General features: G+C 38.8%; 12 protein-coding genes across 17 annotated transcripts in view; 8 read left to right on the forward strand and 4 right to left on the reverse strand.

The window, feature by feature from the left end:
• Window positions 1–240: 240 nt before the first annotated feature.
• LOC144471434 (uncharacterized) lies at window positions 241–1537 on the reverse strand. Its single transcript, XM_078183468.1, has 3 exons — window positions 1480–1537; window positions 824–955; window positions 241–467 (listed from the first exon to the last, which is right to left on the reverse strand). The coding sequence occupies exons 1-3, from the start codon at window positions 1535–1537 to the stop codon at window positions 241–243; spliced, it is 417 nt and encodes a 138-aa protein (XP_078039594.1).
• Window positions 1538–4986: 3449 nt separating this feature from the next.
• Window positions 4987–11916, forward strand: LOC144471433 (UPAR/Ly6 domain-containing protein crok). The gene is made up of 3 exons (XM_078183467.1): window positions 4987–5518; window positions 8821–8988; window positions 10486–11916. Exons 1-3 carry the CDS (start codon window positions 5464–5466, stop codon window positions 10698–10700), a joined length of 438 nt encoding a protein of 145 aa, XP_078039593.1. The 5' UTR covers window positions 4987–5463; the 3' UTR covers window positions 10701–11916.
• Window positions 11917–13337: 1421 nt separating this feature from the next.
• LOC144471444 (uncharacterized) lies at window positions 13338–20441 on the forward strand. The gene is made up of 5 exons (XM_078183481.1): window positions 13338–13867; window positions 14627–18010; window positions 18359–19236; window positions 19309–19452; window positions 20220–20441. Exons 1-5 carry the CDS (start codon window positions 13633–13635, stop codon window positions 20439–20441), a joined length of 4863 nt encoding a protein of 1620 aa, XP_078039607.1. The 5' UTR covers window positions 13338–13632.
• A 751-nt stretch (window positions 20442–21192) lies between these two features.
• On the forward strand, window positions 21193–27141 carry Reps (RALBP1 associated Eps domain containing). 2 transcript variants are annotated; one of them, XM_078184147.1, is made up of 5 exons: window positions 21193–21690; window positions 22391–23633; window positions 23723–23787; window positions 24010–24217; window positions 24285–27141. In XM_078184147.1, the coding sequence occupies exons 1-5, from the start codon at window positions 21517–21519 to the stop codon at window positions 24467–24469; spliced, it is 1875 nt and encodes a 624-aa protein (XP_078040273.1). In that variant the 5' UTR covers window positions 21193–21516; the 3' UTR covers window positions 24470–27141. The 2 variants fall into 2 exon arrangements, with proteins under 2 accessions (XP_078040273.1, XP_078040274.1); XM_078184148.1 differs by having other exon boundaries at window positions 24115–24217.
• Window positions 26773–30186, reverse strand: LOC144471764 (glyceraldehyde-3-phosphate dehydrogenase 2). Its single transcript, XM_078184149.1, has 5 exons — window positions 30073–30186; window positions 28485–28578; window positions 28160–28399; window positions 27829–28083; window positions 26773–27743 (listed from the first exon to the last, which is right to left on the reverse strand). Exons 2-5 carry the CDS (start codon window positions 28560–28562, stop codon window positions 27315–27317), a joined length of 1002 nt encoding a protein of 333 aa, XP_078040275.1. The 5' UTR covers window positions 28563–28578; window positions 30073–30186; the 3' UTR covers window positions 26773–27314.
• Window positions 30187–38545: 8359 nt separating this feature from the next.
• LOC144470674 (uncharacterized) lies at window positions 38546–43510 on the forward strand. 2 transcript variants are annotated; one of them, XM_078182099.1, is made up of 6 exons: window positions 38546–38704; window positions 39442–39639; window positions 39972–40511; window positions 42576–42678; window positions 43109–43204; window positions 43295–43510. In XM_078182099.1, the coding sequence occupies exons 1-6, from the start codon at window positions 38620–38622 to the stop codon at window positions 43302–43304; spliced, it is 1032 nt and encodes a 343-aa protein (XP_078038225.1). In that variant the 5' UTR covers window positions 38546–38619; the 3' UTR covers window positions 43305–43510. The 2 variants fall into 2 exon arrangements, with proteins under 2 accessions (XP_078038225.1, XP_078038226.1); XM_078182100.1 differs by having other exon boundaries at window positions 42627–42678.
• Window positions 43511–54676: 11166 nt separating this feature from the next.
• On the forward strand, window positions 54677–59081 carry LOC144471087 (uncharacterized). Its single transcript, XM_078182815.1, has 4 exons — window positions 54677–54787; window positions 56480–56613; window positions 57201–57383; window positions 58608–59081. The coding sequence occupies exons 1-4, from the start codon at window positions 54709–54711 to the stop codon at window positions 58932–58934; spliced, it is 723 nt and encodes a 240-aa protein (XP_078038941.1). The 5' UTR covers window positions 54677–54708; the 3' UTR covers window positions 58935–59081.
• Window positions 59082–59228: 147 nt separating this feature from the next.
• Window positions 59229–63157, reverse strand: LOC144471086 (uncharacterized). Of its 2 annotated transcripts, none has more exons than XM_078182813.1 (2): window positions 63055–63157; window positions 59229–60476 (listed from the first exon to the last, which is right to left on the reverse strand). In XM_078182813.1, exon 2 carries the CDS (start codon window positions 60148–60150, stop codon window positions 59374–59376), a length of 777 nt encoding a protein of 258 aa, XP_078038939.1. In that variant the 5' UTR covers window positions 60151–60476; window positions 63055–63157; the 3' UTR covers window positions 59229–59373. The 2 variants fall into 2 exon arrangements, with proteins under 2 accessions (XP_078038939.1, XP_078038940.1); XM_078182814.1 differs by lacking the exon at window positions 63055–63157 and having other exon boundaries at window positions 59229–60264; window positions 60365–60806.
• On the forward strand, window positions 61834–64349 carry LOC144471085 (mediator of RNA polymerase II transcription subunit 30). 2 transcript variants are annotated; one of them, XM_078182812.1, is made up of 5 exons: window positions 61834–61972; window positions 62033–62437; window positions 62514–62770; window positions 62851–62975; window positions 64292–64349. In XM_078182812.1, exons 1-4 carry the CDS (start codon window positions 61855–61857, stop codon window positions 62947–62949), a joined length of 879 nt encoding a protein of 292 aa, XP_078038938.1. In that variant the 5' UTR covers window positions 61834–61854; the 3' UTR covers window positions 62950–62975; window positions 64292–64349. The 2 variants fall into 2 exon arrangements, with proteins under 2 accessions (XP_078038938.1, XP_078038937.1); XM_078182811.1 differs by lacking the exon at window positions 64292–64349 and adding an exon at window positions 63074–63203.
• Window positions 63088–64704, reverse strand: LOC144471088 (gem-associated protein 7). The gene is made up of 3 exons (XM_078182816.1): window positions 64491–64704; window positions 63930–64132; window positions 63088–63225 (listed from the first exon to the last, which is right to left on the reverse strand). Exons 1-2 carry the CDS (start codon window positions 64621–64623, stop codon window positions 63945–63947), a joined length of 321 nt encoding a protein of 106 aa, XP_078038942.1. The 5' UTR covers window positions 64624–64704; the 3' UTR covers window positions 63088–63225; window positions 63930–63944.
• On the forward strand, window positions 64639–66739 carry LOC144471084 (uncharacterized). 2 transcript variants are annotated; one of them, XM_078182808.1, is made up of 3 exons: window positions 64639–65127; window positions 65192–65805; window positions 66091–66739. In XM_078182808.1, exons 1-3 carry the CDS (start codon window positions 65079–65081, stop codon window positions 66655–66657), a joined length of 1230 nt encoding a protein of 409 aa, XP_078038934.1. In that variant the 5' UTR covers window positions 64639–65078; the 3' UTR covers window positions 66658–66739. The 2 variants fall into 2 exon arrangements, with proteins under 2 accessions (XP_078038934.1, XP_078038935.1); XM_078182809.1 differs by having other exon boundaries at window positions 64639–65009.
• A 355-nt stretch (window positions 66740–67094) lies between these two features.
• Window positions 67095–68141, forward strand: part of LOC144471405 (uncharacterized) — a 1215-nt gene continuing 168 nt past the window's right edge. Inside the window, exons 1-2 of the mRNA XM_078183398.1 lie at window positions 67095–67219; window positions 67540–68141. The exon at window positions 67540–68141 is cut by the window's right edge and continues 168 nt beyond it. Of these exons, the coding sequence (XP_078039524.1) occupies window positions 67141–67219; window positions 67540–68141 (681 nt within the window). The 5' untranslated portion in view covers window positions 67095–67140. The remainder of the gene's footprint in view (window positions 67220–67539) is intronic.

Here is a 68141-nt window from a genome sequence, read left to right on the forward strand (position 1 = left end):
GTATATAACCCATTTCTGTGTTACTTTTTGGTTGACCTGCACGACTAGTTTTATTTTAAACATCGAAGCTTAATAATATACAAATATTGTTTTTATTTACATGTCAATAGGAATGTGCTTGTACGGGTTGTGTTCCCACTTTGTATATTTCATGCATATTGGGACCGGATGACTGCCAGTCCGACGATCCGATTGAACAATTCTCTTACAACATTATTAACTTAAAAAAAATTCAGCAGATCACGTGGGATTGTAGACCAGAAGTATTACCAGTTGGCACAGGACGCAGATGAATATACTCATGTTCGAGAAATGACTCGCAGATCGATTGCACCCTGCCCCGTAACATTCGCAAACAAGTTGATAGCTGTCGCGCGAATAACGACCCCTGTAACACGGTTTCTCGTCGTTCCGCCATCTTGCGCACTCCCGTATCGTTATGTATTCCCGGGACTCCATAAAATAATCTGGAATTTCGTAAAGTTAGTGTCAGTAACGCCGAATTACTGGTCAACGCGTCGTAAAATAGTTTAACCATGGAATTACGGGAGTTGGATTCGCTTCGACTCGTTCTGATAATTATTTGTAATCGATCCAATACGAAGATCAAAGAGTGATCACAAAAGTCAAGATCGAGGATTATTATGAAAGAAAATAAGGAAAAATAATTAATTGAAGGTGTTCCTCATTTTATAGATTTAATTGTTCTATTACTCTGAAGATCATTCGATAGGTAACAATATTAGGAAACATTATGGAAATTGCAGTACGTGGATTTTTTTTATTCTATGATGATGTTTAAGTGGAGTAAACTTATTCTCACATATGGAAACGACTTTGCGACAGTATCGTTGCGATGGTGGACACGTTTTCAAATATTTAATATCTACTTTGTTCTGCGTGCAGTCATCGTCCTTCCTACTATTGCATTGGTAACATTTGATTGCCTTCGAGTCTGTTAATAATAAACATTCCATTAGAAACATTTATTATTATATCATATATTTGTTCGATCGAATTTTTACAGCGGGCATAGTTAACACTAATTTATCTAAACAATTGTGACGAAACTTTTCTTTGAAAACTCAATTAATATATAATTCATAAATAGTGTATGTAAAATTCATAAAAAATACTATTGCTTCAAAGTTAACAATTTCACTCACAACATATAATTATTTGCAATAGATTAGTTCAGAAAAACTTGTGTGAAATGATTCTAAATAATTCTGGTTCTTTTTAAGTATAAAGATTCATAAATTAACAATAAGTTTGCGACAAAAAAAACAAATAAAATGATGAACAGCCCACCGATTTAATGATCCAAAATCAGTAGATAACAGAAATACTTCGGATAAGAAGCGCATTCGTTTACCCTGCCTGTGATAATACTTGTTCGCTACTTTAGCCTTGCTCGTACAGAACGTGGTCTATATTCTCTACGATCGACAAGTACGGTATCTACATCGCAAGCCTTACCTGCTTGAAAAACGAAGAGGAACAACAATACTTGCAGGGTATTCAATTTTATCCGCATTATTCCGTTTGCATTTATATTTAGGAACTATCTATCATTTTCTAATCACTGTCGACGCGTGTAACATTAATAAACGATGCGTCTAAATGCTACGGACAACGCAAGATTTCGTACGCTTCTACGCCATTGCCTCCTCTGTATCCACTTAATCAAATAATCTGGAAAAGAAATACGATTGTGCATCGCGACTATAAGAACGACTTGATATATTAATTAGAAAAATTTGCGAAAGGTTACCTTTTTTTCCTTGAATTTGCTTCTTCCTTAAATTTGAGCTCTATGTTAATCGTTTGCTCGATTGAACGAATAAGAGAAATTGGCAGACTCGTCAATAATATCACTGAGATGTTTATTCGATCCAAATTTAATACCGTGTTACTCTTGGCGTGAATGCTCCTGCAGCATGAAGATGGCAAATAATATCGAATGGTATCGTTATTACAACCATTGTTCATACGTCGTTTAGATTGTACTCCGTAGAAGATATAATTTCGCGTAACATTTTCATTGATTATTTATTGATCTATTTATTTATTTAATTATTAGCCGATTTCCTGAGAAAAACATTTTATTCGACCGAAATCGAATTAAGAAAGCGATTGTATATTTCAGCATAATGTTTAACATTTTACAGTAGGTTTTTCTTAGTTATCATAAGATCGGAGGTGTTTATATGCAAAATAGTGTAATGAAGCGAAGAATAATGTAATGTCGAAGGTAATTGTTTTATTTAAATAGAATTTTAAGTAACATCGTGTTAATTCAAACGGCGGCATGGAAAAAATTTGTTATCTCCGCTGATAGGGGACATCCGAGTGCAAAGGGATAAGCTAGGAAATAGGTACAAGATATTTACCGAGTAGAATATAATCGCCGGAAGATGTGTCAGGGACTTACGATGTCGCTAAATACGTTAAATGCGACCTGCAATAAGCAATGCGCAGCGAAAATGAAATTGTGATTGTGTGATTCGAGATGAAGGAAGTATCATCGTTTATACATACACGTATCTGATAACTGTACAAAATAACATGTTTACTTTCATTAAAAAATAAGTTAACGATGAACACGATTTAAGAATCGTGTCGATTTTGATACAGTTAATACGACATCTGTTACCGATTATTTGTGCCGGAACAGTGTTAACATTAGTTGTGATACAAGAAATAAATGAAAAGGAAACTAGCAGTGATGCATTCAGGGCATAACTTGTCATTGGAATTTTTCTTAATTCTTTATTTGTTGGCGCGGAAATGAAGCCTTGCAAGGACATACATTCATTGCTCAAAGCTTCGTATTACAAATGTTCTATTGCATAACAGCGTGTATCCGTGTCTTGGTCGTCGGGCACATGATTTTTTCGGAAGATTAAACAATCATGTCACTGATTATTTAATCAGAAAACAGAAATACATAGTGCAGATGATTCACTGTTTCAATGAATTAATTAGTTTAACGAACTCCAGGCTTCTTAAGCCATCTTCATAGTTTCAAGATGTTAAATAATTAACGTGGTTTAAATATTTTTAACGATGGGGCATGATTACGGTTTATTTAAATTTAAATAACGTTTAAATAGCGTCCACATTTTATGTTTTGAAGCTTGGTGCTTTACGGAATTGTTACATAATTTTACAGGCATAAATCTGTGATTTTTACAATTATATTAGCGCATTTCGTATTTTCGTTATTTTTAATTTGCTCTTCTTGTAAAACATTGTTATTATTATTTATTATTTCGAGTTGATACAATCCATTAACCATGGTAGAAGTACAAACAGATTATTATAAAGATAGTAAAAGAGAAAATAATTATTCTTGAAATTGTCGTAATTCTTTCTGGCCAAATCTGTGTAAAGAATTAAATCGAACGATCAACAATCGATCAATGAAACATTCAGTACGACGCTTCTCCGATGAAAGGTAGCTTTAGCGCGACAATTTAACGACGAGGAGCGGCGGCAAAGGCCATTTTCTCGTGTAACATAATTCAGAAAATTGTACGACTCCATGTCGAAGACGAAACGAATTTATTATCCTTCGTCGCGGGATGGTACCCTCCAGCAATCCTTTCCGCGTACCGTTCGCGTGCGACTTATTATACGAGCTTCCATGACATTTCATGACGTTCAGTGTGTCACAGGAAAAGGGATATTATCCACTTAGCGTGTTCCAAACCACCACTTTACGCTCCATTTGAACATAAAGCTCTTCGTAACGCCCACGGCCTTCCCTATTTAACATGTAGCCCTGCTTTATCCGTCAAAACAATCGTACTTTTTGTTATCGTTCAATAAAGGCTCCCTTGCTTACATTGTATTGTCACCAACAAGTTAAGATCCGTGTTATTCTTTCGCCGCACAACAGAGTGCCAGACCATTCGGTGCGGACAATTCGCGGTGATGTGCTGTACCATAACCGATCCCGTAAACTGTAGCAAACTGTACTAATCTTCACGGTGGAATCGCGGAAAATTTTGTGAGAACTGTGTTCGACGTGGTCACCATTCGTGAACAAACACCACCACGAATCTGTCTATAAAAAACTGTCTCTACAAAAATTATTTGTCTATAAAGCTTAAAAGTTTAATGGACAATGTAATACTCGTTGTTGGATAAGTTATAACCTTTTTGTGACGAACTTCGTGCTTTTTTATTTTACTTTATACTTTTGACAAAATATTTTTCTGTGTACTTGTTTTATATTTTATTAGAGAATATATTGCAAAGATCTTATTATTAGTTTTCTCATTATATATATATATAACTGACCACAAACGATGGCTCTTTATGACAAATAAAAATTGTTTCCAAGAATTATAAACAACAAAAATCAAACAGAAATTTCATTTCTTGTGTATCAATTTCAATTTTTAAATTGAAATTAAATCTTTTCAATTTCCGTACTACTTGAATTTCGCTTTCTTATTTTTATCATAATGCGTAAAGTGCGTAGTATAATTTTACCGTACAAATAATTAAAAATCGTGAAACTCGCAATCGATAAATGTCAAAAATCTACAAATTTTTGCATCCTCCAAATCAATAGGCCCCATAAAACGCTATAAAATTCTATAAATTTGCCTTTTAAGCTCAGTTGAAAGGATTCTAAAAATTTTAAAAATTCTCGCAGAAATTTGTTTAAACTCGATACCGTTTAAAGAACTGTCCGAATATTTTCGTGGCCGACTGTACCCGAACCGCATTAAGAAGACAGGAGAAGTAGTCCTGGCCAGCGCATCGTACCATTATCCACCCCGTAGGGGGCGATTGCGTTGGCCGAACATACTAATCCCGTAAACGCAACAAAAAACGATCTACCGCGGAAATGCCGCGATAACCAATCCGGGGCAGCAGCATCCCTCCTACTGCTTATCAAAAATATTGATTCAGGCGTGCGGTGGGTACCCAGGTGTTACCTGTCGGCGGTTGGGAACGCGTCGGCCAGAATCGGGATTCGCGTAGGATCCGGGACACCTGTAAGATCAGTGGATTACCGTCGATTAGTATCGGTCGAAGGCCCGTGGAGTGATTTGTTGACAAATCTGTTATTCCGTGGTCGGTCCGGTCTCGTCGCGTCGCTCGATTTGCTCGCGGGCTGTTCCTCTCGGCGCGCAATCACGTATCCGCGGTTCTCTTGGGCCGGCGAGCATCGTTGCCTTAGTAGCGGGCTTGCGCTGCAATCGCATCGAGCGGCCAACAGCTTGAACAGTGCATCAGCAGCTCTCGGGGCCGAATGGTTGACTACGGCGATCCTTGATCCGGCCGCTTTCTCTCTCTTTCTCTCCCTCCGGGTTCTCACGAGCACCCTGAGCGCCGCCCGGTCGCGTGCAATCTACCACCGGTGACCGCGAGGAGGACCCCGTCGTCTCTCTGCTCGTTGAAGGATACCGAGATTGCCCTGCAAGGATATTACCGATAGCCAACATGAGCCGCGCACACGTCTACGCAGTTTGCCTCCTGTTCATTCTCGATTTTTATGGTAAGCGTCCCAGGCGTTGTTGTCTGGCTACCCCTTTGGTTCAACGATCGGGGCGGGTTTACGAGACCGCTCGCTATCGATCTACCCCCTGTACCCTGGTAGACCTAGATTCCCGCTTCAATCGCCACCCCGCGCGACGCTTAGATTCGTAAATTATTCCTTAGCGTCGACGTTCCCACCCAACGCTATCCCCTAGATTTTTACGCATTTTATACGCGTTACACCCTAATATCCGCCAAACAATCTCATTCGCCGACCCTTTCGGACGGCTCGATCGTGGTAGCCGGTCCCTTACGCGTCGCTGCCTAGTGTTCCATTTTATTGCAAGTGTTACCCGTTCTACTCCCTCTTCCATCGAAGTTCCCGCAGTTTCTACGCGAAACCACCCTAACAGATTTCTCTGGCTGCGCATCGGCTGTTGCCGAGGCCCATACGTCACCCGACTTTCCATCTCGTTCCTGTTTTCAATTTTACCCTACCTTATCGTCTCGTCTACTTGCCGTAATAGAATCCCTTGTCTTCTAGCTTATTTTATCACCTACTTTGCAAAATTAAATCGAGTCTCTTCCGGCTGTTTTTTCATTCGACATTCCTTCCTGCTTCTAAATTTTATTACATTTCATTGTTCTAACTGCTTCTTTATAATAAAAATTAGCGTCCTTTGTAGCACTCAAATGTTCAGTTGCAACCGAATGCCATACGTCACTTGTTATTCCATGCTTTCCCTATTTTACTATCTTATCTACTTTGCAAAGTTCGAGTTCTTTAGATTGTCTTTTATTTAAACAGTTGCTTTCTATTTCATTGCACCGTCTAATTCGTAGAATAGAATCAAATTTGTCGGCTGATCTCTCTCTCTCTCTCTCTCTCTCTCTCTCTCTCTCTCTCTCTCTCTCTCCTTCTCTCTCTTTCGCAGAATTCGAATGTCCAATTGAATATCGTGCTCTCGGCATTACTTTTTTACATGTTTCCGGGAATTTGTTGTATTTTACCGCACTCGTATTGTTTATCCGTTTACGGAAATATTGTGTAATGGTTATTGGGGTAATGAAACGAAAAAGAAGAGAAACGTATGATAAGATTTCGTCGGGCAATCAAATTAAATTTAGACAACGATGTTATGGCGACGAGCCTCGTTGCCATGCAACCCCAGCGATTAAATATTCCCACGTTCCGTCGACGTCGCGAGACCGGATCGACACGGAACGATTTCATTCGAAACATTTGCCGAAGAATCGTGACAGATTCCGTTGTTGTTTCGTGTACAGATTTTTTTCTTTTCCATCGATTATGCAAATCGCGGAGTCGCCGGACAAATGGCCGCGGTATCGATTTCCAATGTACACATTACCGATCGTGTAAACTTTACATCGTAAAGGACGCGATAGTATGTATTCCGCATAAAATGTATCACGTTACTTCCTCTGTGTCTCTAGGAGTGTCCCAGCGTTTGGCTATAGTGTTACAGCTGCGATTTATTCGATGGTACATATACCTGCAACGTTACTAGACAACGATGACGATACGCGAACCGGTCGGTGGATGTTTAAAAGAGCGTACTCATTGAAGAAAATGGGGGTATATTTAGCGTGTTGGCTGAATGCATCGGTGCAAAACGTCAGCGAGATCAATGACGACGCACTATGCGCAAAAGAGCGCGTAGATTCGTGCGAAATCCGTTTACCCCTACGCGTTACCTACCCTGCGGAACGAAAGAAAACTTCACCCTCTGAGTGTTGACTAAAATTAAAAAATATAGCAAATAACATTTATTTTCTATTTTGTAAATATCTATTTTTGTATTTATAAAATATTTGTTTGGTATTTTGAAAATATTTATTTCATACTTTTAAAATATTTATTTTGTATTTTTAAAATATTCATCTTGCATTTTGTAAATACTTATCTTGTATTTTTTAAATATTTATTTTGCTCTTTGTATATATTTATTTTATGAATCAGGTATTATCACGGTATACCTATGACAGCTCCCCAAGTGGTCGATATTTCGGACCACCATATTTGTAGTCCGTTATAGTCGAATCCCCACGGTTAACCTTACAACCGTGACGATTCCGTCCGATTATAGACAATTATCCGGTAAGATTACGACGCGTCGTCTCGGTTACTCAAGGATCCGCTGGTTTGAATCCGAAACTATGAATGATATCATAAACGATATTTAAAGTAACGCAGACGGGAGAGGGAAATTATCGTCGTTCCGTCTTTCTGGGGCAGATAGCTCCATCGATTTTTTTTTATTGCTCGCGGTTGTAAGAACGATGAACCTTTCTTCGGTCGGGCGGTAACTGAAAATCGTCCAAGAATAATGCTCGTCGACTGAGAAAAATGGCCGACGACTGATACCAAGAAAAGAAAGAAGAAAGGACACCTTGAGGAATCGCGTTATAAACGTGTCCGATGCTCGGTGTCCAACAGATTCGTCACTGTGATATATGATGACCTACATAAATCTGTTGGTGTGCGCACACATGACGACGTTTAGCCCCTTCAGTGCCGTCGCCGACTATGGTCGTCAGCGGTTGATGATAGTTGATGGCTGTCGACTACCGTGCCGTGGAGATTAAAACACGCGGAGTATATGCTGAATCCCTTCACAGAAATCGTTCGCCGGCCGTATTATCTCCGTTGACCCCTCTTATCAGCCGCTCGATAATGGTCGGAACCTTGTGCATCACGTTGTTACGAAATTGAAACTACACTTTGTGTACAATTAGATGATGATAACCGGACTGCGGAAGCGACCGTGCATCGGTGCAGTTCACGAGTCCGTCAAATTTGGCGCAACGAAATATACGAAATGTTCAGGACACTTCACATGCGACGACGCGTCCCACGCGGCGCATAAATGATGAAATTTCTCACGATTCCAGAAATTTAGACTTAGTTATCTCCATACTTCGTGTCGATAAAAAAAAATGACTGTGACCGTACTGTACGCAAACGCTTCTTTCGATCTAGCATTCGAAAACGTAAAATTATTGAACTGGGAATTTGCTACTTAGGATAAAAATGGATACACGAAACATTGGAAGCATTAAAGAAAAAAAAGAGTGTTACATTATTTTCAGCCTTTTAAATTTATTAAAATAGAAAATCGACCTTTATTTTATTTCAATTTATTGCACGTCAGGTGGAAAATTTTTATGTCATTTAAAAATTTGTAGTCTAGTAATTGTATTTATTATACGGATTGATTTATTTTATTTCTATTGTTAAAAGAAATTTTTGCAGGCAGCTCGTTTGTCGACCGACTTTTTAGAATGACTGTAATGCTACAGGTATCCACGCCATGCAGTGTTACTTGTGTAACAGTCACAATGACAGCCGATGTTCCGACGAAAAGCCACCGGATGCCCTTAAAACGGATTGCTCCGAACTGAAGAACGGCGCAAAATACACGATGTGCCGAAAGATTACGCAAGTCATCGAGTTTAGCGTTAATGGACGTAAGTAATACGCAAATTATTTCATTGTTGTTATATTAGAGAGGTGTTACGATTATCTTTTATGGAACGGTACACACGCGTATAAAGACGTCAAAAGGACGTCTTCGATTTATGTTCGTCGTGCGCGACCACTTTCGCTTGATCATAATAATCGATTAACTGGCAATGATAATTAATATTTAGTAATCATTGATTATTACCCTATAATAATCTGTAATTGCACAATGATCTATGGATGCGTAATTAAACGTAAAACGACGACGAATTCAATAGAAATCAGATACTTTTTGTTGACGCGGTAGCTGAAGTTCGTGTCACAATCTGACTCGGAGAGTGATCAACATTAACCCAGATTAATTCAGCTTCCTCATTATTCTATAGAAAGCAACCGCATACTGACAAGCACGTTACAACGGCGTGATTAACACAATGCATCTTAAGCTACAAGTTGCCTGATTTATCCGCCGCAATTTAACCGTTAGTGCAACTTATCTCTAACACGAGATTGCAGGCAATTCGTGTTTCAATAGAAAAGGAAATTAGCTCATACGTGTAGATAAATAATGAATTGATTCCTTGCGTAGAATGTTTTGTTAAAAAGAAATCGAAGTTGTTGAGAAGTTTTTAAAATAGTTGACGACCTCGCAGTGCTCAAACCAGATATATAAATAAATTAAAAAGTAATATACGCTGACCAGATTGGCAAATCTGATATAACGGCCGCGTGATTGCTCGCTGTTTAACACAAAATCTCTAAACACCGTCTCCTGCCCGATGGTTTATAAGCACTTTATATTAACACGTCGAGCACTGTGCTAAATTCGTACGACGTATCATTCGCGCCGCGTGGTTCATCGTTGGCCCGTGTCGTCGGTATCATTTCTACGTTCATTCGCAATAATTTTAGTACACGTAAAATCATAATTCACGAACGCATCAAATGTTTGGTCTAGTTGTCAGCAAGCAGAATTACGCGGCAAGATGAAATATCAAACTTGAAATTTCCTTGTTGCAAAAATGAATAGAAATAGGAAATCGTTTGTATTGTTCATAAAATTTATTTATACTGTGTCTACCTTATAAAAGCTGTTATAAAAAGATTGTAATCTCTTTTGAAATATAACAGCTATTTCTTAGCGTCGTCTCGGTCGTTAATTCCGCGTAATTCCACTTGGAAAAGAAAATGAAAGTTTAATTAAATGAATTAAATTAGACGAGGACAGTTCCGTTTTGACAGTGCCCTTATCAAAATTGTTCGGAAACGCGTGAGAGATCCAGCATTAAATGAACGATAAACTAATGCCGTGCGGCCGAACCCAATAAGAACAACAGGCGCAATTGAAGGCGGCCGCCGTTTCCTCTTTTAGCAGACTGTCGGAACAGTCAGATGCAGAAGGTCGAGCAGAAATTGCGGTTGGCTAACGCGTTAATGCCGTTTGATAAAGATAATCGTGGCAGGCGGCCGGATAAATGGCGATTACACGTGTTTCTAAACAGTTCCAGCTGACACTCGTGTAATAAGGGGCTGCGGATGGGTCGAGACCAACTACAAAGGGGTATGCTACCAGCGCAGCGGCTTCGGCGGCCGCCAGGAGGTCTGCTCGTGCTTGACAGACTTCTGCAACGCTGCCACACCGCTCGTCCCGCCGGCAAAGTCGCTGATTCTACTTTGTGTTCTGGGCAGCGTTCTGCTGGCATTCATCCGTAACTAGACCTAAGAGAAGTTTTACCATGCTCCCGAACAATCGACGAAAGAGATACGTTCGAGATCGTTAGTACATCAGCAGACAGCTTCGAACCTTGCATACTCGAGAAACAAGATGGGAACAGACTGACAGACAGGTCGACGGATACCGAAGAAGAGAAAAAACAGAGAGAGAGAGAGAGAGATGATAGCGACGATCGTTGTACCCTGGACCTCTCGCCTCACAGATAAAGAGAGAAGCGTGTGGAACGGAGACGAGGGAAGGCCACTTTCGAAGTGCAAACTAATCCGCATCTAAACTATAGAGAATCTTTTTTCCGTTTACATTCCGACAATCGAACCTCGCTAGCGATCTCGAAGCAATCGAGGGAACGGAGGATCCACGAACGGAGCCGGCGTTTTATTCGACGTAGCTCTAGAGCCGGGGTTTCTGCAGCCTCCTCCTGTCCGTTGGTTAACGATTATCGTAGCTTTAGAGAAAACCGTGCACGCTGTTCCTGGTTACCTTTGTCCGTCTTTTTTCAACGAAACGCATCAAGGACCGCGCAATAACGAGAACTAACAAAATTATTACTCTTTCCGCGAACACGAGATTCGAATCGTTAAAAGGGAACAATCGAAACACACGCGAAGCAATGGCGATGAAATATAGTTGAAACGCTGCGTGCGACGCTAAGAGAAAATCACACGTACACACACACACACGCGCGCAAACACAGAGAAAGAGACACACACATGCGCATGTTTATAAAAAGAAAATGAAATTTTGTCGTCACCGTGTAATGTTCGTTCATCCATCGTCACACGGGTCATCACCCATTCACGGGTTCGGTTCGACATCTCCGGTTTTTGGGGGGGAACGAGACGGGTCGATTGTTCATTGCCCACCGTTTCGTAATGGCGAACCGTGCAGTAATTCAGGAACAGTCACATTTTTTCGTACTTTTTGCAAACTGCGGCCGGCGATCGTTCGTTCGCCGTGCCGCGTCTATGTAACTCTTTTATCGAAAACTTTTCAACTGTAGGTGCTGAAAGTGTGGCGTCGGTCACATTGTGTTCATTCGACGATTTTTCTGCATAGAGCTTAAGAATGATAATACGTACGCAACGATTGCGCAACTTGTTGATGATCTTGTTGTAAACTGTATTCACGAGAACAACATCTGTACAATATGTTTTTTTTGTGCGAGACGAGGAAAATATATCAAAGTTGTCGTTGCGAAGACCCGTGGGCTTTATTGTTTTCCTTCAACCATGCTGCGAAATGCGCCCGAAAACGTGGCCCAACGCTACGTAACAGGTTGAATTGTATTATGTCTTCGTCAGGAAGGAACATAATTGTTAAACTTGATAATCCACTTCCGTAATGCATAGTTCGCGTTTATCTAAAGTGTTAGGATATGATATAATTGGCGGAAAATTGGAGACAGACTTTTTCCTTGAAAGTGCTACAAATTGCATTACCTCGGAAAATACTGGACAATTTTATAAATACCGAATCCTTCTCGAAGATTAACGATTTCAGGTGATTCCTTAAAAATTGATATACAACTTTCTGGTTGTTTCGTTTTGCTTCGAATGAAACTTTTTCAGTGTTTTCGGAGACATTTCGATTTTTAACATCATCGAGGAGAAACGTGTTATCGGTTTTCCAGAGAACATTTTTGGAAGCGATAAAGAATCTAGTATGAAAATAGATGCTTCGAGCTTCGAAATGAGCCTAGTTGCATTAACGTGGGATCATTTTTCAAGAAATTATAATAACTTAAATATCGACATATCATGTCACGTTTTTCTAAAAATCAAATTATGCGACGGAGCCTATAACTTTTTTTATTCAATTATTAAAACCACCGAAACGGATGGTATTTACTCGGAAGATTCATTATCAAATATCTGATGTAGATACATCTTAAAACTTGTCTTTTACCGATTAAGAATCGCTAAAGAAAAATTAAAGAATGACATCTCGTAATAACAGATTAAATTACTGTAGCGTACAGTAGTAATACTTATCCTTCGGTGCACGTCTCGATAATATTATTTCCCGACGACGGTGGTATTGTTCAAATGAACTGATAATAATAACAGTACCAGGTATATTGGAGTCGAAGCTGCTTGAACCGTGCGTCAAATTTTTCTCTCGTTTCATTGTTCCGAGCAAATCATTTTGTTGTTTCGTGAGCAGTCAGTGACCTGCCATTTTTCTTCACGGTATTCGTTTAATTCTCCCATTCCGTGTATTATCGTCGTAACTTCCCAATATGTACATACGTTTCGTCGTTCGTAAGAGATCTGAATCGGTTGCACGTGAAAGACAGTACGCGTTGAATAAGATAACATGTACATTTAATTAGCTAGCCGGGTGCCGGGCGAGGTGTTGGAACTTGGAAAGCGATTAATCGGAAGAAAAAAGAACTCGCGGGGATCGGTCCCTTAACTCTGACCCGAGAGTTTCCGCGTCGACAGTTTTAATCCGCGTCTTGTTTCTTCGTTCGTTCCTGCGTATTTCTTTCTGCAAGCTTGAAATGAATTCACATAGTTCCCTGTGGACGCGACGTTCCGTTCGATGCCGGTCCCATGCAATTCACGGAGCGCCCGCCGTTTGAACGGGACTCCGCCTCGCTCAGGAGAAACGAGAGACCGTTTCGTACAGCAGGTAAAATTCAAGCTATTTCAAATACCGAACGAATGAAATCGTGGCTAGGTTAGAAGCATGTCAATTAACAGCTGACACGGTGACTACGTTCGTTTCGGTTAGTTCGGTTGAACGACATCCGTTGGCCCCCTGTTCGATTATCATCGAGATAACACGTTCGCGCGCGTGGAAAATCGGGTAAATCGGGGGATCGCGATGAACGGAGACTAAGCGATTCGAATAATTAAGCAGACCGTCGTCTGGCCAGAAGAGGAACTTCGTGCCGGGGTTAGGGTGGATCATGCACCCTACAGCTGCACGATCGAATCGAACACCTTTGCAACCGTCGATACCGCCCACGTCCACACCGTCCTCCATTCTACATCCGCAGCAGCAGCAACAAATTCTTTATGGGCCCGTCGTTAATCCAATGTTAACCCTTCAACCATGCGGGACTGGCTTACATCCATCATGCGTCTACCCTGGACCACAACGTAACGCTGGCCCGCCTAATCCTGTTCCTTTGCACGTACAAGGTGTAAACCCGCGTTCTCCACGAATTCCTCGATCTTTCCATAAACAATTTACTACATTTACGTGATTCGAATCAATTATATCCCTAACGTTTGCAGTCGCAACTGTTTGTAAATTTTTATCTTCGGCAGAATAAGAGATATTAGCTAACATTGGGCGATTGTTAAATAAAATATTCAGGAAGTATTCAAATATGATAGTAATATATTTTTTAACATTTTTTCGTAACGATAGACAGTGTATTATTTTATATTGTATTTATTTAACGTATATGGAAGAATGATGTTCGCGGTTTTGATCAAATGTTTGTATTTAGTGATTGCGGTTAAGTTTAGCGCATCATAATTTGTTATTCGTTGAAAATATAAGAGATTGACCCTATTATTTCCTTGATAAATAGACAAAATATATTTTCCCACTTTATTTCGATGATCCTCGGTTTCTCCATTCAATATTTTAATATAATAGTTCCCGTACTAAAGAATAATATTTAATCAGAGTAATTTCTATCGATTAATATCCGAGGAAATTTTGTTACTGCTTTAGTATCGAAGACAACGATTGTTTTATCTTGACAAAACTATATTTCATTCATAAACGCGTAATACGTATGATATAGTATACATTCCCTCATTTTTAAGACGAGCGAAATAAATAACAAACGAAAAAAAATGAATTAAATATATTATTCCCATAATCTGTACCCTACGTGATAACGACAATTTTCAACAATTCTCCTACAAACCACTCCATGAATATAGGTAAAGGAAGCAGATGGCCACCGAAGAATAAACTCGTACGAAATCAGCAATACTGTCAGCAGCAGCAGCAACAGCAACAACAACAACAACAGCAGCAGCAACAGCAACAGCAACAGCAGCAACACATTCAGCAGCAGTTGCCCTACAGCCCGAAGCCCTTGGTCTTATACGATCAAACGGCAAACAATGCTCCACTTCCGGCGCCGACCGCTTCGTTTTTAGTAGCCTCGACGTACGCGCACGGCTCTTACTCCGGCGATCAGTACAACAACTCCGGCCTGGCCCTGCTACCCCAACCATACTACAAGCCACCGGATCTGCAGACGTATTGCCTGGTGCAGGACCAACAAACCGCGCAGCAACAGCAACAAGAGCAGCCGTTGCACGGCCCCTACTACAACATCTCGGCGACGAACACGTACAACCTGCAAACGGTGAACACGCACTCGACGTTTCAGTTCTCGAATCTGAGCCCGTACGGGCCGGCCAGTTTCAACAATCAAATCTCCGGGCCGGTTCAGCCGGTCCAATCGCCGCAGATCTTCCCAAAGCAGCCGGCGAACGTCGTGATCGGTGGCCCGCAAAGGGACAAGAGCGTTGCCCCGTCCGCGCACGAGGCGTCGACCGCGAAACGCGGCAAGGGCAAGGTCCCTAACAGCGCGGCTTGCTGCTGCATCGCGCCGGTCGCCACCGAAGGCTACGGGGAGTGGCCGTTCCAAACGATCGCCACCTCGGCGAGCAGTCTGTTCGACGCGAAGCCCGGGAACGATGAGGCCAACCAGGAAGCCGCGGGAGCGAGCCCGCTGGAGAAAGCGGGCTCGAGCGTGTCCGCGAAAGCGAAAGAGGATCACTATTCGGACGAGTCGTCGGCCAGCTTCGATTTCACCATCGAGGCCGAGAAAATGGTGTCGGCGCTGTGCAACACGTCCTCGAACGATCTCGCCAAGGAGGAGTCGAAGAACGGCAAGGCCAGCTCGGCGCCTCTGTTCAGCGGCGCCGGGGACACGATCTCGAACAAGAACGCTTGGTTCGCCGACTTCTGCGGCAGCTACAACAGCAGCTCGTCGATAGCGATCCAAACCGACGGGCCAGCCGCGGACGGCGCTCGATACCCCGAATTGATACGAAAGGTGGTGTACTGGGGATGCTCGGAGGCCGAGGCCATCCTTAGCACGAGCTGCAAGACGAACCCCAGGTCCGGCTGGTTGAAGAACCTCTCCGCCGCCACGAGGACTGCCATCACCAAGTCGTCGACCTGCTTCCCCGTGTTCGCCGGGAATCAGGTGTTCGTCGGCGACCTGATCAACGCCTTGTTGCGCATCAGCAACGGCTGGCTGATCCTCGACAACTACTTGAACAAGCAGCACTACCCGAGCCTCGACGAGAAGTACGACAAAGAGCTGATCTCCAGCTTCCAGATCTGGGAGAAGCACACCCACGAGCTGCTCAACCAGATCGTGCAGAGCTTCCTGAAGATCGGGGTGATCGGCGACGCGGCCGACGTCGAGCGGAAATCGTTGGCCAGCTTTTTTCCAGGTGACGTTTCCGTTCACACGAGCTGCGACTTGTTCGACCCGTCGTTGAGCGGGGGCGCGACTCGCCAGGAGTCCAACGGCAGGAAGAACGGGCAGGACGGTCCGTTCAACGTGGCTCAGTCTGTCGGTAGCCTGCGGAATCTAGAGCTGTACAAGCAGGAGAAGCAGGCGGCGCAGACTGAGTCGAAGCTGCGAAGTAAGTGGACTGTTACTGAGAACCTAGAGGCGACGAATAGCGCGAAATCCGTGCTCGATATGTTCCTAGGGCACGCGGAGTCTGGCATTCCGGCGAGCAGCAGGCTCCGACCGCGGGGCGGCTCGTCCACGGCGAAGATCGAGTCCGCGCCGCAATCCCTGAACGCGGAGTTTTACCATCTGAGAAGCAAAGTCCTCACGGAGAGCAACCAAGACTACTCGAAGCAGTGGACGTTCAAGGAGAAGAAACAGGAGCACGCGGAGAACGCGGCTCCGTCGCGCGAGAAACCGGACGGGACCTTTCGGGTCCAGCAGCAGGCGGACGACGGTTACGACAATACTTACGCGCAAAAGTGTTTGTCCAGAGTGGAGTCGTCGTCGTTCCTGAACCCCTCGATCAGCTTGGAGTCGGTCTACTTCAGCTCCAACAACGAGTCCGAGAGCTTCGATCCCAGCTACTCCGTTTTCCCGGCGTACTCGGTGGAGTATGCCGACAAGAACTGCCACCAGGCCCAGGCGAAGAAGAGCAACATGGATCTGGTCTACGTCGGTAAGTCGTCGACGAATCAGCTGGAGCTGGCCACCGTTCCAAAAGACAAGATGACCTTATTGAGTCAGATAGAGCCTAGCACGTCCGAGAAGTCGTCCGAGGAGATGACCGCTAACTTGTCCGCCTGGTTTGCGAGCATACGGAATTCGGACAGTAGGCAAGTGTCCTTCGTGAAGCTCGGTGAGACGAAGTCGGGGAGCGCGGGGAACATGGTGCCACGGCTGCCGTCGCGGCAGGACATCTCGAAGAACACGATTGACCTCGGCAACTGCATCAGGCAGCTGCAGATCGACGCGAACCGACAGTTCCAGACGCTGCAGAACATGCAGAGCATCCAGAGCGCCCCTTGGAACACATACAACCTGATCAACAACCGCGTCCAGGGGCCCGAGGAGTACGACAGCTCCGAAGACGGCAGAGTGTACATGAAGCCGGGCAGCTACAACGTCCCGAAAAAGAGACACCAGCGAAGATCGGCCCGTCGTTTGGACAACTCCGTGTCCCGGAACGTGGCGAGCGGACGCGCCAACAGCCATCGCAACAATTACGCCGGCAAGGACAAGGTGTTCTCCGGTCAGGCGGCGTCGGCGCCCGTGTCGCGTGCCAGTATCGCCTCTGTTGCCAGCAGTGCCAGCAATTCGGTCAACACCGCGGTGAAGCTGCCCTTCCCGGCGACCCCCATCGTGCCACCGCCTACATTTTCCCTGGAGAACTCGCCGAGAATTTTGAAACGTTCCGACAAGATGAACCATGCTCTGCCTCAGGACGTCACCTGGAACGCGGCCTGTGCCTCGGCTAAGATTCTGCTCGAAGCGTTGAACGTGAAAGAGGACGAGAACGTCGGCGGGAACGAGATCGATTCCAGAGATCGTGCCGAGGAGCAAGAAAGCATCGGCAAAGGGAGCAACGTCGACGCTGCACCGGAACCTGAAGAGAATCAAGAGAGAATCGAGGAGAACGTCCCGAAAGCGGTCAAGGGTGACAACGATGGTTGCAGCGGAGCTTCTAGTTACGAGGCGTCCGAGGACGACTCGGGATCGACCTGCCATTTTTCCCCTAGCATAAGCATCAACGAGGCTCTACAATCATCTGAAAATAAAAATGGTAAAGCATATTCGGATAATTACTTTTTTAGGAACGAACGAGGTATTCTCTTTTGACTTATTGACGTTGAAAATCATACTTAACATATTGATCAACCTAAAGCCTTGTAATTAGGGACTTAAAGCCTTCGAATTAGATTACGTGTTATCTAGAAGCCAACGTAAGATCGAATGTTAGTCGTTGATAAGAAAATAACTAATTATTTTAATGCTAGAAGAACGGAAATATTACTGCTTACGAAGGTGTCGGTCGATTGAGAAACAAACGCTTATGAAATACATTGAAAAGACAGATTCCGTTCCTCCAGTATTAAATCCCGCAATATTCTATGCAGCTGCCTGTTAACAGGTTTCAGTAAGATGAACGTAAAAACGGACTCGTGGTTAATCAGAACTTTGAACAACGCTAGCATGGTGAAGAAGAAACGGCGAAAGAACAGCGCCGACCCGCACAGCTCCGAGTCGTCGAACAGTTCAATGATAGAAGACGAACAATCCGTTCCCGTTTTATCGTTGACCACGTCCGCGACGACCGTCACGACGACCATAACTGTTAAAAACCTTCAGCAAATGAGCTACGCCGCGAAAGACGGGTGCAGCCCGAACGATCGAAAGCCGTCGGAGGAGGTGGTCGCCGGAAAGGCGACTTACTCCGAAACGGTGCGACGCTCGACACCTGTAACCGTGTCCCAATTAGAGAAGAAGGAGTTCGGCAAAAGAGGAAAATTGAATATCCCGAATTCGTCGTCGACGAACAGCGCCGTAGCGCCGATCTCCGGCCGCAGGTGTCCGAGAAAGGAGTCCGAGAAATCGTATTATCTCTCGCACAATAGACCGCGGAAATGTCCCGGGAAAAAGCTGTCGAAATGCTACGAGACCGACGAGCCGCAGATGGAGGAAATGACGAGCAGCAAGTCGAAATGTTCCCGGAACGACGCGGCGAAGGAGAACGCGTTCGGCCTGTCGCAATCCGCGGTTACGGCGAAACAGGAGAAGAAGAAGGAATATATCGGATGCATCGAGTTTTTGGATGGGAAATTCAGCGGCAAGGCTAGCGATCGAGGCTGGTCGGTGTGGTACAGCTCGAAAAGGAAGCAGAGTCTCAGCCCTTTGGTGCTGAGCAAACTGGAAACGATACATCGGACGGTTTGGCAAATGGACGAGGCGGAAGTCTTCAAGTACCCGTCTTCCGGAGACAGCGGCGGCAGCCAGTCCTCTACGTACACAGTTAGAATTTTTCACAAGATTCTTTAACTGACTTCGGAATCGCAGCATGGTAATTGTAAAATGCTATTGTAGATCGAGGACTACTGTAAGGTCATCAAAAGCCCATTGTTTCTTGAAACGGTCGAATACAAGCTGAAGAATCGCGTCTACCACAAGGTGGAGCATGCGGTTCGAGACTTTCGTCGTATCGTTTACAATTCAAAATTGTATCACAAGGTTCGTTCGCTCGTTATTACTTGTATGTTATAAACTCAACCTTTGTGTAGCCGCGTCATTTTATTCTTGATGCTATACAGGGTGTCCCAAAAGATACTTGCAACCGGAAAATAAAAGGTTCCTGACGTGATTTGAGGTAAACTTTTTCCTTAACGCAAATGCAATCCGCGACTTTGTTTAGAAATTATTGACGAAAAGCAATGACCAATGAGAAGCAAGATTAGCTGACACAAGGCAGCCGAGCCAATGAGTAGAACTGGGCCTCGTCTGCTCACCGCGCGCCAGCCGAGCTCGCTTCTCATTGGTCACTGTTTTTCATTATTCATTTGTAAACAAAGCCGCGGACTGCTTTTGCTCTTAACAAAAATTATTTTGGATGACCTCAAGAACCCCTCACTTCCACATTACGAGTGACTTTTGGGACAGCCTGTATAATACAACGAGATCTGCATCGGTCGTATCTGTCTGACAGTATGTCTGCTTCCTGTGTTAAAATATTAAACAGTGCCGATTGAATAGAATAAGAAAACGGAGTATACTTTGTTTATGATCATTAGTAATATCCTAATGCTACAATACAATATAAAACTCCAATATCGACACATTAAAGCAATGCAATTTACTACAAAACTGTATTTATTACTCGGAACAAATTCCTTTGCACACCAGGTGCAAGGTCACTTTTTTATACGGAAAAGAATACAACGAAAGTTGCGCAAAGGGTAAATCTTCGAACAATTTTATCAAAATGATCATTTTGTGCGCAGAATGACCATGATCGAGTTAAAACGATCGAGGCGTTATCAAAGAGACTGGAAGAGCTATTCGAAGAACATTTCGCCAGTTGGGACTTCGATAACATTAGCGGCAGTCCAAGGGATGTTTCGCCGGTGTCTCATCGATTCAAGCTGACCGGGAAGAAGACTGTAACCGGACGATACAGCAACGCGAAGAGAAGTCCGTCTTCCTCGATCGCTGAAAACGTTTAGTCATACACAGCTTCGTACGAATTATTGTGTGCCCGTAGTTCATCGTGACGCCTTGTCTACGATTCAATATCGCCATTAGACCGAAAAGAAGGACAGCCATTCAAATCGGAATCAGAACAACTCGACGGAGACGATGTTCGGTATACCTGGAACTCCCGTGAGAGTTTGTCATAATAACACGTTCTAGTCACGTCTCAGTTCATATATTTATTATCATAAGCGTTCTACGAGTTTCCTTTCGCAAAGCAACTTACGTTTTTCTTCGTTTATCTTTAAGGACCGCACACGTTTAAACGCTTATAGTATTTCGCTACGCCGAAACTAAAGTACATTCGTAAGAGTAACAAAAGCCCCGACCGAAAGAAACCAATAAGACTTTTTCTTTGAATTATTATCAACGTCGAACAACAAGGAATTCAAACTCGAAAGCTCATATAAGTTACTCTGATATTCGTTGAACCAAATGAGAGAAAAAAAAATGCGAATCATTGAAATACACGTAGGCCGAAACGATTTGTCGCGCGTGGTGCAATGTATATGACGCTCGATGTAGCCACGAAACAAATAGAATTGTAATATTAAATTGTAATGTTTAACGGATAAAAGGGATTTACAGAATAAAAAGAAAGACTAAAGATTTCAATGTACCGCGTCGGTGTTACGAGGCGTGGCGCACGCGCGGAACGTGGCAGTCGTGCGGGGCGAAGTTATTGCGAATCTACCATAGAAATGTCAGTTGGCTATGCGAGTGGCGTATATGTACGTATAGATTATAGTAATGTCAAACACCGAGGAGCAAACGGAAAGATGGCGTTCGGGCCGTAATTTCGCGATGCATGGGATATAGTTTATAAATGGGGTGTCTCGCGTTCCCAAGGGATTTATCGAAGCCGTAATATTATCGTGCGATGTGACTACGCTGATCGCGGCCGTCTCTTCAAGCAAATCGTGTCAAGAACGGAGGAACAACGCAAGAGAGGGAGAAGAAGGGAAAAGTGAGAAAGAGAACGGACATCCACTTTATACGTAACGAGTGTTGAAGCGGTTCATTGCTCCGCTCTAACTTGTCTCCAAGATGGATTGGAACTCGATCGCGATGGCAAACCTTCACTTAACGATCCCCGAGCACCAGTACTACGAAGACATTTTTGGTTATTGTTGCGAAAACACTGACAGCGAGAGTGTGCCGGGGATCAAAGTCATCGAGCTGTTACAGTCGGCGAATTTGCCAGGTCTTGTCACGATGGAGGTAAATCATATCTACTTTTCACGCTTAGCTTGTCAGCTATTGGTTTTCTGTCAACCACGCGATCGAAATGCTATGGTCCTACGGTGACGATTAATTACGACAAGGTGGTCGCCCTAATGTGTCATAACGTGTCGTGATGTCGGCAAATTCTGGAAATTGAAGAAGGTTAGGTTGTAACAGGAATCGTAAGCAAATTATTAACTGTATCGTTAAGTTACAAATTAAACCGCTACATCTTCGTGCCTTTGAATGAATAGTAAAGCGAGTGTGAAGTATTTCAATGATCGTTCGTCACGGATTACTGGCACGAATACGCAATATTAATTAACATGTATGATTGATAAATTGATTAGCCGTTTATTGCTCGTGAAGGTTGTGGTAACTTTTGTAAATGGTTCTGTACATCGATGATACAAACGTTATCAAAATATTACAAATTCCGATGCTTTACTCAATGTGCAGGTTTATTGGTATCATTATAAAAACGATATTTGTTAATGCAATAAAGTTCAATCATTTATTATGTCCTGTTTGAATTCTAAGTAAGTCTTGTACAAACTATTGCTACCAGATAGTTATCGTTCATAAATAAAATCTGTATAATAGTTTTAAGGATCTTCATAGTGTTACCAAGTAGTGTTAAAACATTTTACCAATGTTAAATGTCAATGACAACATTTCAAATCCTTATACTTTGTAGATACTGTATATTTGCTGTGGAGCCGATGCACAATGCTTTGCGACACATCTTGGAAAGAAACAATTTTATGGGTTATTGAAACTTGTGGCAGCTCACCAAGCAGGATTTAATATTCACAAAAACTTAATTACCATGCCATTGGATGGCATAACTCTGCCAAAATTTACTTGGCCAACATCGGGAGACAAAAATGATAGGAGAATTACTTCTGAAAGTACCACAGAAAGTGAAAGCGAGGAGGAATCTCCAAGAGAAAGTGGTGGTAGTACTGATTCACCCACACCTACAAACAGTGTAATACAAGATAGGAATAATGATATAAGTAGTAAAGCGATAATACACTCTGTTATTGAGGATTGGCCAGGATTGTCCGACGAGTTAAGACAATTATTAGGTACAGAAGAAGAAAGTTCAGAACGCCATAGCAGCGATGAAGGTGATGGTGATGCAAAAAATTCGGAATTTCCACCAGAGGTGTGGATAATTACTGATGAACAATGTGAATATTACACTACTCAATTTTCAAAGCTGCAATTAGATTCTGATGGACTTTTGCATGGTCACATTGCCAGAACATTTTTTCAAAGATCTAGACTTCCTCAGAAAGAACTAAGTCACATTTGGCGGCTGGCAGATATAACTAGAGATGGGGCATTGAGTTTAGAAGAATTTCTTGTAGCTATGCATTTGGTTGTATTACGAAGACATAATGTGCCTCTACCTCATGTTTTACCGTTACCTTTATTAAATCCATTGTTGAGGCAGAAAACTGAACGACCGCTAATTCCATCAAATCCAACTACTCAAAAAATTGTATCTAATAATACCAATAAAACTATAAAAAACAATAAAGTCAGAGAATGGACGAAGTTTGTAGACTCGCCGGCTGGAACTAGTAGTTCTCTTACCATACCAGGTTTGCAGTTAGTAAATTTTGATTTCCAAAAGTCTGACGTTGAAAAGGATCCCAAAATTTTACATCCTGTACCATTACGCTTAACACCTGAGGCAGCTATCCTTGCATCTGGAGCAAATGGTAATAATAATAGTTGCACTACATTAGGAGATGATGATCTCCAACATACTGCGACAGCATTGCTCCAACGACCTTTAATAAAAAAGCCATCCGCCCTTAACGAAGAAGGGATCATTGTAACTCCAAAGAAGGAGCCGCCGCCGCCACCACCGCCCAGGCCATATAGAACACATGCAAGAAGCTCTAGTCTCGATCTTAATAAATTAGGTATATATTGCTACCAATTCTCTGCAATAATTTTCATCTGTGGCTGTGAAGGCAAAGTTTTATGCTTCAAACTGTGCACATTCTTGTAGGGAAAAATGGTCAAAGTTTCCTTGGAGCACCTCCATTAATACCACCTAGAATCTCACCTGGAATTGTAAGTACATACCCTGTTTAGTTTGAACTTGCTTAATTACTCTAAGGATTGAAATTAAAATTATAGGTTCATATATTAATTGTGTTTAATTAAGCTGCTTATCATGGATCTGCGCAGTAGATATTTTGTATATAATTATATGATTTTGTGGATTCTAAATATTATAAAGTGTAGGCAAAATTATTATTATAAACAGAAATTTGTTATATATCTCTACTACAGACTTCACCTCGAAAGTTGGTTGGGCAAAAGAGTGAGGGAGAGGGACAAAAAACTTTAAGTGATAATCAAAATTTTGTCGCTGATTTTTCTCACTTTTCTCCAAAGAGCGAACTACCTGAAAATCCATCTTTGGAAACCATTACTCCTCAACCACAACAATTTACTGGTGTTTGTGGTGCATTCCATATTTATAGAAAACCAAGTCCAAGTAAGTTTTATGTCCAGCTGTTATTGATTTTCAAGTTTCCCTTGTAAATTAAACGTAATCGTTCCAGAACGAGAAGGAGGTGAAGAAGACACTCCCAAGGATGAAGTGGAAGAATCAAAAAAGCTAACACTACAAGAGTTGCGAGAAAAGAACACGGAGTTGCGATTAGTCTGCGAGGAATTGACACGGGAGCTAGCTAGCGCACTCCAGGAACGTATAAACCTCCGTGCAAAACTTTTACTTTTAACATGATGGAATATGTTACCATTCGTGAACGCTCCAACCTGTGAGATATCGATTTTTCCCAAATTCACCGTAAACTCATGTATTTGATACATCATTCTAGTCTAGAATTTTTTCCTTTTTCAATGAAGTCTCGTGTACTCATAATCATTAGCGTAACCAAAACGTTAAAATTGCGAAACAAGTATCAATAGAAATTGTATGCAGTCTATGCAAAAAGTAAGCTGTTCGATCTGTTCTCATCGCTGTTACTTGGTGTTTCAAAAATCAGTTGCCCTTTAATCGTGTATTTATGTACCTTTAAACCTTTGGCGGTTGTAGCGCATTTAAATGTTGCCACCTAATCAGTTGAAGTTACTTTAACCCGTTCAGTGAACGATAAAATACATGTTGCAATTTAGATTCGCATCACAATTATTTTTAAACAGAGATAAAAAGATTTTTTAAAAGACTTGTTTATCTGTAGTTCTTAAGAAAAGGTATGTATAGGCTATCGATGAATGAGATATTTAAAACGAACTATTTAAAGCATCTGGATGTAAACCGTGTTTTTACGGAATATTATCTACTGATGACCTAACAATTTTCACTATATTACTGTAGGTGAATTCAACAACTGTCAGAGGGTTAATAATATAGTGATATACAAAATGGTTTACGCAACTAGAAAAAGCTATATCTTCTCATCGTAATTAAAAAAATATTTTTTTAAAAAGTAAATGATTCGAAAAAGGCTCTACACTTTTAGAATTGCATTGTTCCGTAAATGTAACTAGGCACATGGATTTTACATTTGCATTATTTTTTCAAATAGGATCATATATTTCTTCTTGAGTCCATCAAATCGTTACACACGTAAACAAGTATTGCCGTAGAACAGTAAAAAATGTTATCACACGCTATTGATATCGAAAAAAAATGGATTGGAATATTTTTAAATTTTTTAATGAAAATATGTACTTAAAATTTTAATCTATTCACGAAGAATATATACGTTTGCATTCGAAAAAATAATGCAACTGAATAATCAGTATGCATCGTTTCACTTCGGAATCACTATGTTCCTTAAAATATAGTCCTTTCTAAAATAGTCATCTTTTTGCATTAATGTTTTTTTAATTACAATTGCAAATGAGTTGAGACTTGTTTCAGTTGCGCGAATATATTAATGAGATAGTTACAGATATTTATGTTGCGGCTTCATTAAAGAAGTTGAAGTTTTATAATGAAAATTTATAGTGAAATTTCTGAATATTGAAGTAAGACATTTCACGGTTACGCTATTATCCATGTTTTATCCTTTCTCACCAGCAATTCCAGTGTGCATTATTAAGAGCGCAAGTACAAGTATTGTAGCAACATCTGCCACTCTTTAACATTCGAATGTTACAGCATTTTAACGTTTAAATCATTTTGAGATCTTATATTTTTTATGCATAGTATTGTGCTGAATTGCTAAAATAGTTCTTTGTATGTATATAAGAGTCTTTTAAAAGTTGAATGTTTACATCGAGCAGTGATGAACGCTTGATGATTATTGTAAACTGCAAAATTATTATAGAAACATATTGTAAAAAAAATGAGCGATAGATGTTTATTGTTTACGATAACAAAATGAAACTGTATTTTCGTAACACTGTACAATCAAATTTTTCACAGCATGGCTATAGTTGAGAATCGGTATTCCTGAAAAAAAAGTGTTACAACGTATTTCGTTTCGTGATAGTAATTGTATATAGTCAATAGAGTTTAGAGCAAGGAATGAGAGAAAATGAAGTCTGCAGGAACAGAACATTCAGAGAATAAATATACTTTGAAAAAATGTTAATATCCTAACTCAATTTGTTGTTCTAATTTTGTTTCACTTTACATATTATTTAATGTATCACTTCGGATTTTAATATGAAATGTCACACTATAGGATTCACTATACTGCCTACGAGGATCATATAAATGTTTTGCGACTACAATGTTTATGAACCTATTGTTATTTGACAGATCATTGTAACCGGTACTGATTTAGTGTTGCTAGCAGAAGTTACTGTAACAAATTCCTTGTGCCATACAATACGATATTTTATTATTAATATTATAGCCACTGTTTGATGGCTAAAAAAAATAACACTGTCCTCTGGTTAAACGCTAAAGATAAATGTTTCATTCAAGAACTATAAGAAAAATCTTTTTGTAAGCGCATAGGCATTATGTAAAAGTTATATGAAATCGTTATTTACTCGTTCCCTTTATTAGTGTAATCCTGTAAAAATGTAACTATATACAGAAAAGTGAATATTTGGAGAATAAACAACCTCTTAGTTTCATAACAATTTTTATTGGTGTCAATGAATGATAGATATTAATGTTACAGAAAGAAATCGTAAATAATTTGATATCCTTCTTGCGAATGTTGAATGAATGACTGATAAAAATCGTTTAAAATTAACATACATTATCTAAGTAATACGGCACAAGAATACAATAACTCAAGTTACATAATGATTTCTGTTCATCACTTTTCAAACATGCATATTATATCTGCATCTATATCTTTACGTTATTAGCGGATGAATCCACAAATACTAATCAAAAATTCGAATTGCCAAATATTTTCGTCTTCAAAGTCGAATTTTATTTTGTACTTGATTTTGATGGTAAAATTGTATTTCTTGTGTGAAAAGAAATGTATGCTAAAATACCGTTTTGTTTTACATTTTCAATTTCTGCTTGAAAACGCTAATGGCTAGTCATAACGTCATTTAATCTGTATTATTCATACAACAACGATATGCTCGTATGATACAAATCATACAGAAACACTTTCAAAAGTATTACAGATGGACATACGAAAATCAACTTAGTTATCTTTCGTTTGAATGTACTTAATCAAGTCTACTACGCGGTTGGAGTACCCGTATTCGTTGTCATACCACGAAATCAGTTTAACGAAGTTATCGTTCAACGAAATACCAGCTTTAGCGTCGAAAATACTGGAGTGGTTATCACCAATGAAGTCAGATGAAACTACTTCATCCTCCGTGTAACCAAGGATGCCCTTCATGGGACCTTCGGCGGCCTCCTTAACCTTAGCCTTGATGGCATCGTAGGATGCGGGTTTGGCGAGTCTGACCGTCAAATCAACGACAGACACATTGTGCACTGGTACACGGAAAGCCATACCGGTCAGTTTTCCATTCAAAGCTGGAATGACTTTGCCAACAGCTTTAGCTGCACCAGTTGCAGCAGGAATAATGTTTTGTGCAGCACCACGTCCATCTCGCCACAGCTGTTAAACGATTCAAAAAATTGTAATATAATAAAACTAATAATATTAGTACCGGAAGGAAATAATATAAGAAAATTTCATATACCTTGCCAGATGGTCCATCAACAGTTTTTTGGGTAGCAGTAATAGCATGTACAGTAGTCATAAGACCTTCAACAATTTCGAAGTTGTCATTAATGACCTTAGCAAGAGGAGCCAAGCAGTTGGTGGTGCAAGAGGCATTGGAAATAACCTTGGCAGATGGGTCATAAGCTTCCAAGTTAACACCGACAACAAACATAGGTGCATCAGCTGATGGTGCAGAAATGATGACCTTCTTGGCACCACCTTCCAAATGAGCCTATAAAAATATAAATAAAACTGTTTCTTTAAGAAATTCGTTGATGAAACTTGAAAAGACACGGAGTTCTACATACCGAAGCTTTTTCTATGGTTGTGAAGACACCAGTGGATTCAACAACATATTCAGCACCAGCTTTTCCCCATGGAATGGATTTTGGTTCGCGTTCGCTGAATACGGCAATTTTATTGCCGTTAACAACTAAGCAACCATCTTGGGCTTTGATTTCTCCCTTGAATTTACCGTGGGTGGAGTCATATTTGAACATGTACACCATGTAGTCCAGACCAATGAACGGGTCGTTAATGGCCACAACCTATCACATTTGCAACAATTAACGATTAGGTTACTAAAAATTGACGAAATAAGAGCTTATTTTTTTAAAAGTATTTTCTAAATACCTGAGCTCCGCGTTCGATGGAAGCTCTGAGCACAAGGCGGCCAATACGGCCAAATCCGTTGATTCCAATTTTACTCATGGTGCTTTCTGAACAACTGGAAAATAAAGCAGATAATTTTGGATACCGAACTCTAGACCCAGCAGATACATATCGATTCTGATGAATAATTTTCTGTGCGCTAAGTAAAAGCGACCGGTGCAAAAATATCGAAGTTGATTTCATATCAAACAATGTCCTTTTCGAATAAGGTTAGTTCTTTCGATTTATTTCACATTCGTAAAGTGTGCTACGTTGATACTTTATGCATTAATGAGAAAAAATTAATGCGGGTGCATATTTGTAATTTGTATGCACGTATTAACTTTTTTTATTCATTTTACGTGCATTAATCTAATTATGTATGGTTGTGTTTTGTTGCAATGAGTCATAAACACCTATGCCAATTGCAGTTAGGTACGAAGACGCTAAATTTATTGAAATTTCATTTTAATACCACGAGAAAGATGCATGGAATTCATTACAGGCGAGAGTTTCATATTACAAGGTCATTCAAGGTCAGAAAGTCTAGTCGATAGCGTCTCTGAACTTATCCTCGAAATTGGACGTGACCTTCTGCACGTATGTGTACATCACGAAACGATTTCGATTTGTGAAATTATTAATTTAGTAGAAATTATATTTAGTATTTAGTAAAAGCTGCAGGTGTATGCAAATCTCGGATATAAGTAATATGACGTAACATTGACCGATACAAATGACAGCCGCACGATAAGCTATGAATATATTGAAATGATCCTAATGTCCACCTAGAGATGTTTCCAGATGAAAAATGACTTTATTACAATGATTACTTAACTACAAAACGAAACTGCTTTCTTATAGAAACTAATCTAAGACAAAACTGGTTCGTACGTCTGAAATACAAAATGGAAACTGCACGCCGAAAGTAACGTGCGAAATTACTGATTTCTAACCGACAATACACGGGCGAAACCTTTCATTTCGGTAATGTTCGTTTCGTAATATTAATAGGAACATACTAATCAATAATCCCAGACAACTAAACAAGTGATACAAACTTCGAGATTTCATTTGTTAATAGTCGGGGGAATATTATAAATTAAGTGGAAAATTTGTTCGCAGTTGTAGTGTAACAAATTTTTTAATCCTGAAAACTAGTTTAACAGATTGTATGAAGCGAACTTTCTGCTCGGCAGATGAATTCCGGTTTGGAAACAATTTCGGACATGGATTCCATTTGCCGAGCCACGTTTTCACGCAAATTCTATGACGAATATTAGATCCGTCTATGTATTATCCAAGTTCGATGCCGATTTTCACTGACGTCACATCAACCGGTGTGAATATCATGTATATGCACATGCTACGTAATTCCAGATATTATACCGGAAAGCAGTACCCTTTCTGCTTTGTTCTTTAATGGAGACGACACTGATAAAAAGGCCGGTAGATAGATGTATCAATTTAGCAAAACGAAGCACGTAAACCCGGTGAAGATATGCGAGCCCCGAAATAAAATGCAAATAAGGTCAGTTAGAGCGAAGCCGAAAAATCTAATGATACTTACGTGAAAAACGTACCACACGCTGCGATTACTACAGAAATAGTGTCATTTGAAGGGCAGAAAACGGTAATATAACAGGCGTTCGTTTCGGTGTATGCGCCGTAGTCGCTATGTAGGTTCGTGCATCGTCGGATACGTTCGGATCACGTGAACGTATAGCCTTATCGACGTATTTACAAGCCGCCAAACTCAAATCCTTTTTATTGTACATGAAGATAAAATAATCAGTTTAGATTACAAACGAAAGTGGATATAGTAGTGTTACAAACGAATTGGATCAATGACGTAATGATGTTTTATAACTCTAATATAAAGAATAAACTATGATAACTATAAGTAGTTTACGAACGGTTTAAGCGTATGTATCTCAAGTATTTTTAACAGGTACGTTGCACGGCTAAAGAATATGGCGAGAGCATAGAAATGTTCAACACATTTTTCTGTATCTATATTATGCAAAAAGACATTTATTTATTGTTGAAAATAAAGAGCGCACATGATTCTTACCGTTAGTGCCATAAGAAACAATGTGAAACACGGCACGAGTTATCGGAATTTTAAAACATAAAAATAGCGCCATTGCAAGTAGTGACAAAATATTGAATCTGCTTGCTAAAATCAGCTGTTGGTAATCTCATCTAAAAGTTTGAGTTTTTACCATTGGTGCTAACTTTGAATTTTGACTGAACTGCGCGAAGTGGGATGCGTATTAAAATGGTGCGAAATAAAAATGGGCAACGTGGTGAGAGGCAACCCTTGCTAAGAAAGGAAGAAAGAAAGAAAAGAAGGAATTGGAAAGGAATTCTTTTTCTTCAAAACAAGGAAGACTTATGCTACCAAGAATTCTTCAATTTCCAGGCGAAATCTTGGTACACTGGATATAGTCTTCTATGCAGTTTATAATTATTCCTATGAACACCATAATCGATAATTATAAAGTGGGAATTTAACTATAGGCAAGTAATATAAACAATGACATCATAGATTAAAAAATTTTATATTGCAAAATGTAAACTTGAAATTTTAATTAATGTTATTAGTACTAATGTAAAGATAGACGAAATTACCAACAGTCGATTTTAACAAATAGTTTGAACGCCTTGTCACTGCAGTTAATGGCGCTACATTTACGTTCAATATAAAATTTAATTCCCGCCGGATTTGACATTATACCTTATGATATTAGCGGTAAGAATCATGCGCACTCTTTATTTTTAACACTAAATAACCATTTTTTGCATAATATAAATGCAGAAACATCTCTAGAACATTTCCTTGTCCCCGAAATATTCTTTAAACCAGTAAATTAATAAATTTCATGGAACTTTTCATACTATCAAATTTGTCACTATACCCCTAAAAATATGCATAAGATATCTTAAAAATATTTTATTTATTTAGAGTTCCTTTCGTACTATCGTTTAAAAACTGGACATCTTTAAGACAAAAATTGTGTGAGAGCAATGTAAATAAAAATATTGAAACGCGAAGATTATCAAATGAAATAATAGTAACAGTAAAAATTAGAGATTAATTTGTTGGAGTCTCCTTAAAAAAATTCACTGCATAAAGTAAAGTGAAAGCAGGCTATGCAGCAAGACTAATTGCAGTCCTGATAAAAAGCATGGGGGCGGTGGATAAAAGGTGTGAAAATAATGGCGCAGCCATCGTAACACTGATAGAAAGCGCTTTCTTTAAAAACCAGTTTTTGTCAGTGAGTCATCATGTAATGCTACACGTTAATCCAACCGTACACCTTCGCAAGTCGAGTTCAAGAGCGCTGCAATGACCTTCCATGGTGTCATTGCGGTCACTAATTGTCGGCGAGTCTTATGAAAACTATACGACGGGCAATTACGACTTTTGAGCAGCGGAGACCTTTCGAGGTAGAAGTAAAGAGAACATAATGTTTCTTCTCAGTTTCTTGCAAATGCTTCCGCAAATCAACTGATGATAGATGTTTATGTAATGGATTGAGTCATGAAGGGAAAGAAGAATATCTTGAGATGACAGCCGGTTGTCATAAGAAAAATAATACCTCATATCTTATACCTTATAGTTATTTTATTAATTATTAGCTGCACAAACAGCTTCAAAGTATGTGAAGCATTTGTTTAAATTTTCGTTACGAATTCAGATAAAATAAGCTGAAACCATCATTATATTGTCACTGCAATTAATGGCGCTACTTTTACATATAAAATCAATTCACGCCGGATTTTACGTTATACCTTATGGTATTACCGGTAAGAATCACGTGCTCTCTTTATTTTGAACAATAAATAACCATTTTATGGTTACACAGAGAGACAAAAAAGCAAGTGGACACTATCTTTAAAGTTAACTGTGCAGAGCAAACAAAATGAAATCGCGATTATGTCTTTCGCAATGCTACACTCTAAAGAATCAATTTCAAAACTAATGGAAATCGCGGCTGTTTTATTCGCAACGCTAACTTTTGTCTCTGTTTACAATTTGACTAAAACAATGCGTAATTATTTCGCAACGCTATTTGCAAGTCGCGGACGTGCCCATCTGCGCTGATCGTTGGGGCGGCGAGGCGATATTCAATACTACAACTACTACTACACAGCTACTAATTTAATAATCGAGTACAATGACAAAGTAGTAACGACAATAGGGTGGCCTCTCACAACAGTTTGTTGGAGTGGCCTCTTCGGCAATTAGCCTCTTCTTCGGCGATCTCGCCTGACGAATCTAGAACCTTATACGTGCTCCGCATCGTTCGAATAAAGTTCGAATCGAACCCTTTGAACCCTGCCGTTAACCCCTCGCGCTACGACTTCCTTCGAAACTGCGTTCATTAGCACTTTTTCAATAAATGTATGCAGACACAGCAATCCATCGTGCTATTTGTACGGCCGACAGAATATATTGTGAACCGCGTGACGAGTTCAAGTTCAAGTTCAAGTTCAAATTAATCTATTACTTGATAATGTCGTTACGTAGAACAGATAACACTTTTTTCCTTGTTAAAGCGAAGCATGAAGCTGTGTTTTGAAAATGAAACTCGCGCGACGCGCCTGACGAATCTAGAACCTTATACGTGCTCCGCATCTTTCGAATAAAGTTCGAATCGAACCTTTGAACCCTGCCGTTAACCCCTCGCGCTACGACATTTGAGCAACAAACATTGAACCTTAGATTTCTGGAAATCCTATCTAAAAAAAAGTCATTAGTACCACGGACTAAGATTCTTTAAATTCATTGAAAGATAATTTATATCTAATAATAATAACGTACCGATAATTCAAAAATATGTTCAAATACTACATTTAATAATCTTATAATAACAGTTTCAGAATAACTTCAAAATATACTGATATACATTTAATAATGAGATCATTACAAGATAACGTGTAACATTCTTTTCCAATAATTTCTTCAAGAGGTTAAACAAATTATTACACCACTCTTAAAAATTGTTCTGTTTGTACGCTCGTGTTATTGTTAACATTGGACAGCTGTAACAGGAATCGCAAGGTAATATTTTGATAAGTCTGTTACAATAATTGTAACTGCAATCAACTGAAATCAAATGGATATTAAATGTCTAAAAAATTTATTTTAGGAATCTTTTTTAACATTATTGATAACAATATTTTTACTGTAATAACTTTGATCGTGCCAACTAATCGCAAACCAGTTTAAGGAAAAAGTTTTTCTCTCTGCAAAACAAGCGTAATTAGATTTGATACATGTCGTTGAACAGTGATTTATCATAAAAGCTGATCGCTATCGTGTAATTATGTTTCTTTCTGTTTGAGATACTTTTTCTCCGAATGTTGTAAACAATTACATGGTACACGACCAGGAATTTCCAAGATCGATCCGCTGTTTCCAGTCATCTAACAATGAACGTGACGCAGCTATTCAGATCAAGTTCAGTTTGCCTCGCAGTTCAACAGAAATCGTGTATCCGTTTATAAATTTTCAGTTTATAAATTTCAATCTAAACACGTGACATAATCTTGCGATATATCATATAATCCAATTTTCCAAGGATGAATAATTAGGAAGGTATTGTGTATATACAAATGGATATCCATATGTGTATATTATGATTATGTATATGACATTTGATTGTGTCATATTTACGAATTAAAATTTATAAACTAAAAGTTGAAAGTAATGTATATACAAATAGAAAAGTTTGTGTTACAAAAGTTGAAAGACTGCTGAAAATAATCGTCACCTAATTGTTACGAACATTCTATTTTTTATAGCATTGCTTCTGCGATCGCGATACTTGTGATTAGGATTATAATACAAAATATTTTGATATTATTCAAAATGAACTGCGCAGTATATACAGAATAGAAAGGAAGCATTGTGACGTATACTTTATTGATACATCATACCGTTTTGCGGGACGAACGCTGTTCGCGGCGCGCCGGTGACTAATCCGGCAGTAATTTAAAAAGTCCCCGTGTCTACGTAAACGCACAGGATGTCCAATTCACCTGGCGGTGGATACTGCAATCTTATATCCTAGTATTATCACTAGTCGAAGTCAATTAAACCAGTAAACTCTACTCCAGGTTGTTCTAGGAACACCGCTTATGGAGATGAACGCATGGTTGATATCATTTTATGATTGATCGCAGGAAGATTTACGTCAATGACGTCAATACGCGAGTTTCCCGAAACGATGCCGAAATAACCCGTTCGCATGACGTTTGTCGTAATTGAGGTTTTTTTTTTCTTCTGTTCTATTTCGAACCGAGATCCAACGACGGGATCACGTTCTATCATTGTCCGATCTCTGATTTTCCCAAGAGCATGCGCGAACACGAGATCTAACTTACAAATTACATTTTAAATACTAATTTTATCATTTTGTTTTGTTAATTTTTGTAATTCTGTACATTACAGACGTGCATTCATGAGTTATTCAGGATAAATATTATAATAATTATCGTTAAAAATCTGGATATGTTATAACATTTGTAAAGCAAGCGAGGTTATAGAAACATAACACAACGGTTACAGACAACTCGATCATTTTTAATATACAATTACATATAATGTATTATACGCAGTTTCGTGTTAAATTATCACTATACTTTCGCAATATTGTGGTTATAAATAGCAAACGGAAATGATGTTCAACTCTAACTTGCGAAAGTCGACTTGGCGATTTTTAAAAGAAACTTATACACATTCGTATATAACATTAATGATCGGAGATCATTAGAATCGAAGATCGATGGTCCTACATAAATATGTACGATACCAGCAACACCTATGAAACACGTAATACATTCTCAACGTAATAACGATGTACGAACATATCGATTTGTAGCTAACGTTCCTAATAACTTAATGGTATTCCAAATAACAGTTAAGTACCTTTTAATTCGGGGAAGCCTAGAATCGATTAATTTCGCCTAATGGCGCTTCATTAGCAAATAATGTATTCGATTTGTGGGAAAAACACGTAAGCAGAATATCTCCGGAAATAAGAAAATTGTAGGTGCAATTATGCAGGTTCAAGGAATACCCGAGTTTCTCAAGCGTTCGCGAATGATGAACCTGCGATCACGTTTTCGATTCGATTAAACTCCGGCAGGCTTCAGCTATTCCACGCTGCAGCATCTACGTCGCGGAACAAGCTCTAACAGAACGAAACAAAAAAAAAAAAAAAGAAAAAAAAGAACACATTGAAACAACTCCCCGTCATTTTTCATTGTCGGTTGCCTCTTTTCGATGCACGCTGAACATTGTTATTATCGATTTCCTTAGTATTCGCAGGCAGAATTCGCTTCGATAGTCCAAGGCTGCGCGAAGATTAAGATTCCGCGACAGTAAACAGGAAGGAAGACTGCCGAGTGCTGATTGAATTGCTTTCAGACATTCGCGATTCGTACGAACTTCGCGGGAGACCATGATATCACCTTTTCGTTCAAGACCGCCCGCGAATTATCAGCCTAGATCGAATTGAGTCATGGGTACGCGGACACGGAGAACGGTGTTTTAGGTGCACGTAATTACGTTTTCTTCTTCGTCGTCGTCGTCGTCGTCGCACCGGCGCAAATCGCGTCGATTATCGCAGCGTACTTGCCCGTAATTCATCATATCGGGGAAAAAAAAAAAATCCATCCGATGGCTCGCGACGAAAGAATAATATATGCAGAGGTTGATCGTCGGCGGCAAACAATTTTGATTGCATCTTTGAATTTTTAACGTTGCTCGTGCGCTTGCGTTGAACGTGCATGTAATGCTCGGTTATGCATCAATGCCGTGTAATAACATCGAAAGCTGATTGTCAAGTTACACGTCAAGTTAGACGTGATCGTATGCACGTCTAAATTTGAAATCGCATTGGAACGAGGGTCTGAAAATAGATACACTTCATTTGTGTGTTGCCAGATCGAGCATGAGATTACTGAAAACAGAATTACATGTCGAAATTAAACAATTGAGCAGATTTTTACGATCTGATAGTTGCTTTCATTGTGAGCGCCGGTGCCGGGTTACGTTAATCGGTTGACGAGAACAGTCGACGCGAGCTGTCAAGATCAAACGTGATAACTAAACCGTGGATTTTCGCGTAAAATGAAAATGTTGATCATAGATTGCAATAAATTGAGGCTCGATAGAAATGTCTTGATTTTTTCAATAATTTCGATGCGTTTACATTAATATATAAATGTTCGGAGATTATTTAAATCATTCTATTGTCTTGAAATACTTATTTCTATGATAAAATTCGCGTCCGATGATTAGCAACAACAGTGGCGAGATTTTTAATGCTGTCTCAATTTGTAATGCGAAAGGGTAATCGAGTTTTTATGCGAGAGAAATGAAATTATAAGCCAGTGAGATAAGGTGATTCCCTGATCGCAATACTGTACAAATTTTTTGCGTCCTCTTATCTCAAGTAGGCTCGGTGAATACATTTACTTTATGTTTACTAGTATATATATGCAGACAGCATTCCATCATGATATTTGTACGGCCGACAGAATATAATGTGAATCGCGTCAAGAGTTCAAGTTCAAATTAATGTATTACTTGATAATGTCGTTTCGTAGAACAGATAACACTTTTTTCGTTGTTAAAGCGAGGCATGAAGCTGTGTTTTGAAAATGAAATTCGCGCGACGCGTCCGTACGGTCAGTTCACGATGCACGATTTTGTAACACTTCTGATACGGTTAATTTATGCACTTACGTATTCCCGGTACACAATGTCGATAGTTATTCAGGAAAGGCTATTATGTATTACGAAACTTGTAGCAAAAATTATTGCAGCCGATTATTTCGCGCGCTAACTATCTGCGAAAAGGGGGAAAAAAAATGTGGAGGCAAGATTAACACACCGACGCAAGAATTAATTACTTTCGGGTAACTTAACCATCCCAGTTCTTGAAACGAAGTCGATACAAAGTCTACGCCAGATTCATCCTCTTCTTATTTTTCACTAAACGCAAGACAACCTTTTTATTAATTATCTTCCTTTTCCAACCGCAGGACTTTATGTAACAATAATTTTGTTTTTCTTTTCGTTTCGTGTTCGCGCAGAAGATTCACACTATCCGTACTCTCGGATAATTAATGTATTCCTTAATCGATGAAAAATACTCGTATCCGGACAAGCAGTACCTTGCTCGAGTACTTGCTGCGCATGGTACTACCATAATCTTGTACCGAACAATCTTATTACGATACTACTTTGTCATATAATTCTGCATTAAATCTCGGAAAAACCAAATGATGGTCGACATGTTTCTATTCAAATAATTCCAACAGTTGAAAGCTAGCCAATGTAAATTGAATTTCTTTCTCACCTTGAGAAATTCTTTATTGTTAGAGAATATTTTGTTTGCACGCTATATAGTCATAATTATATAAAAATAAAATTATGCAATTCTTGCGAACTTTTGGAGGACATTTAGACGTTTATAATTTTTGAAAACAAAATATTTGACAGGACAATGTTTAACAAACGAATCTATCCTTACGATAAAAACTAATAAATCAGGCGCGAAACAATAAATACCTTGAAAAACGTTGTTATATTATTCTGCACTTGAAATTATTGAAAAAGAAAATTTTTAATTTATATCTATTTTTTAATTTACATAGAACTAGTCATGACATATCTAAATTTTCAGGGATCAATTTTACTGATTTATATTGAATCTTTTTTGTACTAAATTTTATACGCAAACAAAAATGTGAAAAATCTGATTATCAGACTGTCTGATGAAATGCAAATTTAGCTGGAGGGATTGTATCAGTGTGAATCGTGTTCACCGAGCCGGACGACTAGAAAACAATAATATTAGAGTGCGTATGACCGGTCGAGAGCCTGACATTCGCGGAAAAACCAAAACTGTTAAGATGCAACGATAGTAAACAGTTGTTGTTGCGGGAAACTGCGGAGCGGTGGTTTCGCGTTCCCCGCGACGCGGTGTTACGTAATTATCTCGGAGCGGTGCACGTGTAAAGATCGATGGCTATAAAAGCGGTAACATGAAAGGATCGGAGCACAGTGCATCCGGAGAGACAAGAACTCTTCACGATGGCCGGAGAAACGTCCTGGCGTGTCAGTGCTTTGTGCATACTTTTATTCGTCTCGGCCCTGTCGGCTCTACCGGCGACGCCAGGTAAAAGGACAATCGACCCTTTTTCTTTCTGTTATTGTACAATTTTATTCGTCCTTCATCTCTCCACGCACAAATATATTCTTCCGCGTTATTGTAGAACTGCAAATCAATTTGTATACTTGTTTTCACTCGATTGCGAAGGAAATATTTTCTTGAAAAATATACCTGAACATTTATTTATCTTTATTTATATTTATTCTTGCATAGAAACTTTGAGCATAGTGTGAAATCTATGGTTTCCTTTTATAGTATTTTATGATATCTTACGGATACTTTGTCTTTGTTATTATACTTCAAATTTGCAATCTTAAATCTCAGCACAATAATTGTACTACATTACTAGTCATTGCTAGTCTACATTTAAGCTACATTATTATTTTATTTTATTTCTCTGTGTTACTTTAACTTGTGACTGTCTTTCTTTCATTTCTGCCTATATAATTTTAATATTATCACAGTTTAAAATTATTCTCTCTCAAACCCGTTAAGATTTAGAACAAAATCTAGTAAATATAAATATTGTTTACTTGTTTTAAATCGAAATCAAATTCTGCTCGTCTATTATAAGTTTTGCGAACATTGAACGAAAGGTTGACATATAATAAATATAAATGTTCATTCTCATGTAGAAATATGTTAACGACAAAGAAGGACCAAAGCGAGCTTATTGAGATTTCTCTGTTTTCGAATAACCTAGTAATTATGATTTGACTAAAATACAAGAAAATCATTTTTAGAACCAGAAGCAGAGTTGATTAGCGATGCGGGCGACACCACATTGTCGACTGAACTGAAGCCTCCGCCGCTACCGGATCAGGAGGATCACGAATATGTGCTCTTTGTTATAAATCTTTATGGAGTGGACAATTCCAGTGGCGAGCTTTCGGAAGAAACGATCGAAAATGAGGTCGCCGAAAAAGTGCCAGGACTGGGAGGTAACGCTTCGCTTTTTCGATAAAAATTACAATAACCAATAACAATAATTCTAATAATAACTATCGAATAATAAACATACTAATTGCATTTAAGGCGAATTCAGATGACACCGCACACCTTGTATCCTCCTATATCATCTTATATCACCTTTATATCCTCGCATATTTTCTTATATCTCCCTTATATCATACTCTTATGTCCTCCTACATTCTCTTATGTCCTCTTATACCGCCCTTATATCATGTTATATCTTTCTTATACATTCTTATATCTTCTTATACATTTTACGGTAATATTGTCAGTGAATTGACACCAGTTTAAATTCGAGCAGAGCCACTGGCCACCGTGCTTCTGTTGATCGAAGTCGACGACGATGGCGCCGAGACCGACGTGCCGGTGGACCTGGACGAGGTCGCCGACGACTTCGAGCACGGAGAGGGCTTCCACGTGGACAGGGTCAAGGATAACGGTCTAACGAGAGTTCTCCGAGTGAAGTTGGACAGGAGCGACATCGAAGGCCTCGCGCCGCCGAAGTCGAAGATGGAGAAGATGACGAAAGTCCGTAACAGGAGGTCGCCCTGTCTGAAGTGCAAGTTGAAGGGCGGTGGATATAACGGCGGCGGAGGCGGCGGAGGTGGGTTCGGAGGCGGATTCGGCGGTGGATTTGGAGGCGGTGGTGGCTTCGGAGGTGGACCCGGTGGAGGATGCGGTGGTGGAGGTTGTGGTGGCGGCGGATACCCAGGTGGCGGCTATCCGGGTGGCGGTTATCAAGGTGGCTATCCGGGTGGTGGCGGTTATCAAGGTGGCTATCCGGGTGGTGGCGGTGGCTACCCGAGTGGTGGAGGATGTGGAGGAGGAGGATGTGGCGGAGGTGGGTATACATAAACATGGAGGTAGTTACCGTAACGGTGGAGAATGAAATCGCTGTGGGCCACAGAGAGGACGCGTGGTCTTCATGGCTGGTGTTCTTGGGGAACTTAATTACTGATTAGACAGAAAAGGGATACACGTGGAAGGTATAAATTGTTTAAAACTGGTCAAATGACTTGAATTGTTTTCAATGTAGACAACGAAATATAGGGGACTCTAGCTTTTCAATTCGTTTATCTTAGTTAAGCATTGCAGGTATTATCTATATTTTAAAAAAGATTCAAGTTGTTTAATACAATTTTAAAAAAAGAAAGATACACCTTCTTAAAAGGTGGACACGTATAATTTTATCCTCCACTGTATCTTATCAAACTCATATCGGACAACGTTTCCCTAAATAATCGCGAAAATATTACCTAACCCGAAATTTACTGCAACTCAAAAATGCAGCAGACATTTTTAAAAATATTTTTGCGAATATTTCGGTAAGAACGAAAAATTGTTAAGAATGATGATAACATGTTTCGAGGTAATTACTTTCCCCTTTTCTGCATGATCACTAACTAATTCTTTGGGGAGCAAACTCGCATGTGTCCTGAGGTGGAGGGAAAAGAAACTACTTTCTGCATGATACCCTCGACAATTGTCCTTCATTTCTGCGCTCTCATCGACTGGCAATGATTAGACTGCGGATCGTCGACGTGGAAACGCGTAGTCTTTGGCAGCAATTTACGTGTGCTCTGAAATGTACGGTAAAAAAAGATAACTTTCTATACATTGACCTCGACGTCTGTTTCGTTTCGACTCGCATCGTTCAGTAGTGATTGGACAAAGGATTTTTATCCTTAGTGTAGAGAGATTACGTACATCGATGCAACAGATAGAGGTCAGACAGACGTTTCACATTTTACCTTCAGTCATTTCCGCGAGCTGAAAATAGTACGTTGATACTTTTAAATTGCTATTTTGAATTGCTTTATCGTTGCGAACGCTTAAAATCCGTGGTTTTTCTAGCGGCGATGTTTAATTTATGGTTCGGGCTGCAGTTTTTCAACACCGGCGACTTCAGACGTGCTAGCAGCACTTCGCATTGAGCATTCAAGTGTCATCAGTCTGAAGTGATTACGCTGTGGACGGGCTATTATGCCCGATAGTGTAGGTCAAGACTCTCTTTTCGAAACACAGGCCACGAGATGGTGTCGCATCTGTTCATTTCTGACTTGATCATGCTTTCTCAGTACATTGACTCGAGCAGTATATTGATTTACAAGCCTGTTTTCTCAGTATACTGATTTGCATGCATTTCGTTCAGTACCCTGTTTTACATAAACATATTACTGCATTTATTTTATATAAAAATTATATATGCATTGGCTTAAATAGAGCATCTGGTTATCGGAACGCACCCTTCCGATACCAGGATTGGCCCACAGAAATTGATGGCGCTAATGTACACAGATTGTTTTACTGGTTGATCAGTCCACAACAGTTCCTTGGCGTCAATAGAATAAACAAATTGCTGAAGCTTTCGCAGTAACATAATTCGCAGCAACATAATACCATAGGGCTTTATATTTTGCGCAGTAGTAGTCAACTGACAATGTCATTTTTCACACACATTACCAACTTCTTAATTCTACTGTAGAACCAGTCTATCCGGAGTTTGACTCTTTCAATTTTGACGGAATGAGAAACTCGTTAAAATACTACAAAGATCGCTTTGTAGGCTCGATATATGTACAGTCTCCTAGAAACACGTTAACACTGTGATTAGGAGCAACAATGTATCGACTGATGCAAATTGCATGGATATTCTTATTACTTTCCAAGCATGCGGTAGATCGATAATAACAACTCTGTTAAAATATTGAATTCTTGAAATATTCTTAAATTCTTAGTTTTACAATAGAGTAAGTCGACGACAAATAAAGATGACAATGTTACTGCACGGTGCCACCATCGGCACCGACAGTGTTAGTAATAGTGTGAGAAAATAGGATACATCTAGCTCTACGACTGCAGCAACGCATCGCTTCCGCTTCTGACTGCTAATTGGTTTTTATAGGAAAAACACAAACAGTTGGTGTTATACCTGTCGTTGTTATACCTGTTGCAGCGGGTTATCCATCGCATTATCCGACCGGAGGTGGTAGTAGCTGCAGCACTTGGTAAGTTCCTTGATTATCAAAGAAACCCGCTCAATTTTTTTATCAAACAATATAGATAAGTTTTAACTAGACCAACGTACATATATTGTTTTACAACAATGACAAAATTTAATCGATTTAAACATCGTAGAATTTCTACGACAATATAAATTCGAATAGACAAATAGAAGCATTTTTATAATATCGGAAACGGTAAAATAAAAAATCAGAATCCAGTCATTTCGACTGGTGACCTGAGAGCAACAATTTCCAAGGGTTCAGCTTGCAATGGCTGTTTCATTGTTATAATGTGTACTGGTAAGTCGATCGCAATTATTTTCATATCTATACAACAGTTGTAGTCCCGTGAAAGAAAATAATTAAACGGTAGTATGAACACCGTAAATTCAGCGTGTCGGTTTGCAATCGGCTCATTTCGACACTGTTTTAGCGGCGGTGGCGGCGGTCACGGCGGATACGGCGGTGGTGGCGGCGGAAATTCGTACGCGCAGGCCTCGGCGCAGGCCTCTGCTGGATCTCAATCTTGGTAAGTGTGAAGTTTCACTTAGCTGTTAACCAAGGTGGATGTCCATCGGTAGGATTTATCGCAGCCGTTAACGAAATAATTTTCCTCCAGGGGCAAGTAAACGAAACGGAACGGAACGCAGGAACGAAGGAGTTAGCAAACTTCATGCTGCCTGTAAGCGTACGAGCGCGGACACCTAACGGATACCTCAGATACGCGCATAAACGCTTAACAACATTAATTTTTGTACAATAAGACGTACGTCATCCTGATCACCCATTTCTCGAACGTGTGTAATCGAGCATGAAATAAATTAAGGAAACGACAGAGGCGGATTCCGTTCGGCTCCAATAAAACACCAGGATTTATCGCATTATCCGGCGGCAGGCGACTCGCAGGAAATAATCGCGGGTCGCGGCGACATAATTGATGCCCGTCGTTAGAGGGGAAGAAACGACGCGTTAACGAGCGTCGGTTTTGCATACCGTGCGCGTTCCGCGCCGGCTTTAACGGTCTAACTCGTCCCCGCGATCGATGATGTACACGCGTTTACGGATCGCAAAACAATCGATCACAAGTTACGCGATGATTTTTAACGCGACTCGGCCTTGGAGGGTTTACGTTCACGGTGATCCACGGGGAAGTCTAATGGAACATGACACTTGATTGTTCCTCGTCTAGCGGTAGCCGCGGACCTTGGATCTCTTATTGCTAATTAAACACGCGTCCGATTATTTATGCGGTAATCAGGGAAAAATGCGTAGCCGTAAGTGAATACAGCTGTTTACAGTTCCGTATCGATTTCTCGTTTATTTACTGTTGCATCAGTTACACGTGTTTTAGGGTAGATGTCCGCCGGTTACTTGTGCGCTTAAACTAACTGTTCGCAAGTTTCGTTAAATAAAGCTGTTTTCTCTACAGACTACATAAGCGTCGCATTATTCGTGCACATAGTAGCGTAGATCAGATAAATTAGCAATTGTTAAATGTAGAAGTCAATGCTCTGTTGTTCGTTGAAGAAAAGTTGTCCATTGAGATTATACGATTGCACAATTTTAATACCGTTCCGACTAACTGTGTTACAAATTCTATCGAGTCGCGAGACGTTTATGGATAAACTGTAAATGTTTGCACGTGTGCTGTTCACTGCAACACATGGTACACGAGTTACTCGATTTCGATAGTTCCGAACATGTTCAGTAGATGTCGGAAAGTGCTACGAAGTTGCCCCTTCGCACTTGTCACAATTTTTTTTAGAAGAAAGCCCGCGGCGTCAAGGAGATAAAAATTGTTTTGTAATTAAAAGGACGCGATATCGAGGAAGATAAAAATAACATAAATATTATAATAATTAATATTATTATAATATTATTATTATTATTATTATTATTATTATATTATTTATAATATTATTATAATATAAATAAGTATGTATAGTGAATGATTACGTAGTGGCGATACTTCATCAAATGCAAATATATCACCCTTGTGAATAAAATGACAGTATGCAAGCAATTCGTTTCAGTTTGTTTATGCAAAATGCGAAATCTACGCTGCTAACGTTAATTCCTGTAATTACACACTTTTGAACGGTAAAACGTAAGCGAATAAACGGAAATTGTGTATCCGTTTCATTGCAATTTCATATGTTACATTTAGAAGAATTAAACACGGAAAGCATTAATTACTTAAAAACGTGGCCAGTGCTCTGTAAAAAGAATTTTGACATTATGTTTCAATTCTAATCGAACTGGAAAGGAGAAAATATCAGTGATATATAGTAATTAATTTCCATCAAAAGTAGTAATCATTAAATGATGACACGTGTGAAGCAATCCTGCCCTTTATGTATACTTGACACAAGGGTCATTTACCTTATTAACTTTGAAAATATTCTTTTGGTAACTTAACTCCTTTATAATAACCGGATATTAGCTAGCTCGAGTTTCTAAAGCAGGATTCAAGTTTTACAGCACTGTAAAAAGTGTAACGAAGGGCAACCTGAGTACCAATAAGTAGACAAGTCTGCGCATAATCGATAATGCAACTGGCTAAAATAATTTTCAAAATCGGTCGGAATAAACCTGTGAAACCAAGGAAAAGTTCGTCCTAAATCTGTGGAACAACCATTTATAAATAAACTACAGATTTTTATGCATTTATACTATGTACAATGGAGTACAAAACAGCACTTGTATTATTATAATTACTTATAACTATTATTTAAATATTATTATATTTATTGTATTTAAGTTTGTGCTCGTTACAATTTTAAGCGTACATAGACAATATTTAACTTATTTCCTTTTACTTCTAATACTCCAAGTTAAATGAACAGTACCTACAAGGCATGTGCGTTATCAACACGAACATTGGATATAAATATAGAATATAGTGGAAGATAATAATATTAACTACAGATGCGACAGGATATCGATTCCTGGAAAAGATCTTTTCTCGAAAAGTTCTTCACCTCGAAAAATCTCATCGATTCAAGCGCGATTAACGCGAACGTCTCGCTTCGAAGGTTGTCCGGCGTCTAAATACCCGGATTGCATCGCCTGGAATGATATGCAACATAAATTAGACAAGACTAATCGCGCGTTATTAAACATTGACAGACGCCATGAGTCAACTTTATTATGATCGCCGCAGAAACAAGGCTGCAGCTACACCGGCATTCGGCCGGGTCTGTATCGCTTGGTCGTATACATCTCGCAAGTAGCAAGTTGTAATTATGGCGCGAGTTGGGTGAACATAACGGTAGAGTTCCGATTCTTTTCTCTATTTTTCCGAGCCGACGCGACGTCAGAGAATGAGTACGCGCGCGCGTGCGCTTGTACAACGAATTCCCCGCCGAAATGAAGCCGAAGCTCCCGGTGAACACCTGCGCAAGCTCTCGAGAACACGGAAAAATTATTTTCATTGTTTCTCGATGATTTGTACAGTTGTAGTAACGATTCAAGTATTATCGATAAATAGACTTCGAGTACTTATACATCTGGGGATTTCGAAAATTCAAAGAAACATGTATGAATTTACTAGGTTTAATAGTGGTCGATTTTCTAATTTCGTAAAATGTCGTTTAAAAATGAGGTTCGAAAATGAAAATTCGAACATAAGTTCGCAAACCAATAATAAATAATTAAAATTATTTACACGATTCTCCGAAAATTATAGAATCAATTGAAATTATTATTAGCCTTTTCATGGTTTACGAGTATTTTACATTTGATTGGACAGACCAGAGGGTTAATCGCACGTGTAGAACTGAATAAAAAAACCCTTGACATTTACGAGTTAATAACTTAATAACTTCTCCAGAACGGAAGATGAGTTTATATGTTACGAGTTTCCGTTCCGTTAGCCATCGCGACCAGGCTTGTAATGTTACCTGTATCATGTTATTTCCACTAAAACAAGCTGACGGCGCCGTTGACTGGCGAGGTACATAAAATCATTCTCATTTGTATGCACGCGTGATCGTTACTTCTGCGGGCGAAATATTTCACTGGTGTTAATTCAATGATCAGTCCTCGGATTTCGCGAATTTATTACAAAAACCAAAAGATTTATGTCTCAGGATGTAATCCGTGCATGAGAAAATCATAAAAAGACAAATGAAATAAATAATAAAGTTACTATGGATTGACTATGGATTTACTATGATTTAACTCTGAATTATCATGATAATAAATTTGGTCGCTGGACTATACACATGTTAATGAACAAAGAGACTCCTTGGTTCTCACAATGAAACAAACGTGACTCACACTACTATGATTACAATTATATAGTAATTCTTATAAATGCATCAAAATCACGGTCTATTAGCGACATTCTATTACTGTGAGATTAAACAAATCTCGTTCGACGGGACGCTTTAAATAAATACACCGATTCGGAACGGTTAGGACAATGATTAGAAGGCGTCTTGATAAAAACCTAGTGAAAATGTGGGTCTGCAGGTCGGCGAATGCGCAGCGACTTCCATCGAAGTCTCAATCATGGACAGTGCTTTCCTAATCCTCTTCTTCACTGTCTTCTTTTCCACAATTCACGAGTATTTTCCGGTCGTTGACCGTCGCCGTATGCGATCGGCCCTCGAGGTCTTCTGGACAGGCAGAGCAATGAGGAAAAACTGGGCGAACCAGAGGCGGAACACAAAAACTGACTCCGACGAGTGAAGTAATCGGACCTTGGTTTCTCCGTCCATCATTGGAAGCGGTCTGTCTGCATCGAAATTTTAACGGAGTATACAACAGAAAAATCTCGACCCTCGTGTTCGGCTCGTAGACTGCCGAAACCGTCGCTCAAAAATATCACCGAGCTCTCGATAATTTAACGTTACAATTTCTATTAGTGGCTTCAGCTGCTAACGGTGTCACTGTTCGCTAATTAGCATTGCGGTCTTTAAGCCGCATTTCATCAATCTTTGTTTTAATATAGTAATACTCGAATAAGACGAAAAATCATTGTAAAGATAAGCTAGATAAAAATTTCTTATAGTTCGTCTCTTTCTCGCGTTCATTACGAATTCTTGATGACCACGATTTTATAATCTTGTCAAGGAAAACCAAATTAACCTTACTCGTGGTTATTTAAAGTATATCTAGATAGTACATCTTGTTGTAAATTCCTATTTTAAAATTTTAAGAATCACTTTCGGCTACCGTGTCGTGTATCCAAGTCGACATGCTTCCAATTTATGTGGTTTTCAGAAATCCTCTAAAGTTGAATATGTCGGTGCATGACGCGAGTTTCCGACTAACACCGCTTTCTACATTTCTATATTTCAACCGTCATCCTTGACGCCGATGACAGACCTGAATTACCGCAATCACCGCCAACGGCTTGTAATTTTGCAGTAATCGGGTAGAAAGGGGCTAAACAGATCGAAGCGTTAATCGATTGCTCCCCGATCGAAGGATCGATCTGTCCGATTACGGATGCGTACGTGGGCCGTGTTTCCAGTGGCACGTATCAGCAATTGCTCCCGTGACTAATTGAGCCGGGCCAGGTAATAAGCCAAACCGTGGTACGCGCGCGTCGTATTTCGCTACGGGCCATTCATTGCAGCATCGAGTCGATAAATCCCATCGTTTGGAAGATTAATTGGTTTTCGTTAGGTCAATGTCTCGCTTACCATGGATACGAGGCAGTGGATACTGCTGACCCAGTTCGTATTCCGTTATTCCGAATAGATTTTTTGCGGTCACTAATAAAGTCGAAGCGCTAACGACTGTGGCAAGTCAACGCCGCGCCGTTTTGATTCGGCGACTGTTCCGATACCTTGATAGATCGTTTCCGAATCGTTTCATACCCGCGACTGCGAGCACAACGGTAACGCTAATTGCACGATTTTTTTCTTCTTCGCGGCAATGGTGATCTGTCGACTACGCGATTACGTTTATTACGAATCTTATGGATGCGCTTTGAAATGCTTCCTATGAAGCAGAAAAGTGGAAACACGATATTGTAATAGTAGTATATGATTTTTAGATGTATAAACATTTATATGCATTGAAAGTAGACGAATTTGAATTATCATCAAGAGTAAAGTTTGCCTAATAAATGGTATTTTAAAAACGATGATTCAGTATACTAGTGCAAACATTCGAAAAATTTTTAAGATTTTTTAAAAGAACAGTTTAAAAAAGATATGAATACTCTGTACTAAAAACACTCCTTAAATGAATAAAGGCTTATTAGACTGACTCTCCTCTATTCGCAACAGAACAATACAATGCAGACGAGGAATATTCTGCTGTAAAATCTAAATAAACTATCAATTCGTGTCGGAGATGAAAGCTAAAGAAGACGTTGCACCGAAACAAAAGAATTCCGTAAAGGTCTCCCATAACGTGCATGACTTATCGATTATTACATTTCGCCTCGCCCATTGCGGTATCACCGCGAGAGTCCATTGGAATGCAAGCGACAGTCGTCCGTGGTAACAATATTCGTAAATAATGTTCTTATCGGCGGCAGTTCCAGGTTCGGGGACGATCAATTACGTCGAATGATTTACACAAGCGTCCCGAAACCATGGTCGAACCGCCGGTGCTCATCGGTAACGCAGTCATCGAGAAAGCGAATGCGCGATCGGCACGGCTTCATCCGTCTCTGTGAGTCGCTTCAACGGATACCGATACGAATCGCGCGGCGCGATAAGCCGAGTGAAATATCGTCGGGTGAAACGGGACAAAAATTTTTTTTCTGCCAGAAACGTCGCCCGGTGAACGGTGGTTCACGGGAAACCGATCGTGTATGACTTAAGTTCGTCCGTGATTACAGAACGACGGGGCTTTAATTTAATCCCTCGGCCGGCGTTCAGGCTCGTAAACGAAACCGGTTGCATCCAGCTGGACCGCGAACGGAAAACCTCGCCGATTGGAAGCGTGCACCGTTCGTTCCCCGTCGCGATTTTCCTTTTTAACCGCAAAAATCGTGGGAAGCGGCTACCGTATATCACCGGCAGGCGATACGAGACGAGGGATTCACCTATCGGCGGTGCTCGAAAGAAACCGCTTCGATTAGCGCCGAGGTCCGCGACACCGGCGGTCCGATTGATAATCTCAGACAACTCGTAATGCAACAAGAACATCCTGTTTGGCAAGTACGACCGATCTAGTTGCACGGCGTTCTATGGGGCACGCTTAGCATGGGGAACAGGTGCTGATCGAATTATTTTCACCTGATCTGGAAACGTGCGATCCACCACACATTTTCTCTCGTCTATTTTTACACTAACTTTCCTCGCTCGCTGCCAATGAATCGCAAGTGTAGGTGATCAAGATTTTATGGCATTTATGGCAACGGTGAGTAGGTGATGTTGGATGAATTCCAACTTGTGGCAAATATTGCAAACGAAAATTAATTTTTTTTAAGTAAAATAGTTAATTGTATTATATATTGTTCGTCTTGTAGATCGTATCTTCTAGCAGATCAAATTAACTCATCTGCACGATTTATTCATCATTTTACATGTTAAATTCTCCTTTTTGCAAATAAAATGAACTAAATTGATGAATAAAGTTCTCTATTTAAACGTTGGAAATATTTATATTTTTAATTGAACATCAAGAGCCAAATAGATCATTAGATTATCTGTTTCTAAATTGTCTCGTTTAATTCATTTTAGATAAAACTATTGTACATAATAAACAGCACATCGTATTCCGGAAGTTGCAAATATATTTTATTATACATGTAACAAAATACCCGAATAAATTGTTCGTTTTTCTCACCATTTAAATAATACTTAGTCTCGACAATTTAAAATATCCGCGTAAATGGTCAATTTTAACATATCACAATTAACATTTGTTAATATTTTTCAATCGTGATAGCATAACCAAAAATAACATTACGGTACTGTATGGTTTATGTAACGTGTTCCATGAAGCGTTTAACCAGTAATCAGTTTGTCCATAAATTTCTCTTAATTAACAACGTTGCAGCTAATGCTTGGGATTACTGAAACGATGAGTAATATTTATAATAAACCGGTATTCGATTAAAGCATTGCTTATCGGTGGATCAAGGTGAGCGTAGAAGACGTAAATAGATAGAAAACGAGATAGAAAAGTGCGGGTTCCAGCTTTTCCGTCAAAATAACGTGGAAAGTATACGCGATCGACCTACTAAACCTGAAATTGAACTGTGTCAATAGGCGAGATTATGCATGCGTCCACATCCGGCAATACAGTATCTAGTCGCTAGTCACTTACATCCTTCTTTGACATGCATAAGCGGAAAAGGGGACGTCGATCGATGATACGTTGCTAGTCATGCAATAGAGCTGACCGGTGCGAGCAATATAAAATGGAAAGTGACGCAATTTTTAATTACCAGTCCCGTGCAGTAAATAAATGTCTTGCGGTGCGACAGATTACACGATATTGGACACGATGATAACGGAAATTAAACTTCTTAAAACAATAAAAATTTATGTTACACGCTGATCGTAGAAACTACTTTACGATTATGACTTGGTTTGATAGCGCCATAGCTATCGCTTTTCTCAGCGTATGATAAAAAACAATATTTAATTGTAAAATAAAATTTTAAAGGGTGACTGATAAAATATCTGTACAGTAAGCGTTTAATCGGAGTAATAAACGTGTAAATATTTATCCGATTATTTGATAGGATCTTATCCTTGTAATAATTTGGAAATTCGATTTTTTAACCATACGCATTCGGAACTACAGGATTTTTATTAACTTTGTTGTGATGATTCGAACAACAAGCATTAGTGAATATTATTAAATAATAATTGACTTTGCGTAACATATTGGTAGCGATGTCCAAACGGCTATTTATTTTTATATAAAAGAAATTTCTTCGTGTTATAGTAAAGAGAACTGAGGCATTTCGACGGCAACGCGAAACATCGTGCGAGAGTTTCTACGCGTGTCGGTTGTGTTGCAATCGAAAGATTTAAGAAGAATACATAAATTCCTGTTATGCGATGGATCCTGACCTTTCGTCCAGGATACATCATCGCCCTGCGGCTTTTATTCGTCGCAATAAGGCTACATCAAAACCGACACAGCCGCCCAGTTTTTCTGCACGATTTCGTTCGTATCAATGTACCGGCAAAAATACTCCGCATCCAGGTTAACCCGTTTCCGGTCGTGAGTAGAAGTAATCTACCACTCGTAAAAGTGAAGAAGAGACGGCTTTTTCGAACCGCAGACATATTCCGTCTGATTTTTTCTCAGGTGGACGCTAACTTCTCATAGACTGCACATACGGAAACTACCGTAACGCAAACAAACGAGACCTGTTTTCTTACAGAAAAAAAAGGAAAAAACAGAAAAAACAGAAAAAAAGGAAAAAGGAAAAACCGATGCGGCTTCTCGCTACCGTTATGTAAAGCTAAATTGACAGTACTATACTTTTATGGCTGTAAATGGTTATTCATTGCCTGCTTAATGATGTTTTAGTCCAATATTGATCAAAAGCGAAGTGCTCGGTAAGAGAGAAATATTTGTTTAATTTTTTCAAGCGAATATTTTGCAAACGAATAATTTTGCGATAGATGCGAATTTCTTGGCTTATATGTTGTATATTCTAATAAAAAATACTGTCTGTTTATTATTACGTATTGTTTTAGAGAAAAATGATAAAAATCGAGACGTCAGTTACACTTTGAACTTTGAAAGTACAGATCTTTATGTTAAACGATATTCTTTCAATTCTAATTGTTTTAAAAGGCGAAAATAGTGCAATAATATTAGTAAATTCTTTTAATGTCTTCATAATTATGTACAGCACTAATTAAATTTCTGCGTGTATTTGATTACGATTCAACATCAATGCTTCATACTGTTCGCAATTATGGTGCAAATATGTCTCATGGCATTATAAGCGAACAAAAAAAATCAAATAAAAATGTACATCATAGTTTCATTAAGTTCAAATAACTTGTGCGATATTTAATCCAAAGATAGATCATACGAACAAAGATATAGTTTCGTCATGCAAAATACGGATTAAGGATACTTATTTATGCACATGCGTATGGTGCTTCACCGTGGTGTGTTCAACATCGTCCCGATTACGATTGGAACATAGTTATCGTCTCCGTAGGTTATAAAACGTGACTGCGATAAATGTTTATGGCACATTACCGGCACATTCCATTCCGCAGAATTAATATTACAATTTATCAGCCTTTGTTAAAGCACAGATACGAGAAACTGACCTTCAATTCATAAAATTTACAAACCGTACTGCTCTTCGTATCGGACTCACATGAACGATCAGGAAGGAGAAGATTCAAGGTCGAAGATCTCTCGCAACCTGATGGTGTATGATTACCTGTGCGAAGAGAACGAATCTGTTCTTAACAGTGGCATGCCGTTCGTGGGCCAGGGACCTTCTTTAATGTCTTTTTGGATCATTTTTTTTTTCGTACAGTTGGTTTAAGAGCAACTCGGTTAATAATAGCTTCGATTAATTATTCGGAAGAAAAAGTAGCAGAGATTATGTCACATTCTTTAATTGTCCTTTTCAATGTGGAGGACTCGGCATATTCCCAATATCCTGAACAATGTACGAGACGTATTTCAACCATTATTTTCAGCTGGATTCGTGCATTGCAATATCGTACACTGTCGTAATTGTTCGATTCTATATTGCAATACGAATTTGCGATTTAATTTTACTTGATGATAAAATACTGTGTCGCAATTTTTAATTAAGTTTTTAAAGTTGTATTTAATATATTGTAGATTTTTTATTAATAATTTAAGTTATTTAAGTTGCATTCGATGTATTGTAGATTTTTTATGCCTTAAATGAAATGAAAACATTTCTTGTACGAATAATACTTTTTACCAGTGGAAACAACAATGCAAGTACATAATGCATAAATAAGCTCTGGAAGAATAATTGTAAAGCTACAATATAAAAATATGACAAAAACAATGTTTCAAAATATTGTATGTATTAAAATGTATTGAAGATTTAAATGCATAATGGCAGATGTTACAAACGTGAAGATGCTATTTAGATTCAAAGAGAATAAATTGAAAGGTAAAGGAAACGAGTATAGATATTCTACAAATAATTGACTATAACTTTTACTGTAATTAAAATGTGTCAACGACGCATTCTGTCATACGTGTTCATAACATTAATTTAGAACAACTTATTAGATAAACTGACTCGTGCATACAGATACAAAAAGTATTTCCAATGCGTCTCATAGTCTTCAATAAAATAATCCAAATTTTCTATAATGCACAGAATCTTCAGAAAATGATCGACCACGCAAGAAGTATCATATTCATACCTCAAGATTTAAAAAGTCACAATGAATAAAACAATTTTTTAAACCATTATACAACATACAGATTTCTTACCAAAAAGTAAGCCTCTTGTAGACATTAATTTTCTTGCAAATCAAATGAACGTTTACTTTGTAAGCCTAACGTAAACATTATTACATACAATTAGAAACAAATAAATTTCATTTGCAAACAGACGAGTGCGATCTACAAAAGAATCAATTTAAAACCTGCATAGTAAAATCCAAGCATTACTTACGACTACTACATCGTAATTAATCATTTCTGTTCTGTTGTTCGTAAAGCTCAGTTGACGGTGCCCGACACTTCCTTTGTTCGAAGCGGACGACACCGAAAATCTGCAAACAAAAATCGCAAGAATTCGTTATTAATTTAAACGTGCAGCAGAGAAGGCAGAAACGTTGCGGCGTGGTAAAAATCGTCGGAACGCTCAGTTCGACGGTCCGAGGTGGATCCTGGAACGAGGATGAAAGTAGTTGCAACCTGAATCGCCGGTCGGCTTCCAGGAAAAAAGGGTATCCTAATAGCCATTGTTCCGATTGCCGAAAGTAAAGGAAGATTCGACTTTTTGCTCGGATATTAACGGAACGTCGTTAACCCCGAGGGACCTCTTCGTGGTAGAGAGTAGAGATCGAAGGGTAGAGGGGACCGTACATATAAAGGAGGAAGCCCCGCGATCCGGGGGCTCAGTACCGTTCAAAGATGCAGGCTGCTGAGATGCTGTGTAATACCATGGGCTACCATCTTGTGTTTCTAATATCGCTCGCTATTGGTCATGTCCGTGAGTAACAGGAATATTCGAAAATCTCCCGCGTAGTCGAGCCGGGGACCCGAAAATCTACCGTGGAGTTTCGTTTGGTCGCCGTACCGGGGCACCGTGTGTGTTACACTGTGGAAAATAACACGACCGCCTTGACGAAATGAAAAAGAGAGAGAAAAAAAAAAGAACAACTGTTCGAGTGCGCGTAACGAAGGGACCTTTGTGATTGATTCTACGCGGAGCGACGCTCCAGCGCGTTTACGGAAACCTTTGCTATCACGGGAAGCAGGTTCATAGTAGCTGATAGAAAAGGGAAATGTGCGTAGGACGCGGCTGTTGCTGAAGAGCTGCATGCGTACGAGTCCGCTAGTGGACAAAATTGTGGGGATTTCAGATGGGCATTATGCACAGAGTCAGGCTTGGGTAAAAATATTTGAGAAGTATTGGAAATAATTAATAAAATATTCTTGTTCGTACGAACTAATGTTTCAAAATTTCTTTGACGAGGGAAGATATTTATTTCAATCGAATCAATGAAATATTTCAACCAGTGTTTCATTTAACATGTTCAGCGTCGACGATCGACCACTCAAATTCCCACAAAGTCAAAGCAATTTAATTAATTAAATCAAGACTAGATAGCTAAAATTAATCATGGCGGGTGACATTAGAACTCTTTTTCTTTAAATATATTAATCTGTGCTAATCACCTTGGGACTTGCATATTTTTTACACATTAAATATAGATAGAGTTTCAAAGGAACGTTAAAAATATGTATTTACTATTATCCTATGAGAAACGGAGACATTTATTTATAGCCAATATCTTTAAAAATTGATCGACTAAACCGGAAGTAATATTTTTGGCTCTCTTAAAAAGTGATACTCAAAATTTTGCACGTACTACCTCGTGTAAAGAATGTCGGAATATTAATAATAATCTTGATTGATTGATTTCTAGAAACCGGTACAGACTATAAAACCATCAAGAAATTTAATCTCAGACTTTCGCTGTAAGAGATCCTATTATTATCATTACAGAGCTTCCGCGATACTTTAAGTAATCGCTCCGTCTTAATCAGTAAGCAATAACGATTTACAGTAGCAAGAAGATTGAAAATCGATAACTTTCAAAATAGTTAAAAAAAAACAACAGCAATTTCACTTATAAATAATCCAACCAACTATACCGATTAATACGATATTGCAACTTTTTCCGAGATTATATTGTTTTAATGAAAATTATCGAGCTCCTTTTACACACGACTCGATAAATAAAAAGATTAGTTACAGACATCCGGTAAACAAAATATTGATCATTTTAGTCTTTTTACCGGTACACCTACTTATTTCTATTATACATTATGGCCGGTGATTTCATTAAATCGCACATAAACGTACCCTAATCATGGACCCTAAATCACTTACCCCTTTATAAGTTTAATCAGAAATTGGTTGTTTAATACCTCAAGCGTTATACCGCGTCCACAAGACGAATGAGGCAAGACTTTAATAGACAAGCGATATACATTAAAAAATTAGATACACTTCAGAAACTGCAAATTCATCGAATTATCTATTCCGTAATCAATCAAACAGTTCGGAACCTGCTTGAAGAGAAAATTGCTCCGCTCGAGTTGCTCGACTGAATAACGCGTACACACTTCTACTTCGTGTGCTTCGACAGAAATTGATATCCTAATTGCCTTCCAGATTCAGCACCGCTCCAAACGTTACCCAGTATCGCGGGTTATATCCCGGTGTACATAAGATACGGGGATCAGCCTCTAGAAGACATAAATCCCCAATTGGCGGAAGCGTTCCACGAAATTCCAGCCGCAAAACAGGTAATTTAACTCTTTAGAAATAGAACTTGAAACACGGTTGTTCCAAAAATCATAACCATTGTCATCGAAGTATTGATCACGGTTTAAAGACGATTCTATTAAACAGTTACTGTGATTTGTTAATTTGTCGCAGCACAGAAAGCATTCAAATGTGCATTAAATAAATATACTTTAGACGCCGTTGTTAAAATTGTCATTAAGAGATAACCAAATTCTATATCAAAAATATTTCAATTAAATTAAAAACTTAGCTCAACACGTTTTTTAACACATCTGTTCTTTTCTTCTATATCTGAAAGATTTAAGTAAGGCTAAACGCAATATAGTATTTATCAAAGTAAAGTTCGCACTAGGAGCATACAAAAAATGTTAATTAAAATACAATTGAAACAAGATATTTACTTCAAGTTTCAGTTAATTATGTGTCACTATATTGCGTTAGCTTTTACTAATATATTTATCTTGATTCATACTGTTACATGACATTTACTATTTCGCATGATGGTACAATTTACACGTAACAATTAGCCAAATTTCGAACTAAATTTCTTCAGTAGCCAATTAAGTGTTTCGACGTTGCATTACAGGCCACCGTCTTACCTAATGTTAACGGTCCCACAGATAGCAGTTTAATGGAAGAAGCAAGCAAAATCGGGATACATGCTAAACGTGTTAGAAAAGCGGAGAACGATTTCTCCCCGATAGTCAAGTTCGACGCGTCAATGAACAAGGATGATAGCGACGAAGAATTAAAGAAATTGGTGAACCAGGTAAACGTCTCTCAAGTTTCTTGTTCGTTGATTTCGTTCAGCGTCCGTGCTGAATTTTCGAATGATTTAACACCTGAAATGCTTTCACTAACAAGGATGGGTGGTATGTCATGGCCATTGTATGCGCACCAACAATAATCGACGTGACAGTTCCGAGAACCACGATCGTGTTTGCTGAATATACTGTATTCATAGCTCCTGTATAATGTACATTTTTTTTTCAAACGATGTTCACGTACAATGCCTAATCAACAGTTGAAATCGGTGACTCACCAATTCGATTGTCCTTTTAAGTCAGACATCATACTGTATTAATAGCAGTACGTTTACACCGTCGACAAATACTTTGCACTTCCCGACAGCGGCAAAGTAAAAGTAAAGGTTTGAAAGTTATGCCAACGAATATATTCGACAATAGTAAGTCTGTAGAAATACTTTACGAAATGAAATTGTTACAGAACTTCAGTTTCGAATCATACTAAATTTTTGTAATAAATATAAGTAATGACATAATAAATATAGTAGTTTCGTTACAACTAAATTATACAACTACTTTGTAGGGTTGACGAAGTTTTAAGTATGCGTATGACTATACGCTATTGATTCACGCGTCCTTAATTTATTGTCTCTACCATTCATGACAGCCAATATTAGTATTCAAATCGTACGACAGGTTTTTTTTGCAAATTACATCGCAGCAGTCATTAGCGGAACGTCACTCATATGCGCATTTCACGAATATTCAAGAGATTCCGTACGAAAAATTGCTGAGTAATTCTTCTCGTTGGTTCCACTTGAAGAAACATCCCTTACTCGATTGCGTTGCGAATTTTATAGCAACAGTAGTAGTTAAATAACTTGTAAAATATTTTCCATCAGAAAATTTTTTTCAAGTCATTCAAATTATTAAAGGAAAAGAGAAACTGCAACATGTATTCTGTTTCTTATAATTGATAAAGATGATCTTTTTGCATTATTATTATTATGCATTTATAGCGTTTCTAAATTTCTAAAATTTTTAATTAAAGTTTCATATTCTTACAAATATAAGAAGATCCTTAGTAGGTCTTAATAGAAGTAAAAATACCTTTCTTCATTATAAAGTAATATTCTTAAATTTTTGAACGATGCCCTCAAAGATTTTTCTGAAAATGGATTTTAACATTAACACGATAGTTCATGTTCAACTTAGCTTATCTAAAACAATCATTTCATATGTTTAAGCTCCAGTCAAGAACGGAAGAGAAAGAAGACACTTTGAAGCAAATACAAGCTGATTTAAAGGAACAACTGAAACTCTTAGAGGTGCATAAAGGTTGTGCGACGGACCATTCTCAAGCGTTCACACCTTCGACGAACGAAGATTACGATACAAACGAAAGAGTTCCTTACAACAAGGAAAATGCCCTTCAACAGCGCGTGAAGGATGGCATACGTATAGGTGAAAATATTTTCTCATCTATATTCGGAGGCAAGAAAAATATCAGGAATCAGCTTTCTATTCAGAAAGTAGAGGTTCCGCAGGAAATATTGGACGGACTGGACACGTAGTCATAATCAAAATGAAGCAACTATTCTGTCCACAGTGAGACTTACTTGTAGCAATACGGTTGTACTAGAATTTTGTGATACATACTTGTTCAGTGGATCGCACGAGTGAATGTTTTTTTATTGCAAAGTATTAAAAGAGTCAAATCACTTTATTATAAGTTATTATTGATCGTTCTACGTGGAAAGTATTATTAACCGTATAGAATATTACACGAACACTTTTAGAACATAACTTGGCTACCCTAAACCATGTAATTTATTGCGGAAATTTAATAAAATATTTGAAAATTTGTTACAATCGATAAAACAGGTTTATTCAGTTGCTAAAAGTACAAAAAGCTGACTTGCGTGAATGGAATTACGTTTCTTCGTTGCGAGATAACAGTGCTATCACAACATCCCACGAATGATTCCCCGACGGCCAGAGTCTGATAATTTCTTATCGATCCCTTTCATCCGGATTGACTTTACCCTCGTCGAAAGTCGAGGTACGGACTTTGACTCTGTAATCGTTGTTAGGAACGTTCAAAACCAGCAAAGCTGGTATCATGGTCAGTTCGTTGCTCCTGGAGATCTTCCGCACACGATTCGCATTCTCAAAGATATCTTCGTCGATGTTCAACTCCAGATACACTCTTCGATCCTGAAGAAATCTGGTGCTCGACAAAATGAACGTTTTCTCCCGATATTTGCAAGCGAAAGCCGGCAGGTTTTGCTTCGCCTCCGGTATGTAAACATCGCGAATTGCTTTACAATGGACGTTGGGCGACTTCTTCAAGGTCACGGGCATTCTTCGTTCATCGAGATATCCGTTTCCCCGCAGTCTCTCGTTAAGATTTCCGACGTTGTTCCAGGCGCTGGAAAAAACTGACAACTTCGAGCTTCGATCCGTTTGATCCGGTGCAGCCACGTGAATGTTAGCAATTCTCGACAAAGAAAAGATTAGGCACAGCTGTTTCGTCTCGTAAGGGCATGATTCATAGAAACTGTTCAGTTTCGGTTTCTTCTGGCTCGATGCTTCGATCAAGGTGTCACTGTTCACTGGTTTACTGGTCGATCGTTTCAAGTCAATTACTCTGTGCCTGTGGCTACCGTTCACGTGTAGATCCGACGTTTTTGGTGTGTCGATGAAAGTCTGGTCTTGGATCGTTCTACCCTCGCAGAGGGACACTATGTGTGCCAACAATGCGGCGAAGAAAAGTTGCTTGCGAAGCATTCTAACGAGAGCGAAGGAACGCCACGGTTGCCCTTCGTTTAGGTACCGTTTCTTCTGCCGGCAGACTGGTTCTGTAGCGTTGAACAGCCCTCGTGACAGTCTGTTGGACACTGACTGTCATGGAAAAAAACAATGTTCCTGTGAGCGAGCAAGGTGCACGGGGACAGAAGATTGGCCCGTTCCCGACTGCTCTGTTCATTTTGTGCGCGCTGACCTTATCTCCTGTTTAGACATCGCTCGAATACCGTCGGATTCTGATCTATCTCCCAAAGAATTTCACTTCGACTTTGATCCTGCGGGTGATGCTTTCGAGCTACTGTTCTTTCCTGCATTCAGTATAAATTTCTTTCACCTTGACGTACCGTTATTTTCAAAACAATTTGAAAAAATGGAGAAAGCATGCACTGTTGTAACTTTGGCACACACGAAATGTTTGATTTTTTACTGCAACTTTTAATAAAGCTATTGATCCTGAATAAAGTGTAGAATTTTGCTACTACGTTATATTATTATTCTTAAAAGAAATAAAAATTTGATTTACAATTTCGTTGTAAAAGAATTCTTATATACAAAATGAATACATTAAACATAATAATAATACTATATTATTATTTGAAATAATATTACATTATATACAAAAATATATATTACAAATAACAATATATAAAATATATACATGAAACATTAGAGTTTAAGAGAAATTAAGTTTAAGGAAATATATATTAATTTTTAACTTTGATAATCTCTTTTATTATAATACTATTTCAAGCAATATTTTGTTATACACTCCCCAGAAACCAATTTGGCGGAATGTTTTGTACAGTAATTTAATATATATAACAAAATTTTGAAATATTACAATAATATTTTCAAAAGGCGGAAACCAAGCACATAAATAAGAGCACAATTAATAAAATTTATTATTAAATAAACTAAGTAATTAAAAAGCAAATATTTATTCTAAATATAGTGTGGAAATAAAAATGTCATTTATTAACGTTTAAAGAATATATTTTTATTTTAAATATTAAGTATTACATATAAAAATAGGCATACGGAAGATTTTTAAAACCGAATTTGAATTCCGCTGTCCTGACATTGAATTGTTCTAAACTATATGCATCAATATTTATAAAATTTAATAAAATATTAATAAATAAAAATCGGATATTTATGAATATTGGGTTCGCATAGGGAATCACTTTTTAAAAAATTCAAAAATCAATTAATGTGAACAGAAGCCGATAATGTAATATGGTGTCGCTACTAGCGTGGCACACGTGCGCAATGTGATGTCAACAATTTATAACGTAATATGTGAGACGTGCATTTTACATAGCACGTAATCGAAGTAAATATGAATATTTTATAGTTGCATTATTACTAACGTCAAGATGGTGTAACTCTCTGTGTAATTTCAAACAGAAAGCGAAGATATCGAAAATTTATACATTAAAACTCCTTATGTGCAACGAACACAATTTCCACATTTTGCGAACGTGTTGACTAATGGTTTTTGGACTCTTCATATACCAGAAAAGATCAATTAAATTAATCCAAAAATTTAGTACCACTAATTGTAAAAATATTAAACGCGCAGTATTAAAATGGTACATAACCTACAAATGTTCTAATTTTACTGATAAATTGTTCCTCTGCTACCGTATATCGGCAAATGTGAGATAGTTATAAATTTTGAAAAATATGGCGGGCCAACAACATCCTTACCCTGCTGGGTTTCCTAATGTACAGCAATCTGCAATGCGAACACAGTTTGGTGGAGGTCAAATGGTATCTGGTTTAATGGGGCCTCAACAAGGTGGTAAGTATGTTAGTGTAAGAAACTGATCAATTTCATACAACTAAATTCAAATCATTATAGGTATGGTGAGCCCTCAACAATTTGGTGTTGGTGTAGGAGTCGGGGTAGGTGTAGGTGGTGTGGGTACAAATGCAATGGGTATGCCTACTCAACAAGTATTGGCACAACAGCAGCAACAACAACAATCTGTCGCAATGCAACAACAGATGCAGCAGATGCAACAACAACAATTGCAATTGCAGCAACAGCAACAAGCAGCTATGGTACAACAGAATAATCAAACAAATAATCAAGCCACTACACCGCAAACACCTGTGCCTCCTACACAGCCGCCACCACAACAACAACAAACTAAGGAATTTAACACTGCCAGTTTATGCAGATTTGGACAAGAAACTGTTCAGGATATCGTCAGCCGTACTTTAGAAGTGTTCCAAACATTGAAAGTCTTACAACCACCAAATGGTATATAGAATTAAATTCATGTCTCTCACGTAAATTACTTTCAATTGTAATATTTAAACAACTATTAAAATTTCAGGAATGGCCCAAGGAACAAGCTTAGCTAATGAGAAGAAGAACAAGGTGCAAGAGCAACTGAGAACATTAAAGCTGTTATTTAAGCGTTTAAGACTGATTTATGAAAAATGCAATGAAAACTGCCAATTACAAGGTATGGAGTACACACATATAGAAAGTTTAATTCCTCTAAAAGAAGAGTGGGACATGAAGTCTGATGAGAAAAAGACATCTGAGGCATACAGACTGGCTTGTGAAGAAAGCAAAGAAATCATGGAGGTAAGTTGTAATTAAAAATGCAATATAGAAGTTGGATTCTTAAATTTCCTGAATTACACACTGTTGTTTATGCTTTTCAGCAAGTTGTATTAAAAAATAGGCATCTTAAAGAAATCATTGATCACCTACGTCGTATCATTTCAGAAATAAATACAATGTTAAACATGCGACGATCTTAAACCATGAATTGTACATAAATATTTGTGTAAGTTATTATAAAATTGCATTAAAAATAACAATTTATTTCCTATGTAAATTAAAGTTATTAAGAATGTATTACATACCTCTTATTACTGCATCTAGGGAAATATCATTGGATAAAAAAACGGTTTCTGGAATTTTTTCTACTTTTGTTCTGAAATTACATACACAAACTCCTAGGCGGTTTATGCCATAATTTCGATACTCAACACAAGCACGAGCATTGTCATGTAAATAAAATTCTTCTTTTCTACCTGTAAAATATACAATTCAACTTATGTATGTTTAATTTTTAACATAATTGTTACATCTATAATTCTAGAACAAAGTTAATTTTCTCTGATCAGAAATACAATTATTAAGGAACTGTGACAGATCGCTATTAGCGTTAATTGCAAAATTTTCAGTTCATTGAATTTTTTCCATTCATTTGCTCAACTATTTATCAGAATACGTTAGAATTAAGATATTTACCCTGTGTTAAGTAAAGAAAAACAAAACTTACATATAATAACTTTTTGAAACATTTACGCTTTGAAAAAGACTACTTCTCTTCATAGAAATAATAAAATACTCAAGGAAGTACTTAATAACATCTGTATAAAAAAATGTTGTTATACATGTCAAACAGCTATAAACAATAAATTTTTTAATCGTGTCCACAGTGTGTGGAAGAAGGTCCCCTACTATCAAATAAGTGATTTCACAATTAGTAGAGTCTACTTGGTTGGTGTATCATTCACGACATGATTTTATACTTTTATAGTACATTTTTAGTTTTGAGGAGTATTTTCAAGAACAAAACGTGTCATAGAAAGTAATTTCCTTGAGGACAATGAAAAGAGGAAGTTTTTGGAATCAAGTTGATGCATCTTACATATTCTATTTCATATGTTAAATATGTAAGGAACTAACATATAGATATTTTACATATAGTAAAAGTACTTTCATTACTTACCTAATATTGAATACATCATTGTACAGTGTTAATGTCTTTTACATCCATATAGATAATGTCATTTGCTCTTAATACTGCTTGTGGAATATTTCCTAACGGTGTTTCCAAGTTACGTATAAAGACTTCCAAGCAGTCTACATCGCAGCCACGAAACTCAGCAGAAACTCGAATGTTTTCATATAAATGAAACTCAGCTTTCTTACCTGTAACATAATACAGTTCAACTTGTAATGTGTAATTCCTGTCTAACCTAATTCTGAAATTCATTCAACATCCAAAATTAATTTTCAAGCATTAACGATTTCGTTGCATTTTCGTTATCTTTTAATATGATTGTTTGATTCTATAACTTTTGTCCACAGAGATTAAATATAATTAAACTGCTATAAATTAAATTCGCGCATAGGAGCTGTACTTTCATATTGGCGCCATATTTAAATAATTTCGCGGTTAATTAAATTGAAAAACAAAGAAACCAATAACTATTATTAAGTTTGATCAAAATGACATAGTTACTAGCTATGAAATCTAAATAAAGAAGGAAATAGAACGGTGTCGTACCAACGATTCCAGTAATCACTCGCAGAAATCGTTCGCGTAGGTATGCACGAGCTTCTTGTTTTTCCGGAGCCGCAAAGTCTAAGTTAGTATCAATTTCATCTAATTGCATATTGTCTCCAACTGCATCGGTCATTTTTTTCAGGAAACTTTTCCGTCTTCCAAAAGTGAGTGTATGTCAGTGTATCTATAATATCTCTCGTATGGCGGAATTACTGGCAACTGCGCGCGCATCTTCATCGTACCCGCCAATTTCAAATGTTGATACGTCATCTTCGACGTTGTCGAGCAGCACATTAAATACCAGCAACAAATAAGCATCTCGTTTACAAATGAATTTGAAAAATATTACTACGATAATAGAATAATTGATAACTTTCGAAGATACTCGCTTCCGTATTCGAGTCACTCTGCAACAGACACCCACATATCCTAATGAGGAAGTTTACATCGCGATAATTAACATATTTTCAACGGTATCTAAGGAACTTTCACGGAACGAAACATGAGGGTGACCCGCAGGTACAAAATTTTGTTTAAAGAGCTTCTTTAGTTTCTCTTCATTCTCGTTTTGGCCATCGCGCAGTTACAATGAGCTTCTTGATCTTCGCGTTTATAATCGCCTCGATTTCTACCAACAGTGAGTATAAAATCGCAACTGTTTCTAGCTGCAATATACTTTAATTGTTTCGATTCTATTCCAGTATTAAATTGCGATACAGCAACCACCACGAAGAGGTATGAAAATCAAACACCGAAAATCCAAACTCCGTGGAAGGGTATGGTGTCGCCTAGGCAGAGTACGCAGAAGATAGAAGAATTAAACAAACCCGTCGATAGGAATACGAACTCACCGATGAGAAAGAGTAAAATCTTAGGTAGTTTGGCATTTTTAGCCGGTTTGAGTGTCGCCGGTTTAACGGGTCCGGCGTCGTCTCTGAAAACATACAGTAAGCCTCTGCCTGTGACTTTAAATTTCGATGCTTCACGAGTTTCGCCGCATATTGCTCCGATTTACGGCCCTTACCCGTATGTGCCGCATCCGTATATCTTTGCCACTCCGCTTGGATTGTACCCCCTGGTGAGCCCGGTTAATTTACAATCAATCGCCGGTTTACAAAACGACGTTCAATCGCTGGCGCAGCAAGAACAGATACTGAATTTGCTCGCGAACAAAAAGCCGGTCGACTTGTTGAACAGCAATGACGAATATACAGAAGAGGCCAAGAAGGTTGAGAATGTGAAAACTTCAAACGCCGCTCAAGTGGAGGCTGGCGGAGCTGCAGAATTTGAAGACGACCGGCACGCGGAAGAGAAGGTGAGAATTTGGTAACGTTAGCTATTGGACAATAAGTGTTGACGGTTCATCTATAACAAACTTTCATCTATTTAAAGCTATTTACTTTCTTATTTTATTTTCTGTGATGTATACATTTCTGTATAATATCTTTTTTGTAAATTATAGACAGCAAGTGTTCTTGCGAATGTTTTTTTCTATCTGCACCGCTTTTAAGATGTTCATTTCTATTATTTTGCAAAAGCTTCATCAATTTTGAGCTATTGTGGCTATACTGACAATAAATGTGTGATATTGTTGCAATAGATGTTGAAAGGAGCCAGTTCCTGTAACGAGCAAAAGGAATTAAGGAGAAAACAAGATAAAACATCGGAGTTCAACGCCGATGACGGTGCTAGTATCGCCTCGCATCTATTCGACATTTTTCACAATACAAATGCAACGAAGCAGGCTCAGCGGCAGCAGAATGTTACGAATATGAAAAACGCGACGAGCACCCTTCCTCTAATGATGAATGCAACTACAACGAATAATAACACCAACAACCAAACGACAAGTCCGCCGTTTTATGGATATTATTCTGGATATCCGCAAGATATACATCATGTCGAGTTTACTACGGAAACGAACGACTTCAAGTATCATAATTACGATCAAATTAATTATAATTTACCGTCGTACGATAAGCCGGAGAACTTTTACTCAGACGAAAGGTACAATTATTATTTTAATCCGCCTCCAGACGCTTCTGCTAGCAACGAATTCCCCCGTGAACAAATACCTGAATATTTTCCTCACGACTTCAATAGATACATGTACACGTCATACAACACACCGCCAATTCCTAATAATGGTTTTAGACCTGTCTCGTAGATCATACATTGTAACAAGATACTTTTCATACATTTAAAACAAAAATCAAATTTTCTGTTGCTAATGAAAGATTTTAATTTAAATTTAATAAACTTGTCGAGATAAGTGGACGTTTAACGCTTGAATTATGAGTGTTTCTACTCTCCACCTATGAACATTAAAATTTCAGTTTGGAGGACAGTATTGACAAAATTTGTATAACGTTATTGAATGCGTTTGCTCTATTAGTAGTAGGTGTCTCTACCAGATAACTTTGTTTACGGTTTTTTACAAATTAATGGTTGTTCATCAGTGACTAAATCCGCGCACTTGTAACGCCAATGTAAATATCTTATTACGATCTTCTAATAACGACGACGTTATTGTCTATCCGTGATCCAAGGTGACAACGACTACAGTCGGCTTTGCTAGATCAGTAAGAGAATTTTAGCAATTAGTATACCTTCGACAAATGTGGAGAATAGCTCTGATTGTGTCGTTAATATGTGCTCCGAAAAAGTGAAAATGTTTCTGTTATTGTTCATTAGTTTGGTGTCCATCTGTGACTCCCACGTGTTGTCAAGTAAGTACAGCAGAAACTAACTAGACAGATAGTGTATTCTACAGAAGAAAATCTACTGCCTCAATTATTCAATATAATTAAATAAACTTTCATAAAAACGATTGAAAATTAATATTTTACTTAATACTACTGGTCTTTTTGAAAAATCGAATATCGACAATTGACGGCTTCTTAACAAATTTCTATCCCCATCCATTGAAAAATCGATTAATAGAGTTTCGATGGGTACTGTGTTAATTTTCAATGTTTATTCGGAATTTTTAAATATTTATTACCAAATTCGTATATTCTGATTTGCTATTTAATACTCATTTCCACAGAAAGACATTCAACGGAACTCGACGGTGATGTCAACGACTTATCACACCGATTAACGGCTGTTCCGCCATTGTCTGATGAAATCACCGAACTCACGCCTACGACCCAGGGTAAACAAAAGGCAAATCGTAAATACACGGAGCTTGTCGGACGACCAACCAGAAATGTGCTATTTGATAACGATCGTGCTTCATTTCTAAACGGAAACGAGGAGAAACATCGCGGCTCGGTCCCTAAATTTCCACGTTCACCTCCATTAAAATTATCACCAGATTCGACAACGAGAGAAAGACGATGGCCTCAAATTACATTTGACGAGCAGTTGCGGGAGAGAGGCTCTTCCGATAAGAATGGCAACGCAAAGAACGGCATGACAAGACGAAATCAGAAGAAAGCGAAAGCATTAGGACGTTTATTATTGAATAATGTTTCAAAGAAAAATGAGGAGGATAATCAGGATGATTACTTGGAGGATGACGATGACGATTATTCCAAAAACGAGAACAGAAAAAAAATGAACTGGGAGGAGTATCGGAACGAGGATGGAGGGGCAAGTGTGATGGAGTTGGTCGCTTTAAACGTACGCCACAAGACGAATATGCAA

This window comes from Augochlora pura, chromosome 6, assembly GCF_028453695.1.
Source record: "Augochlora pura isolate Apur16 chromosome 6, APUR_v2.2.1, whole genome shotgun sequence".
NCBI lineage: Eukaryota > Metazoa > Arthropoda > Insecta > Hymenoptera > Halictidae > Augochlora > Augochlora pura.

Excerpts from the sequence above, each read along its gene's own strand:
- LOC144471434 (XM_078183468.1), bottom strand. The coding sequence starts at position 1,537 with ATGCGGATAAAATTGAATACCCTGCAAGTATTGTTGTTCCTCTTCGTT. Across the intron at positions 956-1,479 it reads CCTCTTCGTTTTTCAAGCAG|ACTCGAAGGCAATCAAATGT; the intron begins GTAAGGCTTGCG and ends TATTATTAACAG. Across the intron at positions 468-823 it reads TCGCAAAGTCGTTTCCATAT|ATTATTTTATGGAGTCCCGG; the intron begins GTGAGAATAAGT and ends ACGAAATTCCAG.
- LOC144471433 (XM_078183467.1), top strand. The coding sequence starts at position 5,464 with ATGAGCCGCGCACACGTCTACGCAGTTTGCCTCCTGTTCATTCTCGAT. Across the intron at positions 5,519-8,820 it reads GTTCATTCTCGATTTTTATG|GTATCCACGCCATGCAGTGT; the intron begins GTAAGCGTCCCA and ends GTAATGCTACAG. Across the intron at positions 8,989-10,485 it reads CGAGTTTAGCGTTAATGGAC|TTCCAGCTGACACTCGTGTA; the intron begins GTAAGTAATACG and ends GTTTCTAAACAG.
- LOC144471444 (XM_078183481.1), top strand. The coding sequence starts at position 13,633 with ATGCACCCTACAGCTGCACGATCGAATCGAACACCTTTGCAACCGTCG. Across the intron at positions 13,868-14,626 it reads TGTTCCTTTGCACGTACAAG|GTAAAGGAAGCAGATGGCCA; the intron begins GTGTAAACCCGC and ends CCATGAATATAG. Across the intron at positions 18,011-18,358 it reads ATCATCTGAAAATAAAAATG|GTTTCAGTAAGATGAACGTA; the intron begins GTAAAGCATATT and ends GCCTGTTAACAG.
- Reps (XM_078184147.1), top strand. The coding sequence starts at position 21,517 with ATGGATTGGAACTCGATCGCGATGGCAAACCTTCACTTAACGATCCCC. Across the intron at positions 21,691-22,390 it reads CAGGTCTTGTCACGATGGAG|ATACTGTATATTTGCTGTGG; the intron begins GTAAATCATATC and ends TATACTTTGTAG. Across the intron at positions 23,634-23,722 it reads TCTCGATCTTAATAAATTAG|GGAAAAATGGTCAAAGTTTC; the intron begins GTATATATTGCT and ends ACATTCTTGTAG.
- LOC144471764 (XM_078184149.1), bottom strand. The coding sequence starts at position 28,562 with ATGAGTAAAATTGGAATCAACGGATTTGGCCGTATTGGCCGCCTTGTG. Across the intron at positions 28,084-28,159 it reads CAACCATAGAAAAAGCTTCG|GCTCATTTGGAAGGTGGTGC; the intron begins GTATGTAGAACT and ends ATATTTTTATAG. Across the intron at positions 27,744-27,828 it reads TTGATGGACCATCTGGCAAG|CTGTGGCGAGATGGACGTGG; the intron begins GTATATGAAATT and ends ATCGTTTAACAG.
- LOC144470674 (XM_078182099.1), top strand. The coding sequence starts at position 38,620 with ATGGCCGGAGAAACGTCCTGGCGTGTCAGTGCTTTGTGCATACTTTTA. Across the intron at positions 39,640-39,971 it reads AAAAGTGCCAGGACTGGGAG|AGCCACTGGCCACCGTGCTT; the intron begins GTAACGCTTCGC and ends AAATTCGAGCAG. Across the intron at positions 42,679-43,108 it reads GGTAGTAGCTGCAGCACTTG|CGGCGGTGGCGGCGGTCACG; the intron begins GTAAGTTCCTTG and ends ACACTGTTTTAG.
- LOC144471087 (XM_078182815.1), top strand. The coding sequence starts at position 54,709 with ATGCAGGCTGCTGAGATGCTGTGTAATACCATGGGCTACCATCTTGTG. Across the intron at positions 54,788-56,479 it reads GCTCGCTATTGGTCATGTCC|ATTCAGCACCGCTCCAAACG; the intron begins GTGAGTAACAGG and ends ATTGCCTTCCAG. Across the intron at positions 57,384-58,607 it reads TAAAGAAATTGGTGAACCAG|CTCCAGTCAAGAACGGAAGA; the intron begins GTAAACGTCTCT and ends CATATGTTTAAG.
- LOC144471086 (XM_078182813.1), bottom strand. The coding sequence starts at position 60,150 with ATGCTTCGCAAGCAACTTTTCTTCGCCGCATTGTTGGCACACATAGTG.
- LOC144471085 (XM_078182812.1), top strand. The coding sequence starts at position 61,855 with ATGGCGGGCCAACAACATCCTTACCCTGCTGGGTTTCCTAATGTACAG. Across the intron at positions 61,973-62,032 it reads AATGGGGCCTCAACAAGGTG|GTATGGTGAGCCCTCAACAA; the intron begins GTAAGTATGTTA and ends AAATCATTATAG. Across the intron at positions 62,771-62,850 it reads AAAGCAAAGAAATCATGGAG|CAAGTTGTATTAAAAAATAG; the intron begins GTAAGTTGTAAT and ends TATGCTTTTCAG.
- LOC144471088 (XM_078182816.1), bottom strand. The coding sequence starts at position 64,623 with ATGACCGATGCAGTTGGAGACAATATGCAATTAGATGAAATTGATACT. Across the intron at positions 64,133-64,490 it reads AGTGATTACTGGAATCGTTG|GTAAGAAAGCTGAGTTTCAT; the intron begins GTACGACACCGT and ends ATTATGTTACAG.
- LOC144471084 (XM_078182808.1), top strand. The coding sequence starts at position 65,079 with ATGAGCTTCTTGATCTTCGCGTTTATAATCGCCTCGATTTCTACCAAC. Across the intron at positions 65,128-65,191 it reads CGCCTCGATTTCTACCAACA|TATTAAATTGCGATACAGCA; the intron begins GTGAGTATAAAA and ends ATTCTATTCCAG. Across the intron at positions 65,806-66,090 it reads ACCGGCACGCGGAAGAGAAG|ATGTTGAAAGGAGCCAGTTC; the intron begins GTGAGAATTTGG and ends TTGTTGCAATAG.